At 32.6% G+C, this 72,089-nt stretch overlaps 1 long non-coding RNA gene across 3 annotated transcripts; it reads left to right on the forward strand.

Annotated features, from left to right (window-relative positions):
- Positions 1–21,157: 21,157 nt before the first annotated feature.
- On the forward strand, positions 21,158–30,647 carry LOC139845524 (uncharacterized). Of its 3 annotated transcripts, none has more exons than XR_011758383.1 (3): positions 21,158–22,641; positions 22,756–22,872; positions 30,168–30,647. It is a non-coding gene; the product is annotated as an uncharacterized lncRNA (long non-coding RNA). The 3 variants fall into 3 exon arrangements; XR_011758384.1 differs by having other exon boundaries at positions 30,204–30,647; XR_011758382.1 differs by lacking the exon at positions 30,168–30,647 and adding an exon at positions 26,943–27,738.
- Positions 30,648–72,089: the final 41,442 nt, after the last annotated feature.

Consider the following 72,089-nt stretch of genomic DNA (forward strand, 5'->3'; position numbering starts at 1 on the left):
ATCATAGTTATTTGGTTACAAACACGAGAACTATAGAGAAAAGGGAACCCTTGATCTTGTAATCGAGTTTGCGTGTTTACTAAAGAAAACTCTTGGTAAATCTATTAGGTAACTTACACACATATTCATTCAATCGGGTCTTAACAATATAACTTACATCCAATACCGAGGGTAAAATATCTAAATGAACATTTCGTATCTTTGATCTTAATCAAACTATCTTATTTGTTTTCTTTGAACTTGTTTTCATTATATAAACTTAAAAGACCAAAAATATTATTTTTTCTTTTAATCTTCTCTGATTTGGCTAAATCGTTAAATAGCCACAAAAACATAATATCCCGTACCTTTAAGTTTAATTTACTTAGTTAATCATAATATAGTTTCTAATTCTAGTTTGACGAATACAACTGTCCTTGGAACGATACACGGAACTAAACCATTATTTATACTACTACACGATCGGGTACACTGCCCGTTAGTGTGTAACAATCTTTAATCGGTATTTTTTCATACTATTTAATATACAATTCATATACCACGTTTTGCACATCAGAGGGTAAAGGGAAGGAGGTTTTTACCGTTCATGCCCCATATGAGATTAGTGCGGGTTTTCTTCTAGGCACGCAGTTGAGGGTGGGTATAATAACTGCAAGAGATGATCGCGCGGGTGGTTAAGTCCCCCTAGGTAATCCCCAACTAACTGTTGTCCAAAAAAAATAAGGCAAGTTTGATATAAAAAATTAAAGTTTGATATAAAAAATGCTTAATTGATAAGTTGTACCATTTTCGTAAATAACAAATTATTTGAGTTTCTATATGATATAATTGTGAATTTATAATAACCTGTCCCAGACTAAAGGGCTTCTGGCCTAGTTGTATCATTAGAACTCAACAATTTTTAGGTTGTGAGTTTGAATCCCGGCGCGGACAAAAAGGGTGCATGTGTATTTGATGTTCTATGTAGCTGCTAAACATTTATGTAAATAGGTTTGTATAAAACCTTTCAAACCACGTTAGAGACATTCACTTGATAATCCAACCCGCAGCGACGATTGAGTATATATCACTCGTTCAAACACAAAAGCGAAATAAACTAATTTGGCACCAAACTAAACAATTAACAAACACAGCACCATAAAATCACAACCAAAGACAAGCCGAGAAATCAAACACTATAAAGGGATGATTACAACGCATCTTTCACACAAAAACCTAAAAACAAAATTCATAAACAAACAATCTAACCTAGTTAAACCTAATAGTATATATTTGCCACTACATCTCATATATCACCAAATAATACATTTTGACATATTATTATATTCTTTCCGTCTCTTATATTAACAGTTCACAGACTAAAAATACACAGTATAATAAATCTCATCATTACATTATAGTTTTTCTTACTTTACAGTTTTACTTCTTACTTTTTACTTATCTTTTTATTTTATATGTAAAAGTTAAGTGCTTAAAGGAACTTTACCTTATTATTCTTATTTATTTATTTATAGAAATAGACTATTAATTTAGGACAGTCTAGAAAAATACTGCATTATCAATATGGGATGGAAGGAGTATATAATTTATTTGTTTATATTTAATAATTTAAAGGTTATGTACGTATATCAAATTTTAAAATTCATACTACTCCGTACTTACTGTAATATAATTTAATACTCCGTATATAATCTTGGAAGAAAAAGATAATTGTAGTGGGCTAGTGGTATATAGTTGGAGCCCACAATCATATAAACATCATATATATCGTCAAATCAATGAATCATACACACATACACGTATACTTATTCGTGGACCTTTTTGCTTCTCAATGTATCTATGTATGCATTGTTCCATCATCCTTATATTTCTTCTCTTCCTCTGTCATACTCTGTAAATCTGTAATAATCTAATTATGGCTGACAACTGCCCTTTTTGACCATTTTATTGCGTAAATGAAATCATAGCATTTATTTATATTTTGTCAGACCGAGGCATTTGCCTGAGTGGTATCGCGGTGGTGTTTAACACCCTCGCCAGGTAAGAGGTCCAGGGTTCGAACCTGGCTTCTGAATGACCAAATTAAACATGGACTGAAATAGGCTCCATTGAGGTCAGCTCAAAGGAAAGGTTTTACCGACCCGATCCGGGATTAAGGTCCGGCCCACCTGCCCCTCGGGATGGTTTAAGGGTTCGGATCCCTGTGATCGTGGTTCGGGTTTCCTGCCCGAACGTGTGTGTATGCAAATGATGACTAGGCTTCGGTCCGGACTGATGCAATCTTGCCGTTCAAAAAAAAAATTTATATTTTTTCAGAATACTCCGTAAATCTATCAAAAAGATGTAAGAAAATGAGATCGATCGTCATCCATACACCAATTAAAGTCTTTGATGCGTAAAAATAATTAAGGCTGTGTTTGGTATAAGAATATTACCGAGTACTAGATTATACGGAGTAGTTAGATTTGAAATACGGAGTAGTTAGATTTGAAAGCTAAAGCTATAAGCTTATAGATCGGAATGTTTAGACAAAACTGTTTAGAATAATCTCTTGTGTTTGTCACCTTTTACCATTTATACCCTAATGTTTGCCTTAATGACAACTTATACCTCAACTAACTTTTAACGGTTATTTAATGAAATTAACCGTCATAATCACTTTAACTATAAGTACAGTAAAACCTCTGTAATTTAATACTCGATAAATTAATAACCTCGATAAAATTAATAATTTATCCGGTCCCAACTTGGGACCAATACAAGTTTCAACCCCAATCGATAAAATAATAAGATAATAATTTTTTTGAGATCCCAATGTAAATATATTGGCCCGGCGAAACTATAATTAATAATTACTATTTTTTTTTTTTTTGAAATACCAATATACATTGAATTTGACAAGTTCATTAATGTATGAATGTACATGCATGACAATTTTGAAGGTCTTTGTTTATGTTTTATTCAAATAGGTTAAGTGAACGGACATGATAGTTTCGAATGCCGATGTATTAATTTGAGACTTGATCACAAAGATAAGCTAATTTTTTAAATTGATAATTTATTAATTTATCAATATAATAATATCTCGCTATATTAATAAAATATCTCGGTCCTAACATGTAGTGACCCGAACTTTTCCATGATTATATATTATATGAGATTAATATTTACATGAATAAATGTTTCCAATATGTTAAGCAATCAAACTTGTTAAGACTTGATTAATTGAAATGAGTTTATTTAGACAATTGACCACCCCGTTTGCCTGATGATTCACGAACGTCATAACTTGTCATAATTATATAATCGTTTTATTTTTTTATGATGTAAGTTTTTATTATATATATATATATATATATATATATATATATATATATATATATATATATATAAGAAATACAATTAAATCAAAGATGTACAACTAAAACACTATTTACTACAGTAAATTTTCGCTTTGCTACAGTAAAATACTATTTGCTACAGTAAAATACTATTTGCTACAGTAAAATACTATTTTCAAAGTGTGCATTTTGGTTGAAAGAAGTTCAATTCCTCGGTCACATAATGAGCAAAGAAGGTATTCAAGTTGATCCGTCAAAGATTGAAACCGTTGAGAAATATGAAACCCCGAAAACTCCGACGCAGATACGCCAATTTTTAGGAATGGCTGGTTACTACAGAAGGTTCATCCAAGATTTTTCCAAAATAGCAAAACTCTTGACTGCATTAACGCATAAAGGGAAGAAATTTGAATGGAAGGATGAGCATGAGAAAGCGTTTCAATTGTTGAAGAAAAAGTTAACTACGGCACCTATATTGTCATTGCCTGAAGGGAATGATGATTTTGTGATATATTGTGACGCCTCAAAACAAGGCCTTGGTTGTGTATTAATGCAACGAACGAAAGTAATTGCTTATGCGTCCAGACAATTGAAGATTCACGAGCAGAATTATACGACACATGATTTGAAATTAGGCGTGGTTGTTTTGGCATTAAAGACTTGGAGACATTACTTATATGAGGTCAAAAGTATCATATATACCGACCATAAAAGTCTCCAACATATATTTGATCAGAAACAGCTGAACATGAGGCAACGCAGGTGGATTGAACTATTGAACGATTATGACTTTGAGATTCGATACCACCCAGGGAAGGCGAATATGGTAGCCGACGCTTTGAGTAGGAAGGATAGAGAACCTATGCGGGTAAAAGCTATAAATATAATTATTCGTACTAACCTTACTACTCAAATAAAAGAGGCGCAGCAGAGAGTTTTAAAAGAAGGAAATTTGAGGAATGAAATACCCAAAGGATTGGAGAAACATCTTAATATTCGGGAAGACGGAACCCGATATAGGGCTGAAAGAATTTGGGTACCAAAGTTTGGAGATGTGAGAGAAATGGTACTTAAGGAAGCACATAAGACCAGATATTCAATACATCCCGGAGCGGGAAAGATGTACAAAGATCTCAAGAAACACTTTTGGTGGCCGGGTATGAAAGCTGATATTGCTAAATACGTAGGAGAATGTTTGGCGTGTTCTAAGGTCAAAGCTGAACATCAGAAACCATCAGGTCTACTTCAACAACCTGAAATTCCGGAATGAAAATGGGAAAACATTACCATGGATTTCATTACTAAATTGCCAAGGACTGCAAGTGGTTATGATACTATTTGGGTAATAGTCGATCGTCTTACCAAGTCAGCACACTTTCTGCCAATGAGAGAAGATGATAAAATGGAGAAGTTAGCACGGCTATACTTGAAGGAAGTTATCTCCAGACATTGAATATCAATCTCTATTATCTCTGATGGGGATGACAGATTTGCCTCAAGGTTTTGGCAAACGTTACAACAAGCATTGGGGACTCGTCTAGACATGAGTACTGCCTATCATCCACAAATTGATGGGCAAAGTGAAAGGACGATACAGACCCTTGAAGACATGCTACGAGCATGTGTTATTGATTTTGGAAACAGTTAGGATCGACATCTACCGTTAGCAGAATTTTCCTACAACAACAGTTACCACTCGAGTATTGAGATGGCACCGTTTGAGGCACATTATGGCAGAAAGTGCAGGTCTCCGACAACAGTTATCATTCAAATTCAACAACGGTTGAAAACTGCCCAAAGTCGACAAAAGAGCTACGCGGACAGTAAAAGAAAATATATAGAATTTGAAATTGGTGATATGGTCATGCTTAAGGTATCACCTTGGAAAGGTGTTGTTCGATTTGGTAAACGGGGGAAACTGAATCCAAGGTACATTGGACCATTCAAAATTATAGATCGTGTCGGACCAGTAGCTTACCGACTTGAATTACCTCAACAACTCGCCGGCGTACATGCTACTTTTCACGTATCGAATCTGAAGAAATGCTTAGCCAAAGAAGATCTCACTATTCCTTTAGACGAAATTCAAATCAATGAAAAACTTCAATTCATTGAAGAACCAGTCGAAATAATGGATCGTGAGGTTAAAGGACTTAAGAAAAATAAAATACCAATCGTTAAGGTTCGATGGAATGCTCGTAGAGGACCCAAGTTCACCTGGGAGCATGAAGATCAGATGAAGAAGAAATACCCGCACTTATTTTCAGAAGATGTGTCAACACCTCCAACTGCTTAAAATTTCGGGACGAAATTTATTTAACGGGTAGGTACTGTAGTGACCCGAACTTTTCCATGATTATATATTATATGAGATTAATATTTACATGAATAAATGTTTCCAACATGTTAAGCAATCAAACTTGTTAATGAAAGGACCCGTCCTAATCCATCCGGATGAAGTCCATATTGATTATAAACGATTCACATCAGTTGATTACATCGCGAGGTACTTGACCTCTATATGATACATTTTACAAACATTGCATTCGTTTTTGAAAAGACAATCTTTCATTACAGACATGCATACCATTTCATAATATATCCAACTATAATTGACTTAATAATGATCTTGATAAACTCAATGACTCGAATGCAACGTCTTTTGAAATATGTCATGAATGACTCCAAGTAATATCTTTAAAATGATTAAATGCACAGCGGAAGATTTCTTTCGTACCTGAGAATAAACATGCTTTCAAGTGTCAACCAAAAGGTTGGTGAGTTCATTAGTTTAGCATAAATAATCATTTCATAATTTTAATAGACCACAAGATTTCATATTTCCATTTCTCATAAACATACGTCCCATGCATAGAGACAAAAATATCATTCATATGGATTGAACACCTGGTAACCGACATTCACAATATGCATATAAGAATATCCCCATCATTCCGGGATCCTCCTTCGGACATGATATAAATTTCAAAGTACTAAAGCATCCGGTACATTGGATGGGGCTTGTTGGGCCCGATAGATCTATCTTTAGAGTTCGCGTCAATTAGGGTGTCTGTTCCCTAATTCTTAGATTACCAGACTTAATAAAAAGGGGCATATTCAGTTTCGATCATTCAACCATAGAACGTAATTTCAATTACTTGTGTCTATTTCGTAAAACAGTTATAAAAGTTGCGCATGTATTCTCAGCCCAAAAATATAAAGGGTAAAAAGGTAAATGAAACTCACGCATATAATTATTGTAAAACGGTTAATAAAGCATTTGCATGTATTCTCAGCCCAAAAATGTAATGAGTAAAAAGGGATTAAATGAACTCACCTAATGTATTTTGTAGTAAAAATACATAAGACGACATCTAACAATGCAGGGTTGGCCTCGGATTCACGAACCTATATCATTTGTATATATATTAAAATATATAATGGATATTACATAATTTTATTTATTAATATATATTATTTATTTACATTTGTAGTTATATAGAATTTATATTAAATTCTATTTTAAAAAAAAAATATACTTATATTATATCTTAAATTATACGTTATATCTATTTACTTTTATATATATATTTAGTATTATGTTCGAATGTAAATATTTATCTAGGTAATGTTAATGTATAATTATATGAAATATTAAAATAGTTATAGTATATGTACTAAATATATTTTATATATAAAGTTAGTTATTTGTAAATAAAATTGATAGTTTTTAATGTTAGTGAGTTACTAACCACAATAGTTTTAATAATAATGATCATACTAATAATAATAATAATATCAATAATACTTGATAGTATCAAAAATTGGTAACTTTTATGAATATACCCATATTAGTAATAATAATAATAATGATAATAGTAATTATAACTATAATACTTGTAATGATAACAATAATTAATATTATCAACAATAATAATCTTAATATCTAATAAATAATACTAGTAGTGATCCTAATCATTTTACAAAAATAATAATACATACATTAGTAATGGTACTAATAATAATAATCATAATACTTGTAATAAAAATAATCAATAATCATAATCCTAATAATAATAACAACAACAATCATAAAATAAAATGACAATAATAATAATAATGAGAAAAAGATAAATTTAAATGACTACCTCATAATGTAAGCCTTTTCTAAAAAGGAATGTCTCGAGCAGGGTTTGAACCCGAGACCTCTCGCTCCCCCATTAGTAACCTAACCGTCCCTCTGTTCCTCTCTTTTCTGCTAAACCTCTCAAATGTATTGTACATATTCCGTATTCTTTCTGTTTCCCTAGTCCTCTTCTTCGTTTAACACTAGCTCAACCATAGATATTCCAAAACCAAAATAACCATCATAATTTTATTTAATACTAATAAATAATCAAATTATATATATATATATAGAGTTGTGTTTCTGATTACATAAAAAAAAATATACATAAACACAGCTTCGACGCTGTGGGAATGAAAAAAAAAATATATGATTTCGTTTTTAAGAAATATTTAGACGAAAGTTATAACACAAAACATATTTCAAATCACTTCTAAAATCTTTATCAATCATCAATTTAAGCGGAAACATCAACACGAATGCGAATTTGATTGAACAACATACGGTTGACTTTTAATCTAAAAATTTTGACTTCGAAATTCAAACTTGTTAAAAGGAATTGAGATTTGATACTCTACAGATAGTTTTAATAGATGAATCCTAACACGACTGCACTTACAGATTTTAAAATGGCTTTCCAAATCGTAGGATTTGACAAAATGACCAAGAACAGAGAAGTAGCTGTGTTCTTTATGTTTTCTGTTTTAATTCGAGTATATGGAAGCTGTTAAGGGCATTTGAAACTTGATATCTGATAATGTGAATTAATTGGGTATCACTTACAACAAAAAATTTACATAGTGAAGTCGACAGATTCAATACACAGACAGAAGGAAAAAAAAATAAATAAATAAAAAGGGATATTGATTGATAACTGATTTTGTTTTCTTATGTAATTCTGATTCTTACTCGTGACTAGATCAGGGACAAGGAGATATTATTTGATAAGGACGTTAACTGATTTTAATTATATATCTGATTCTATATATAATATATATATTAATAATTATTAATAAATATACTAAATATAAAAAAAATAATAACACTATTAATATTATTAGTAATAATAAAGAAAGATGGAAGAAGGACAAGAAAATTAGTTGGTGAATTTTATATATTAGATAATACATACGTATTTATATATATATATATATATATATATATTTTATATATAATTTATATTAATAATCATCTTTAAGGAATTTGATAATAATAATAATATTTAATGATATTATTAATATTAATCTTATGGTTACAATTACACTTTATTACTAGTGATAATAATAATGATATTAACAAATCAGATATAACAAATTTCAGTATTATAACATTAATGATTTTGATATTAATATTAATAATGACAATGATTGTAATAATAATCATATAATAATTATAATTAAACTTGTAGTTACTTTTTTTTAAAAAAATTTTTATATTACAATTTATATCATATGCTATATGGCTACATATATTGAATATTTATTATTTATATATTTTATAAATACTTCAATATAGAAATCTTTTATATCTATAATTATGTAAATTTATAATAATATCATATATCTATTTATATATATATTTATTTTAATAACAACTTAATTATTTTGTTTGTTATCTTATATTTTTAATTCTAATTGATGAACGTATACTTTTTAATTTAAATTATTATATATATTTACATCATTAATTACACATTGGTTCGTGAATCGTCGAGAATAGTCAAAGGGTAAATAAATATATGAACGCACTTCAAAGTTTTTGAGGTTTCAATATTACAGACTTTACTTATCGTGTCGGAAGTAATATAAAGATTTAGTTTAAATTTGGTCAGAAATTCCCGGGTCATCACAGTACCTACCCGTTAAAGAAATTTCGTCCCGAAATTTGAGTGAGGCCGTCATGGCTAACCATAAATATGTTTTTTCGACGAATGTGAGCTGATAATTAGAGTTGTATCATTATTGAATAATACAGATAAAATAATTCGATTATTCAAAGAGCACAAGTGAAGCTATCACCAAAGAGTGAAATAGGAAAGTAAAGATTCTTCTTAACTTTTGACAGAGTCAGGGTTGAATTCCGGAATTCAAGGGATTTTAAGAAAATCTTCAAAATCTAAGAGATTTGATTCTTCGGCAAATAAAGAGATTAAGATCTCTTCAATTAAATGTGATGATTTGTCTCGATTGCTTGGTCCGGTATTTCCACTATAAATGAACTTCTTCCGTTCCATTGCTTCCTACCACTCCCATTTTCTATTCATACTTTCAAATCATCAGTCAATATGCTCCATCCAGTTCTAATCCTTGATATCTTCCTAATTATCATTTATGTCATCTTTCTTTTCAATCTTCCACCAGGAAAATCTGTTTACTTCTACTTCGCCCTTGGGGTTATGGTATTTTTTAGTTCTCCCGTGTCTTTATGTTACGATAAACATTGGTATACACGGTTTGTAATTTATGTGATGTTATTGGCTTTATATCTCCCCTTATATTTCAATGTCCCTATTTCTGTTCCCTATAATCATTGTCATCCACCGTTAATGTTCCCTCCTATTTGTTGCAGTTTATACCTCCATTTACACTTCGAAACTTCATTCTTTCATTTTCTCTTCTTGCCATTAAGCATCGCATGTAGTGATCCCGAATTCGTAGGTATGAAGTTTTGGATGAACATAGTTAATGTTTTAAGAAGGGAATCGTAATGGCACGATCTTGATTTAGTAAACTACCTGAATATCCGAAAAGTTAGAACTATCAATAAGATATGTTCTTAATATGTTTAGAGATTGGGTAGAAGGTGAGAGTCGTGTACATAGCACATGATAATGGTATGTTCTGTGAATCATCACTTCCATTAGAAACTCAGCATGAATTACTGTAATATAATCACGTTGATCAAGTGTCATTATATTAAACTAACTCAGGCATCAGTTCCCAACATTACTTCAATAACATTCATATTTTTAAGCTCGAAAGTTTACAGAATATAGAAACTAACAGTTTCTATATGATGTAACACTGATATCAGGAAGAGATTAATGATTCAGATAAGAGTAGTTATGAAAATATCTTTAGAAATATGGAGGATATTTATAATGAAAGGTACGATGATATCTTGGAATTTCTAATATCGATGGATGATGAAGAAGATTTATCCGTAAGGGTTTAGATTCGGAAGCGAGGTATTCGCTAAAGATTTCATCAGAAACAGAATCATTTGAATTTTTTGAAGTCAAACTTATTCTTTGTAATTTGTCCACGACTTTCTTCATAGTTTCGCATAATCTGCTTTTCGGTACTAAATTTTCTCTTGAATGTTTCCAATATAATGATACACAGGAAGCACGAAGAGGTATATAATTTCGGACATGAATATTTATGAAAATATCCTCAGAAATATCGGAGATATTAATGATGATATTTTGGAATTTCTAAGTTCGATGGTTGATGGAGAAAGATTTTTCCGCAAGATTTTAACATGACTTCGGAGCAAGATATTCTCTAAAGATTTCAACGGATCCAGAATTACCTGATTCCTTTGAATATAGGATTTGGTCCTTGTATTTATCCTTGGTCTCCTTCATGGTTAGCTCAATCTATTTTTCAATACCCAATTTTCTATCGAGCGTTCCTAACACTCCTTTCTTTATCATCAAACTTTTAGTCGTTTAGACCATCTACCATTTTTCTGTTTCCTCTGCATTTAATGCTATGATATCTGAATCATCGGTTATTAATCCAAGGTGGTTTCAGGAAAATTGTGTTTTTAGATGATTAAACGCTGATGGTAATATGGTGGAATATGAAAGGTTACCTGGTAACAATAAAAGAGCACGCGTATATATAAACGTTATAATAAGGTTGTTTCGTACGAAAAGTCGAAGTTGACTTGTTGGAGCTGTGACAAAATTGGCTAATTTTGAAAAGGGATCGCAAAGTTGTTTTTGTTAATAAATGCCAAAGGATCTGACGCGGCTACGTGTTGAACTTTTACTCAATTGCCGAGAGTTTCTCAGGTGCATAATTATATGCATAAATCTTTCCTTCCGTAGATGAAGTGCGGTTGATTCATCCTATCGATTGAGGTGTTTTCAAGAATCATGAAAGGTTTGAACGCAGAATGTAATCGTGAAAATACAAATGAGGTTTAAGACGAAATCAAGTGGCAAACTTGAAGAATTGTTTAGTTTCATATGTTATATTCAATATTTTAATTCATTTTAATTATCCAATGTTATTAGTTCACAGTCGATAGTCCACAGTTGACAGTGCAATCATTCATATATAGTTTAATATATAATATTTGAATTAATTAATACGTATCGTGACCCGTGTACATGTCTCAGACTCGATCACAACTCAAAGTATATATATTATTATAGAATCAACCTCAACCCTGTATAGAGAACTCGATCATTACTGCATATAGAGTGTCTATGGTGATTCCAAATAATATATATAGATGTGTCGATATGATATGTCAAAACCTTGTATACGTGTCCCGATATTTAAAGTGCGTAAAATAAATAACAGAAATTAAATGACAATAAATAAAATTGCGAGAATATAAATTGCGATAAAATAAATTGCGATAAATAAATTGCGATAAATAAAATGTAATACGGAATTAACAGTTAGCTAGGAATAGTTAGCTAGGATTTTGTTAGCGTGGTTTCTTAATAAAATTTAATATTGTTAATTAGTCTGTTTCTAATCAATTTTTATTGTGTCCATTATTTCTTCATTATGCCACTTGTTGGATTCTGATAGGTCAAAATCCAAATATGAAATTGAATTTGAATGAAAATAGTTATTCTTTGGTGAACGGATAAGTATATCGGTGGATGTAAGTAGGATAGTATATGACTGTTGAAACAGATTCGAAGAACGTACAATGTAACTTATTAATGTGAAATCTAAGTATTCCTCGGGTATTACCTACCCGTTAAAATATTTTCACCATTAACAGTTTGTACGAAAGAATTTTTAATTACAATCTTTATGAAGATATACTTACATATATATTTTCTTCAGATGTAATCATGGATTTAATGAGTTAATATAATATTAAACTCATTTGCTTTTCGGTTGGAACTAGAATAAACAATCTTTAAAACTTTAGAGATTACATATTCGACATGTCGAACGAAGATCATACTCAAAGTACAGATGATAATTTTGGAGCATGGATTGTTGATGGTACTGGTGCTGTTATTGATTGTACTGTTGGTGCCGGTGATGTTGCCGAAGCTGGTACATTTTGCACCATATTCTTCGAATTGATTATTCGAGCACGAAGTTCATTGACTTATTACTCCAGGATGATTGTCGGTCGGAACGAGCGGATGAATAAGGTTCAAAATTGTGGATAGAATATAATCTTGTTGAGTTACCCTGGAAATGAGACTGAAAATGGTGGTTCGAACAGGTTCACCGGTAACCGCTTCAGGTTCATTGTCAAGAGGTGAATTCGGTTGGTGGAAGGGATTCCCTTCTGCGCGTTTCCATTAATTAAGTCGACTACGAACCCATCAGAGGAATTGATAATGGCTGATTGGTTGATTCATGCTGACAACGCTGTTTTCGGAGCTTAGGTGAACATCTATGTCGGAATAACTACCAGAATAGCTATTGTAATCTGAGGGACTCGAACTGGTTGCAGTATTCATCTCGTACGATCAAATGAAGGATTTTTGATAAGAAATAGATTATAGGACGTAGATTAGTACCCTGCAATACATAATTTACATATGCATATATAATACTAAAATCCCATAAGTTACGGAGGAATCTACGGAAGTTGTCAGGCAAAGTTACAGTAACAGATACGTTAAGATATGAAGTAGCAGATACGCTAAGATATGAATTTTGTCTATACACTATTTATGCAATCACTGCAGTAAGATGTGTCTAGACTAATAATGATAAGCAGGTAATTTCCTAAGGAGGATAAGCAGAAAATTTTTCGACACGAAATGATAAGCAAAACTTTTGACATGCAGACACGGTCGAAGTCCAGACTCACTAATGTATCTAAACAACTATCAGTTAGACACACTAATGCAAGACATGGTTCGCTAAGACCACCGCTCTGATACCAACTGAAAGGCCCCGTCCTAATCCATCCGGATGAAGTCCATATTGATTATAAACGATTCACATCAGTTGATTACATCGCGAGGTACTTGACCTCTATATGATACATTTTACAAACATTGCATTCGTTTTTGAAAAGACAATCTTTCATTACAGACATGCATACCATTTCATAATATATCCAACTATAATTGACTTAATAATGATCTTGATAAACTCAATGACTCGAATGCAACGTCTTTTGAAATATGTCATGAATGACTCCAAGTAATATCTTTAAAATGATCAAATGCACAGCGGAAGATTTTTTTCGTACCTGAGAATAAACATGCTTTCAAGTGTCAACCAAAAGGTTGGTGAGTTCATTAGTTTAGCATAAATAATCATTTCATAATTTTAATAGACCACAAGATTTCATATTTCCATTTCTCATAAACATACGTCCCATGCATAGAGACAAAAATATCATTCATATGGATTGAACACCTGGTAACCGACATTCACAATATGCATATAAGAATATCCCCCATCATTCCGGGATCCTCCTTCGGACATGATATAAATTTCAAAGTACTAAAGCATCCGGTACATTGGATGGGGCTTGTTGGGCCCGATAGATCTATCTTTAGAGTTCGCGTCAATTAGGGTGTCTGTTCCCTAATTCTTAGATTACCAGACTTAATAAAAAGGGGCATATTCAGTTTCGATCATTCAACCATAGAACGTAATTTCGATTACTTGTGTCTATTTCGTAAAACAGTTATAAAAGTTGCGCATGTATTCTCAGCCCAAAAATATAAAGGGTAAAAAGGTAAATGAAACTCACGCATATAATTATTGTAAACCGGTTAATAAAGCATTTGCATGTATTCTCAGCCCAAAAATGTAATGAGTAAAAAGGGATTAAATGAACTCACCTAATGTATTTTGTAGTAAAAATACATAAGACGACATCTAACAATGCAGGGTTGGCCTCGGATTCACTAACCTATATCATTTGTATATATATTAAAATATATAATGGATATTACATAATTTTATTTATTAATATATATTATTTATTTACATTTGTAGTTATATAGAATTTATATTAAATTCTATTTTAAAAAAAATATACTTATATTATATCTTAAATTATACGTTATATCTATTTACTTTTATATATATATTTAGTATTATGTTCGAATGTAAATATTTATCTAGGTAATGTTAATGTATAATTATATGAAATATTAAAATAGTTATAGTATATGTACTAAATATATTTTATATATAAAGTTAGTTATTTGTAAATAAAATTGATAGTTTTTAATGTTAGTGAGTTACTAACCACAATAGTTTTAATAATAATGATCATACTAATAATAATAATAATATCAATAATACTTGATAGTATCAAAAATTGGTAACTTTTATGAATATACCCATATTTCTAATAATAATAATAATGATAATAGTAATTATAACTATAATACTTGTAATGATAACAATAATTAATATTATCAACAATAATAATCTTAATATCTAATAAATAATACTAATAGTGATCCTAATCATTTTACAAAAATAATAATACATACATTAGTAATGGTACTAATAATAATAATCATAATACTTGTAATAAAAATAATCAATAATCATAATCCTAATAATAATAACAACAACAATCATAAAATAAAATGACAATAATAATAATAATGAGAAAAAGATAAATTTAAATGACTACCTCATAATGTAAGCCTTTTCTAAAAAGGAATGTCTCGAGCAGGGTTTGAACCCGAGACCTCTCGCTCCCCCATTAGTAACCTAACCGTCCCTCTGTTCCTCTCCTTTCTGCTAAACCTCTCAAATGTATTGTACATATTCCGTATTCTTTCTGTTTCCCTAGTCCTCTTCTTCGTTTAACACTAGCTCAACCATAGATATTCCAAAACCAAAATAACCATCATAATTTTATTTAATACTAATAAATAATCAAATTATATATATATAGAGTTGTGTTTCTGATTACATAAAAAAAAATATACATAAACACAGCTTCGACGCTGTGGGAATGAAAAAAAAAAAATATGATTTCGTTTTTAAGAAATATTTAGACGAAAGTTATAACACAAAACATATTTCAAATCACTTCTAAAATCTTTATCAATCATCAATTTAAGCGGAAACATCAACACGAATGCGAATTTGATTGAACAACATACGGTTGACTTTTAATCCAAAAATTTTGACTTTGAAATTCAAACTTGTTAAAAGGAATTGAGATTTGATACTCTACAGATAGTTTTAATAGATGAATCCTAACACGACTGCACTTACAGATTTTAAAATGGCTTTCGAAATCGTAGGATTTGACAAAATGACCAAGAACAGAGAAGTAGCTGTGTTCTTTGTGTTTTCTGTTTTAATTCGAGTATATGGAAGCTGTTAAGGGCATTTGAAACTTGATATCTGATAATGTGAATTAATTGGGTATCACTTACAACAAAAAATTTACATAGTGAAGTCGACAGATTCAATACACAGACAGAAGGAAAAAAAAATAAATAAATAAAAAGGGATATTGATTGATAACTGATTTTGTTTTCTTATGTAATTCTGATTCTTACTCGTGACTAGATCAGGGACAAGGAGATATTATTTGATAAGGACGTTAACTGATTTTAATTATATATCTGATTCTATATATAATATATATATTAATAATTATTAATAAATATACTAAATATAAAAAAAATAATAACACTATTAATATTATTAGTAATAATAAAGAAAGATGGAAGAAGGACAAGAAAATTAGTTGGTGAATTTTATATATTAGATAATACATACGTATTTATATATATATATATATTTTATATATAATTTATATTAATAATCATCTTTAAGGAATTTGATAATAATAATAATATTTAATGATATTATTAATATTAATCTTATGGTTACAATTACACTTTATTACTAGTGATAATAATAATGATATTAACAAATCAGATATAACAAATTTCAGTATTATAACATTAATGATTTTGATATTAATATTAATAATGACAATGATTGTAATAATAATCATATAATAATTATAATTAAACTTGTAGTTACTTTTTTTAAAAAAAAATTTTATATTACAATTTATATCATATGCTATATGGCTACATATATTGAATATTGAATATTTATATATTTTATAAATACTTCAATATAGAAATCTTTTATATCTATAATTATGTAAATTTATAATAATATCATATATCTATTTATATATATATATATTTATTTTAATAACAACTTAATTATTTTGTTTGTTATCTTACATTTTTAATTCTAATTGATGAACGTATACTTTTTAATTTAAATTATTATATATATTTACATCATTAATTACACATTGGTTCGTGAATCGTCGAGAATAGTCAAAGGGTAAATAAATACATGAACGCACTTCAAAGTTTTTGAGGTTTCAATATTACAGACTTTACTTATCGTGTCGGAAGTAATATAAAGATTTAGTTTAAATTTGGTCAGAAATTCCCGGGTCATCACAGTTAAGACTTGATTAATTGAAATGAGTTTATTTAGACAATTGACCACCCCGTTTGCCTGATGATTCACGAACGTCATAACTTATGATAATTATATAATCGTTTTATTTTTTTATGATGTAAGTTTTTATTATATATATATATATATATATATATATATATATATATATATAAGAAGAAATACAATTAAATCAAAGATGTACAACTAAAACACTATTTGCTACAGTAAAATACTATTTACTACATTAAAATACTATTTGCTACAGTAAAATACTATTTACTGCAGTAAACACTATTTGCTATAGTACACTATTTACTCGTATTCAATCCGTATTCGTACTCGTACAATACACAACTTCTAAATGTATATACTATTGGTATATACACTTCAATGATTAGCTCTTAGCAGCCTTAATGAGTCACCTAAACATGTGGGAACCATCATTTGGCAACTAGCATGAAATATCTAACAAAAATACAAACTAATGGAACCTTATATTTAAGGGTAGGATCACGTTTTTTCTTCACCAACCATAAACACATTTTCATTCCAACTTTTATGCATCAAATTACTCTCTCTCAATTCCTCTCTTATTGTTCTAAGTGTTCTTCATCATTTTCTTCATAATCTAGCTCAATCTAGTTAACCTAGATCAACATACAAAACAACTACTCAAGAACACTTCATAAACACTTTAAAGTTTACAAGTTTACTTCCAAGCTTTCTAATCCATTCCAAGTAATCATCTAAGATCAAGAAATCTCTGTTATTTACTGTAGGTTATCATTCTAATTCAAGGTATAAGTCATATTCAAACTTTGATTCAATTTCTATAACTATAACAATCTTAATTCGAGTAGAAATCTTACTTGAACTTGTTTTCGTGTCATGATTCTACTTCAAGAACTTTCAAGCCATCCAAGATCCTTTGAAGCTAGATCATTTCTTGTCACTTCCAGTAGGTTTACCTACGAAACTTGAGGTAGTAATGAAGTTCATAACATCATTCGATTCATATATATAAAACTATCTTATTCGAAGATTATAACTTGTAATTACTAGAACATAGTTTAGTTAATTCTAAACTTGTTCGCAAATAAAGTTAATCCTTCTAACTTGAATTTTAAAATCAACTAAACACATGTTCTATATCTATATGATATGCTAACTTAATGATTTAAAACCTGAAAACATGAATAACACCGTAAAATCGGACATACGCCGTCGTAGTGAACCCGGGGGCTGTTTTGGGTTAGATAATTAAAAACTATGATAAACTTTGATTTAAAAGTTGTTCTTATGGAAAAATGATTTTTCTTATGAACATGAAACTATATCCAATAATCATGGTTAAACTCAAAGTGGAAGTATGTTTTTCAAAATGGTCATCAAGACGTCGTTCTTTCGACTGAAATGACTACCTCTTACAAAAATGACTTGTAACTTATATTTCTGACTATAAACTTATACTTTTTTTGTTTAGATTCATAAATTTCAGTTCAATATTAAACCATAGCAACTTGAATCACTCAAAACGGATTTAAAACGAAGAAGTTATGGGTAAAACAAAATTGGATATTTTTACTTGTTTTAGCTACGTGAAATTTGCAACAAATCTATACAAATCATAACTTAACTAATTTATATTGTATTATACATGTATTCTAACATATATTATGTAATCTTGGGATACCATAGACACGTATACAATGTTTTGCCATATCATATCGACCCATCTATATATATTAATTGGGAACAACCATAGACACTCTATATGCAGTAATGTTCGAGTTAGCTATACAGGGTTGAGGTTGATTCCAAAATAATATATATACTTTGAGTTGTGATCTAGCCTGAGACTTGTATACACTGGGTCGTGGATTGATTCGAGATAATATATATTGATTTAATTCTGTACATCTAACTGTGGACAACTAGTTGTAGATTACTAACGTTGGACTGCTAACTTAACAAACTTAAATCGTTAAAACGTAATAAAACATATTGTGAATATATTTCGATCATACTTTGATATATATGTATATATTTGTTATAGGTTCGTGAATCGATCAGTGGCCAAGTCTAATTCTCAACGAATTAAGAATCTGTGAAAGTGAGTTATAGTCCCACTTTTTAAAATCTAATATTTTGGGATGAGAATACATGCAGTTTTATAAATGTTTTACAAAATAGACACAAGTATGCGAAACTACATTCTATGGTTGAATTATTTTTACCGAATATCACCCTTTTTAGTCTGGTAATCTAAGAATTAGGGAACAGAAACCCTAATTGACGCGAATCCTAAAGATAGATCTATTGGGCCTAACAAACCCCATCCGGGTTACGGATGCTTTAGTACTTCGATTTTATCATGCCCGATGAGAGTCCCGGAATGATGGGGATATTCTAGACGCGTTCTGTTAATGTCGGTTACCAGGTGTTCACCATATGAATGATTTTTATCTCTATGCAGTTTATGCGAAATGCCTGATATGAGATGGATGTTTATGAAAAATGAAATCTTGTGGTCTATTATTACAATTTGATATATATAGGTTAAACCTATAACTCACCAACATTTTTGTTGACGTTTTTAAGCATGTTTATTCTCAGGTGATTATTAAGAGCTTCCGCTGTTGCATGCTAATTAAGAACAAGAATTGGAGTCAGCATGCTTGTAATATATTGTTTAAAAACTGCATTCGGAGATTTAAATCAATGTGTAATATTATTGTAAACCATTATGTAATGGTCGTGTGAAAAATGTTAACTTTTAGATTATCATTACTGGATAATCTACGTTATGATTTTAAAACCTTTAACGATAAAATAAAGGTTATGGTTTGTTTTAAAAACGAATGCAGTCTTTGAAAAACGTCTCATATAGAGGTCAATACCTCGCTAGAAAATCAATTAATATGAAACGTTTATAATCGATATGAACGGGACATTTCATAACATTATTAATTTATAGAGGTTTCTCTCGTATAAAGAATTATCCACATACTAAATACAAGTGGGATTTCTTCTCTCCCATTGGTCCACGTCTCTCCCCTCTCTTCACAACAATTACTGCTCACCATTTCCTTTCTTCCCAAACATTTTTTTTGTCTTTTATCTTTACCACTCATTTACTAAGGGAGATGATATTTCCAGCATGTTTTTTACTTCTTCCACCATAATATTATGTTTTCTTTCCAAAATAACCCTCAATAAATTATTATAAAATGTTTTAAAAAGATTATGTAAACTTTTCATTAAGGGTATTACAGTCAATTGAGGTGGAACAAGTAAACTTAAAAGTGGAAATATCAATTCCCACTAAAACTCATCTCCTCGCCTCCACGCCTTCTCCTGTCTCCTCTGCAGATATCTTCCTCAACCTTTCTTTCTCCAATTTTTTTTTTGTAAATACCGGTCCCAAAATTGTTCAACCTATTCACACACAAACAAAAAAACCCTAGACCCTTCTTCATCTGATTTTTTCCTCCATCTGATTTTTTTGTAAATATCTTCCTCTCCATGAAAATCCAACAGTTCATCGATTCATTAACGAAAGTCGTCGTGCTGAAATGCGTCATTTTAGTTTACTCTGTCAGTCGTTTTGGTTATCTTTATATATGCACCCTCTGCCTTTCAACGCTAATTAAAAACAATTAGGGTTTCTCTCTGGCGATTATTTGCGACCTTTGAACTTTCTCACCAAAGCCATCCACTCATTCTCATTTGACGCTGACATTTTTTGTTGCTATTCACCCGGTGTTTCAAACCCTAATCATTTACACCTTCAGGTATGATTTTTGTTTTTTGGATACAATAAAATGGCGATTTGGATCAAAAGTTGGGGTTTTTTTTTATTATTATAGATAATTAGTTAATTAATTAGTTCTTAAATTTTCCCTAATCGATGTTCTTCTATGAAAGGTTTGAAGTATTTGTTTTTTTAGTATTGGTTTTTGTGGTTTGATGTTTATAAGGTATGAAAAACGCAAGGAACTACCACCAGCAAGGCTATCAATTTTGACCCATGGTGTAGCTGCTGATAACAATGATGTGCCCATAGGTCCTGTTGATTCAGGATATGAAACCGTGAGTCCCTCTATAATTTACTATATTCCGTTTGGTGCTTAAAATCTTTCGTTCTAAAATTCGAGTGTAAGGAGTACAAAGCTCGTGTCAATGATTTAAAATTGGTTTCTAATTTTTGAATGAAAGTTTAACATGTTTGATGTTTGCATTAATGGGTCAAAAGTAAATTTATATTCCATTGTTTTAAGTCACAAACAAGTCTACATTCTATACTATTTTATGTCATTTTTTTTCTTAAGCATCATCGGTTGATGTGTTAATGGGACAATAATTCTGTTTTGAAATGATTCATGTGTTGTCTTTGTAACTTTGATGATTTTGTCATAAGGAAGTAGCCAAGAAAAGACATTTGGAAGAAGCATTGAGGGCGGGAAAGGTACATCAACAAGGACTAACTTAACATATGCTTTAATTATGTCTTATTGAGTTATTGGTGATGTTTCTAAGTTCAAGTTCAGGTACCATATTTCTTTATTTTTTTAAGAATAATATTAGCTAGCAATGAATTTGAAATGGAAACTTTTACTTTTTCATTATTGTTTTAATGTTTATGTTTAGTTTATTTATTAGATTATTAGATTTACAACATTATATTTGCATTTGTATTTATGTAAAGTTTATTCGGCACAGTTGAGCTTAAACAAAAGTTGGTATAGTTTCATCATAACATATGTTTGATTTATGTTCGGAATGGAATTCTTAGAATATTTTTGTAGATTGCGTGTTTGCGGAAGATGTTGCTATTGACCCATTGCTAAAACCATGTCACGTTTCTGAAAGCGATGATAGATCTGCATCTTTTAATCAGTCTGCATTATCTTAGCAAAATAGTTTGTGTTATTTCCTTTGTATTTATAGGCAAGTATGTATTTAAAACAGATGTAGTCGATGATGTTGTCTCTCTAAAAAAAGGGCAAAGAGGGCTTCTCTGCGTTGGTCTAATTTTTGATTCATTCTCTTCAACAAGTTATGATCATAGCTTGGGTAGGTTAGCAAATGTTATGATTTTTTTTCTTTGTTTTTCTTTCACTGTTAGTTGTTTTTAGACGTTATTATAGAGTTTCTTTTTCTTTAGGTATTGTTAATTCCGGTCCTGCTATGCAATTACTTGCTCCGTTAGTTTAGCATGGAGTTACACCCATATATACTTAGTCCGCAGCTTTTGATTCTTCAGGTGGTGTATTTTCATGATTGTACTTATTGCCAGCTGTGTGTGTTTATTTGAAATTTGTATAGGAAGTACTTTTATGTATACCATATGAATGTTGTCATATATTTTTGATATGTTTTCCCTGTTTTTGCTCAGTTATATTTTTTTATCTTCGTCTCCGACCCTTGAATATGTTGCCTGATTCGAATGTTTCCCTCTTGCATCTAAAATCGCAGAAAATCAGGTGTGCCCAAAAAAACAAGTACTAAAATGTGTCGTGTAAATCAGGTGCCTAATCAATAGCTTTCGTTAAAATCGCAGCAAATTTTAAGCAGCAACGCGCGACCCCCTAACTCTTGTTGTCATTTTCTAATATGTTGTCACATTATGAATTCTCTCAAGAACACCAAAGGACATGTGAGGAGCTTTCCATTGGATTATTGACAACACTATTGGAATCGACTAATTCTGATGATGTCTTCATCGTTCAATTATAACATTATGTTGTTCCACAATCAAGTAAGTCTTCTTTCACGTTCTTATCAAGTTGTAATTATGAGATTGATCATTTATGTTATCATGTGTTAATTTACAACATGTGGACATGTGGTATCAAGAGCAATGTTGTAGTAACATCTTATGATCATAAATAAATTGATAAATATCTTATGGAACAGAAAGATTGATGAAAGAATGGATTGAATGTTAATGTTAATGAACGAATAAATATATTTATAAAACATAAAGAACATATATCATTAAATGAGTAAGTACCAGAATATTTTGGCCGTTGAATGCCTGAATGGAATTGGGGTGATTAAATTAATGCAACTCAAAGCATAAGCATAATTAATTTGGAGTAGTCGTTAATTTTATTAATTTGTACAAGTTACTCTTGAAATTTTGTGTGTAAATTAACCGACATTAAAATTATCTAATAGACAAAAATGGTGAATAGTATTTGGGAGCATTTTCGTCCTTTCACCTTTTTTTTTAATTCTAATTAAATTTCACTACATCAACAAAGACACCCACACTTTTTTCAAATATCCAAATCGACACCCCAAACAGGAGGTAAAATGTCAAATAACCATTTTCATAAAAAATCTTAAATAAACTCCACCCAAATATTTAACGGGTCATATCTTTTTTTTGAACAGCCAAATATAATAAAAAACTAGCAGAAGCTAGAAAATATACAAGGGAAACCAAAGAGCAAAAGAAGATAAAAGAACAAAACTACATGAAATACTGAAGCGGGAAAATAAATTACAACGAATTGAGAGGATCTAGCAACCACTCCGCCCATTTTATCTTGGATTTGTGGTATCTCGAATACAACCAATAGAAGCCCGAAAAAACAATTTTGTCGAACACGTGAGATTTTTTCTGATTACGATCTTTGAAGATGATACCATTGTGTAAATTCCAAATGTTCCAAAAAGTCGAGAAGACAACAATCAAAATTACAGTTTTCTTTTTTTCCTCATTAGAAAAAGAGACCATCCAATCCCAAACTTCTTCTACTGAGTTCCAAATCGGGATATTAACTCCAAGCCAACGACCGATCTTACACCATAATTGGAACGTAGTGTCACATCTAACAAAAAGGTGATTATGCGATTCTTCCGAAACATCACATAAGGAACAACATGAATTATCATATGACAAACTCTTAGACTCCAAGTTACGAAGAGTTGTAAGTCTATGAAGTCTGAGACGCCAAATGAAGATGTTTATCTTGATCAGAACCAATTTACAACAAAACGTTGGAAAGGATGAAGGTTCATAATCAATAGCTGCAATAAGTTTTCTAGCTTTTGCAACATAATAAACACCATCTAACGAAAGATCCCACCACCAACAATCTGGTCGGTCAGAAAAAGAAACAGAATCGAGAAGGGAGCATAATTGGGCCAGCTGAGATTGTTCATGACCTGTTCTCGGGTCTCGACGCCATTGCCATGACCAACCTACAACCAAAAATGAGCAGCTACCAGGCCGAATTTAACAGAATCAAGGGAGAAAATACGAGGGAAACGAATAGATAGAGGCTCGTTACCTATCCATGGATCATGCCAGAAATCAGTTGATAAACCATTACCTATTTTAACTCGTAAGCTGTCAGAAGGCAAAGTGTTATCTCGATGTAAGCTATTAATAACCGAAGTAATAGCATGCCATAATCCTGTAGCATTTGACGAACAAGGAAGAGAATTACCCATGCTATTACCATGGATAGCAGTGATAACCTTCGACCAAAGAGCATCTTTATTAACGAAAAATCTCCATCGCCACTTATAAAGTAGAGCAAGATTCAAAGACTTCAGACATTTAACTGAAAGGCCCCCCTTTTCATAAGGATTTTGTACTAGACGCCAATTAACCCAATGGATTTTCTTGTCGTGTTCTTTAGCACCCCAAAAGAATTTGGAACGGAGAGATTCAATAGCTTGCAACACCTTTTTGGGAGCTTGGAAGAGAGACATGGTGTAAGTACCAATAGCACCTAAAACTGATTTAATCAATGTCAGTCGACCACCAAAAGAGAGAAGGTTAGCTTTCCATGAAGCTAATCGATTTTTGACTTTTTCAATAATACCTTTCCAACCTTCCACTCTCTTCATGTTTTGACCAACGGGGATACCAAGAAATGTGAAAGGTAAGGAGGCCGATGCACAACCAAGGACGATTGCAAGTCGGTTAACCTCGGAGGTACTAACACCCACGCCATATACCGAAGACTTGTGAAGATTAATCTTTAAACCTGAAACGGCAAAGAAACATCCAAGAATAGTTACAAGATTACAAGCATTATAATCATCCCAATCGCCAAGAAATAAAACATCATCTGCATACGAACATAGATTGATATGAATAGAAGAAAGACGATTAGTAATACGCAACCCTGAATAAAGTGAAGCATCGGCCGCATCATTAATAGCCGCATGGAGGCCTTCCATCCCTATAAGAAAAAGAAATGGAGAAAGGGGATCTCCTTGTCGAAGTCCCCTCTCAATATCAAATTCAGCCGAGGGACTACCATTTAAAAGCAAAGATGCTTTTGAAGATATTAAACAAGCCTTTATCCGTAAAACCCATTTCATATCGAAACCCATGAACCGCATCATAGAGAAGATATAAGACCAATGAATCGAGTCGAAAGCCTTATCAAAATCAACCTTAAATAACATAGCTATTTTCTTTTTCTTTTTACACCATTCTATTACTTCATTGACCATTAGAGGACCGTCCAAAATTTGTCTTCCTTTGACAAAAGCATATTGTTCCGGGCTAATAACGCAATCAATGACCGAAGCAAGACGAGATGCAAGAAGCTTGGCAATGATTTTGTATTGAACACCAATAAGGCTAATTGGTCTATAATCATGAAACGACACCGGGCTACCTTTCTTTGGAATAAGTGAAAAAAAAGAAGAGTTACAACCCGGTGGGATAACACATGTCTCTGAAAAATTACGCATCATGTCACTGATATCATCACGTATTAAGTTCCAAAAGTGCTTAATGAATTTGAACGAGAAACCATCAGGCCCGGGAGATTTATCTCCACTACAAGACCAAACAGTAGATTTGATTTCATCAATAGAGAATTCCTCTATTAAAGAAGTCGCTTGCAAAATAGACAGTTTTTGAATATGCCTGCTAGGTGAAGTGATGGCAATACAATCTGTGGCTTTAAACTTGTTAACAAAAAAGTTAAGAAAAATATCTTTTACCACATCAGGTTGAGTGACCCATATGCCATTCGAAAGGATACCGGGGATCTGTAACTTTCTGCGTTTTCGATTGATGGTAGTATGGAAGAAAGCACTGTTTTCGTCCCCCAATTCAATGTACAGCTTGCGATTTTTTTGAGCCAAGTTTGCAGCTTCAACAGATTCGAGCTTGGCGATATCTTTAAGAATTGTGATTCTATCCCGAGCTAAGGAATCATAAGGAACCCCATTATCAATTTGAGCATCGATGTCGGCAAGACATGTTTGTAACATCTTCTTGTTATGAACCGCCGCTAGACGAATATCTCTATGCCATGATTTCAAAGCTTCTTTAACATGTTTCAATTTGTTCTTGAAACGGGATTGAGGATTACAACTTGAAGGAGATGTGAAACTGTGCCGGGCGTTAATAACGATGTCATCAAAGCCTTCAATATTAAACCAAGAATTGAAAATTTTAAAAGGAATAGGACCGTAATCAAGGATATCATTTTTCATCAAGATTGGACAATGATCTGACCAAATGTTAGAAAGAATTAGGCCAGATAACATAGGGAAAACAAGCAATAAACCATCCGAAACCAAAAACCCGTCAAGTTTAGCACGTTGAGAAAACGATTTATTGAATCTTGTAAATTCCCGACCCCCAAGAGGAATGTCAATAAGATTACAAGATTCAATAAACTTATTAAAATTATCCGCATCCGAGAAGCTGAATTTGGACCCAAATCTTTCCTGTGGAGATCTAACCGAATTAATATCTCCAAATATTATAAAATTCCCGGCATTAGCAGACATGAAGGAAGCAATATAGTTCCATAAGCTAATTTTTCTTAACTTTGATTGCAGAGCATATACGTTGACAAGAAAACAAGGTTCAGAACAGTTTTCCAATGTACCTTCAACAATAAGAACATGGTTCAGTGAAATCACCTTATTGCAAGAGAAAATGGATGGATCCCACATAGTTAAGATACCACCCGAACGCCCCGAAGCACTTGAAGAAGCAAACTTAAAGTTAAAATTACCCCAAAAAGCTTTGAAAGCAGCGTGATTGGGAGACTTAAGCTTAGTTTCTTGCATACCTAGAATGGTAATAGCATGCTCGTTACATAAGTTACGTATCCATCTTTGTTTAGAATCAAATTTCGCCCCTCCTCCAATATTAATGGACATGATATTCATCAAATTGTATTGAAACCACGCATACTTAAGACAACTTTTTTCAAATTCTCTGGACAATTCGTGACATCATAACCAAGAACAGTACCAAATTTTTTTAATTTGGCCGAGGCAGCCGTTGACTTTGATGATAAGGTTTCGGAACTAAGAACAGGAGTATGAAAGCGAACACCATTGAACCCTGGAGCTTTGGAATAAGAAGAACCATATGAGATAGTATCTATCTGTAAAGAAGGGTTTTGATTCGTTTCATGGAGTACTTTTGATTCAAGTGCAGGTTGTACAGTAGCAATAACAGGATCTGTATTATCAACAGAGATATCAACATCATCCACATGTGAATGATTAACACCCACATCTTCAACAATTAACGGTTCAATTTCAGTTGCAGCCTTTTCCGAATTTACTTGTCTATCTTCAACCTTTGAAGAGTTAACTTGATTCTCTTCGACCTTTTCGACAATGGGGGTATTGTAAACAGATTCAGGGATCTCTTCATAATAATCCGACTTTACAGAGGCGTCGATTTGTTATTGTCCGATTCATGATCTAGTGCTTCGTCCGATGATTCAATATCTTCAATGTCCAAAATTGAGGCATACCAATTTGTGTACTCCTTAACTAGAGTTTTATAATGCCTTTTCTTAACAACAACATGAATAGCATCGTGTATGTAATCCAGCCTTTTGGTAACCACATAAATCTTACCACAATCATTTTGTTCTGAAGGTAAAGCAAACACATAGTAGCCAAATTGTAGAGCAATTTTTTTATAGATATCTTCAGTCCAAGCACAAGCGGGTAGACCTGCAATATCCAGGCATACTATGCGTTCTTATACAACAAATGATTCCTCATATCGTTTGCATTCATCCAAATAAGACTGAATCGCTTGATTCTTAGAAAACAAGTTTAAAGTTACCTCGTTAGTAAATTCGATATCGTTCCAGGATCCACCTAAATGGTGAATCTCTAAATCTAAAAAACCTTCAACGAACCAAATTCGCTTGATGTGAGGAATCAATTCAGGATTTTTCAGTTTAGCGAATAACAGGATGGGAGAAGTACCTTGATTAGCCAATTCAGAATCCGAAATCACCAGAGGGTTAATAACAATACGCTTAAATTTTGCAAGATCTAGTACAGTTGAGGAATTCGATTTGGTTGGTAGAGGAGGAAAGTTTTGCAGATTATGGGCCTTAGACGGATGTGAATTGGGTTTATTATCAGCAGACGAGTTTCGTTTGGGAATCTCACCTCTCCCAAATCTAGAAATTGAAGCAAAAAGATGAAAATTTTCGATCCAGAGAGACGATAACCGTAGAGTTAATGTTCGGATCGATTCAACATTGATAAAACGAACAAATCCAAATCTGCAACCTTGCTTGGATAATTTCCGAGCAATATATACATCAAGAACAGTACCGTATGGTTTGCAAACATTGCGCAGGTCATTGATACCGAATTTGTGTGGAAAATTGCAGACATAGATCGAAGTGGAAATCTTGGAGGCATTGATATGATCTATACGAGAAGGCATGGAGGCGTTTGGACCCGCCGGTGGAATAGCCGGAGAAACTGCCGTATGGTGTTCAAAATTGCCTGGATTTGAAGAAGAGATTAACGGGTCATATCTTCTCGCTCGCAACGAGTTAAATTTTTTCGACATCATCCTTAAACTCGAAATAATTTTAGGAACACAATGTCACTAACTATACGCAAAACGGACGCTTTTTAAAAAACGCTAAATATTTGGGGTACTATTCATACACGTTGATTTTGCGTTAAATTTTTAAAAGTCGATAATTAAATAGCTAAACGCGGAGATGGACATGTATTGTTAATTTAAAATAACATTTAAATCTTTCACGGGTTATACCTTTTAGTTCGACTCGAGTTACGTTTCAACGACATCATTCTTTAGCCACGAAATAATTTTACAAACTAAACACAATAAAATAAATTGAAAATCGAACCCCCGAGGCGAAGTGAGGGTTTAACAATTAGTTAAACATTAATTGATTACAGGCTTCTTTCATTTAATACTGTATGATTAATGAATAATGATCATTATTCATACTAGTTACCTCAAGACATGTACCGAATTTGATTCAATGAAAGTTGTTTACTGTTTCTGGTATTCTTTATGATGCCATTATAAAATCAAAGTGTCTAATCTGTATTAGTTTTCCATCAAGCACCGCAAATCTATGAAACTATCTTGAGTTAATTTATAATAAATAAAAGATCATCAATTACAATTAGTGCACATACATGAGGGTTAAGTTTCACCCTTTGTGTTTATTGTTGGTTACTCGCCAATTTTGACAAAATGATTATTCTGTTTGATGTTGATTAAAAAAATTAATTATGTCCGTCAAACTTAATGTTTTCAACCAGATGTTACAATCAAGTATTTATATACAATTGACAAAATGATTGCTAATAGACAATTTCTTTCGTATACAAATAATTGCAGTGAAAACATTGAATTTAATTGATATAATTCGCCTCATACATAGTTACAGTTAATCCGAATTTATTGATTAACTATTATATTAATAATGAAAAGGTACCTTTAGATTTACGTGAACTAACGACTAAAGTCAAGTTTTTATGAAGGGTACTTTTATAAATTGTAATGATTCATTTCATGGTAACTTTTATGTTAACATAAATAATCAATTCAACGAATAGTTATCTAAATAAATTAATGTAAAAGTTTAAGTAGTATCATACTATACATTTGTCTAAGTTGTCACTCAAAGAATCCAACGGTTATGTGTGTGATAACTTGAAAACTGAAATATATATTAAGCATAATTCGTATGTATATTATGTTTCTGCCTAACGTTGATATGTGATATGTATGCATGCTTAATCTATTTAAAGATGTCTAAGATCATATATAATACGCAAATGGCATAGTGGAAAATGAAAGAACTGACTGGCATATGTGTGCAAGGGAAAGAATGCCTCAAAGTTGAAATAACATGATGTCTCTCAAATTGTTTTCACAAACCCAATAGGAGAAATGGCTCATAGAAGAGCAAAGGTTTAAGTGGAGATTATTTTACTCCAAATAAAGTTATGAAATTGGGTGCAAGTACTAGCTCATTCCAAGGCGGTCCAAAATATAAATTTTATCATAAGAAAGCGTATTCAAAGGAATGTTCATAATTCAAGGAATGACTAACAACAAAAGATATATTCGAATCTTTCAACTAATGTCCCTATTTATTCATGGTGTGTTAACTATTAGTCAATGATACACAATGCTAATTCTTTATTAGGATTCCATACAATGCGTACACAAAAAAGAAACCAACGAACGGTTAACGTCGAGAATGGAGTTGATTTGAACGTAGAAGTTGTTGGAACCTTTTTCATTAACGTTTGAAGGTGGCTTATATCTACATCATTATGGAACTCTTTATGTACTCATCATGACTATAAACTTAATATATATATATATATATATATATATATATATATATATATATATATATATATATATATATATAGGGGCAGGATCAATGGGGAAGTAACCAATCGGGGGGAAGCGGGGGGAAGCAAAAAAAAAAAATTCGTTTTTTTTTTTTAAATTTTTTTTTTCCGGCATCAAGATCACACGAAAATATGAACATTTAGAAGAGACACCTCGTGATGAATGTTATTATTTAGGCGGGAAAACGATCGACAAAAATAACATTCAATATAATATTGTTCGTGAAGAATATGAACGTTTTTTTTTTTTTATGTTTTGTGAAGTAAAATTTAGCCCGATTTAGGGTTTAGGGTTTGATGTTTTGGGTTTATTCCATAAACTCAAAACACCAAACCCTAAACCCTAAACCCTAAACCATAAACCCTAAACTCTAAACCGTTCGTGTTAAAAACTCAATCTAAATCCTAAATCTAAACCCTAAATCTAAACCATAAACCCTACATTTCTAAACCCTAATATCTAAACCCTAATATCTAAACCCCAATAGCTAAAACCTCAAAATACGCTCGAAAAACACGATAATTGTTATATATTACTTCTTCGAGCGTTTTCCCGCCAAAATAAAAACATTTATCAAAAAGTGTCTCTACTAAATGTTCATATTTTCATCTCATCTATAATGTTCGTGAACAAAGTTTTTTCAAAAAATGAAAAAAAAATTTTTTTTGCTTCCCTCCGCTTCCCCCCGAATGGTTACTTCCCTCTTGATCCTACCACTATATATATATATATATATATATATATATATATATATATATATATATATATATATATATATATATATATATATATATATATAACTGAATATTAATGACTTTATATTTACGTTTAGATACAATAATGTATATATTAGTTTAAAGTTTCTTGTGTTTTTGGAAATGGTTGTCTTGGGGGAAAGCTCTTCAAGTTATGTTTAGATGATCATTTTTCAAAATATCTATTATCAAGTAATGGTAGTGAGAATGTAAATCAAGATAAGTGAAAGTGAGATCTAGAAACCTCATCAATGTTGTGGCACCAACGTTTAGGCCATATTTCACGAGACATAATGATTAGACTTGTGAAAGATGAAGTTCTATCCCATCTTATTTTCTCATATTCTAAACAATGTGTAGAATGAAAATAGGCCCAAATGACCAAAGGAAATAAGAAAGGTGTCACGCGAAGTGATGAATTATTAGAATTATATGGATCTTTTCCTTTGTGCATTGGTGGTCATAAATCATTCATTATTTCTGTTGACGATTTTTCTACACCATATGTGTAACACCGTCCTTTTTTTATAATACACAGCGAAAACTTTATACATATAACGATTACATACCCATAATTAAGTTTTACAATACCACACGGTTATTATAAATCATCTGGTGTTACGTTAAAAAACTATTCATATGTTATACAAAAGACATCAGTGTTTATTCTTCAAACATATCCAGCACAACAAGCTCCTCCCAAAACCTAGCGTATAAGCCTGCATGCAGGGGGATGAAGTGAGGGAGTTAGCACAAGGCTAAGTTAATGACAAAATCCTAACAGATATAAGCATTAAGCATCAAGCTATCCATTGCACAAACAAGGTCACGACAACAAGAGGATCGGCAGCCTGGCCAGGCCTTTAACTCAAAACTGATCAGGCTGGAGTGTACTGATCAGAGTTTATTCTTCAAACATATCCATCACAACAAGCTCCTCCCAAAACCTAGCGTATAAGCCTACCTGCAGGGGGATGAAGTGAGGGAGTTAGCACAAGGCTAAGTTAATGACAAAATCCTAACAGATATAAGCATTAAGCATCAAGCTATCCATTGCACAAACAAGGTCACGACAACAAGAGGATCGGCAGCCTGGCCTGGCCTTTAACTCAAAACTGATCAGGCTGGAGTGTACTGATAGTTCCCTGTTACTATCTCCCTCGCATAGTATCCGGATGCAGGGGATCCATCATTCAACTATATTACACGAATAGTAACTCCTGAACCAGAAAGACTCGTTCATGCCTCTTGCCCAGCTTACAGTTGAACAGAGTTTATACCACTATTAACAACCCCACATGTAAGCCAGTTACCGCTACAAAACTCGCAGTCGGCAAATTAACTACCAGACTACTAAACCCGTGGCCGTCATCTAGCGTGGCTACAACAAGTAACACAATTTAGTGTAGTATATCATATACTAAATAATCGTGTGAGTAAGTCACGGTAACAATAGCATAACCCGCTACTAAATACTTATAAATATTATGATAGTCCCACTCACCTAGAAATACAAGAACTTAATAGTCTTATTTCATTGAGCCTTCACCTTTTTCTTTATCACCTGAGAATATCATTTCTTGAGTCAGTACACTTTTCTCAATCATATTCTATCATTAGAATACTTTAAAGCATTTAAACACATCACACCGATCAAGATGTCACTTAAACCGTTCACAGAACTGAGTCTCGCACACAAGACATCTGGTACGCGCGGATAACCCTACACACATATCAAAATCATTATTTTATTATAATCATATGTTATATTTGTTTTCACATGTAAAAAGACTCATTAATCGCATGTACGAGTCTGATATGCCCGAATCGGATGGTTTATTTATGCGGTGTCGTTAGGTCGCAAAACGTCAATTCAGGATATCAACAGAAGAAGTTGATTGTTTAATTTATATATGCTGGGCCTAAATCTATTATTCCTTCCTATGGGTTAGCAAGGGCAAATATGACCTAGGGACGTTCCTTGAGCGGTCGAATTTGAAATGGAGCTTATTCAGATAATTTAGTGACTGATAATGCTAAAAACGAACATATATTTCATAGCATTATCAATCAAGAAAGACAAGCTTTTGGTTGCAATTGTTCTATTTACAAGTAATATTCGTTTAAATAATAAAAGGTGAAGACAAAAGACAAATTCGACGAATTGAAGACGCAAACGACCAAAAAGCTCAAAAGTACAAAGTACAATCAAAGTGGTTCAAATTATTGATGAGAAACGTCTCAAAATTACAAGAGTACAAGACGCGAAACGCAAAATACAAGATATTAAATTGTACGCAAGGACGTTCGAAAATACGGAACCGGGACCAAAGTCAACTTTCAACGTGCGACGCAACGGAGCGAAAATTACAAGTCAAGTATGTACATAAATATAATATAATATATAAATAATTCTTAAAATTATTTATATATTATATATATTTATTTAAAACCGTCGGCAAGAAGCAAACAACAATATGTGAGCTGGAATCCCAGGCCATGCGATCGCATGGCCAGGAAGAAGAAAATCCATGTCATCGCATGACATACTTTTTCAGCTCAGGTCCTATAAATTGCAAAGTTTGGTCGACGAATTTTACATCTTTTTCTCTTCTCTATCTCTCAAACGTATATATATATATATATATATATATATATATATATATATATATATATATATATATATATATATATATATATATATATATACATATATATATATATACATATATACATATATATATATATATATATATTATAATTTTAATTTTAATTTTAATTTTAATAATAAGGGTATGTTAGCGAATGTTGTAAGGGTGTAAGTCGAAATTCTGTCCGTGTAACGCTACGCTATTATTAATCATTGTAAGTTATGTTCAACCTTTTTAAATTAATGTCTCGTAGCTAAGTTATTATTATGCTTATTTAAGCCGAAGTAATCATGATGTTGGGCTAAAATATTAAGACGGGGTAATTGGGCTTTGTACCATAATTGGGGTTTAGACAAAAGAATGACACTTGTGAAAATTAGACTATGGGCTATTAATGGGCTTTATATTTGTTTAATTAAATGATAGTTTGTTAATTTAATATAAGGATTTACAATTGGACATACCTATAAATAACCATATACACTCGATCGGACACGATGGGCGAGATATTTATAAGTACTAATAATCGTTCATTTAACCGGACACGGGAATGGATTAATAGTCTATGGACTTATTAAAACAGGGGTGAATTATATACATGGAAAATTGGTGTAATTATAGTTTAAGTCCCCAATTAATTGGAATATTTGACTTCGGATATAAGGATAATTTGACGAGGACACTCGCACTTTATATTTATGACTGATGGACTGTTATGGACAAAAACCAGATGGACATATTGAATAATCCAGGACAAAGGACAATTAACCCATGGTAATAAACTAAAATCAACACGTCAAACATCATGATTACGGAAGTTTAAATAAGCATAATTCCTTTATTTCATATTTAATTGCACTTTTAATTATCGTACTTTAATTTATTGTCATTTTAATTATCGCACTTTTTAATTATCGCAATTTTATTTATCGCACTTTAATTTATCGCAATTTCATTATTGTCATTTACTTTACGCTTTAAATTAAGTCTTTTTTATTTTTAATATTTTACATTAGGTTTTAACTGCGACTAAAGTTTTAAAATTGACAAACTGGTCATTAAACGGTAAAAACCTCCTTTTATAATAATAATACTACTTATATATATATTTATATATTTACAAATATAGTTTTAAAAATATAGCGTTAAACTTGTCTAGCTCCCTTTGGAACGAACCAGACTTACTAAAAACTACACTACTGTACGATTAGGTACACTGCCAATAAGTGTTGTAGCAAGGTTTAGGTATATCCACTCTATAAATAAATAAATAAATAACTTGTGTAAAATTGTATCGTATTTAATAGTATTTTGTAGTAAAAATATAACTATTTTGTACCCCTTCGCTTTAACATCAAGTATTTTTGGCAACGCTGCCGGGGACCCTAAAACGCCGAAAGCGCAACGCTATAAAAAAACATTTTTATTAAGTTGTAATCTATTTTTTTAAATATAAAAATATAAAAAAAAGAAAAAAGAAAAATATATCTATATTTTTAAGTTTAGTTAAATTAAAAAGTTTATATTTTTTTTATTTATTGTGAAAAGTTATAAAAACTAATAAGTATTTTTTTAAAAAATAAGTTTTTATTATAAATTATATTTCATATATATTAAAAACAGAAAAAAATAAAATAAAATAAAAGAAATCGGGCCAAGGCAGTGTAGCAGCCCAACTCTGGCCTGGAAACCTAGTTCATGCGACCGCATAAAATTATAACGTAAAATCCATGCGACCGCATGGCCTGATCTGACACGCCAGGTTTGACTGATTTCAGCAATAATTACAGCGTATTAATTATTATTATTATTATAAACCTTAATTAGGGTTATTGATTTAATTAATTAAATTTAGTTTTATTTAATTTGTATTTTTAAGTTTTATTTAGTTTTATTAAATATATAAACTTATTACTTTTATAAAATAAATAATATAAACATAATATTTTTATAAAAATTGTACTTTTTACAACTTCAAGTTTATTTTTATATTTTGTATCTTTTTATTTGTTTTAGCGTAATATTTTTATTTTTCGTTCGTATTTAGTTTTAAGTCATAGTTTTTGCCATAGTTATTTTTATTTCTAGATTTTTAGGCTTTGTCATAAAATCCCTTAAGTGCTTTTTCTTTAGACTAAGATTTATGTGCTTTAAAATTTTGCGACGCCGTTTTTAGATTTTAGTACTTTTTAAGTTATTGCCGTTTTGGATATAGTATTTTTTTAAGCTTTAATATTTTTATACGCAACTTTTAATTCTTAATTTTTAGACTTTTAAGTTTCGACGCGCTACATTCTTTTTATTTTTTTTCGACCATTTATTTTTCGACGTTTTTTCGACGCACTCTTTTTCTTTCTTATTTTTCGCCGCTCTAGTTTTTAGGACATAGAATTTTCTATTTCTTCTCTAAAATTTCTTTAAATTTCAACGAAAAATTATTTTAAGTGGTTAAATTGATAGACATCCAAAATTTTCTAGTTCGTAGTAATAGTTGGATTTGTTAGTGGCGAGTTGTGGGCTTCCGATTTAAAGGGTCATGGCTACCTGCTGCATCTATTGGCTATTCGAAACGTGGAAAAAAAATCAGAAAAGTCTATTAATTTGATAACTTATATAATTTTTTTCTTTTATAACTAATAGGATATTCAGTGAATGCACCGAGCAAAACGTTCACCACCTTTTATACGTTCACCACCTGTAACTCGATCAAGACATCTAGCCAATATTGTCGCCGTTGATTTTTCTTTAGAATTTTCATCTAGTCGACCAAGTACTCCAATTCAAATTTCTGATAATCCATTTTTTGAACCCGACCTCACAATTGAGAATCCGGAGGATATTCAGGGACAATTCAGAGATTTTACCGACGTTTCATAAAAGATTTTTCTAAAATTGCCACTCCTATGAATAAACTCCTATAAAAGGATGCTCCATTCATCTTTTCAGATGAATGCATCAAATCTTTTAATATTCTTAAAGAAAAACTCATTAATGTGCCGATCATGATAACTTCAAATTGGAATCTACCGTTTGAACTTATGTGCGATGCAAGTGACTTTGCAATGGGAGCCGTTTTAGGACAAAGGATTGAAAAGTGATTTCAACATATTTATTATGCTAGTAAGACGTTACAAGGAGCACAAATAAATTACACAACTACTGAAAAAGAACTCCTTGCCATTGTCTTTGCTTTTGACAAATTTCGTTCATATCTCGTTCTAGCTAAAACGGTGGTCTATACCGACCATTCTGCTCTTAGATACCTATTTTCAAAACAAGATGCTAAACCAAGATTAATCCGTTGGATCTTACTCTTACAAGAGTTTGATATTGAGATCCGAGACAAAAAGGGAGCAAAAAATCTCGCAGCTGATCATCTTTCTCGTCTTGAAAATCCTGAATTAGAAGTTCTAAATGAATCAGCCATACAAGATAACTTTCCTGATGAATATCTATTGAAGATAGATTATAGTGAAATTCCATGGTTTGCAGACTATGCAAACTACTTAGTATGTGAATTCCTTGAAAAAGGATTGTCATACCAAAAACGAAAGAAATTTTTTAGTGATATAAAAAACTATTTCTGGGAAGATCCACATTTGTTTAAAAGTTGTCCCGATGGAATAATACGCCGATGTGTATTCGGGGATGAAGCCAGTCAAATCTTAAACCATTGTCACACAGGACCAACAGGAGGGCATTATGGGCCTCAACTCACAGCAAGAAAAGTTTACGATGCTGGATTCTATTGGCCTACAATTTTCAAAGACGCACACCTTCTTTGCAAATCCTGTGATGCTTGTCAAAGGGCCGGAAAAATAAGTCAACGTGATGAAATGCCACAAAATGTCATTCATGTATGTGAAGTATTTGACGTTTGGGGTATTGACTTTATGGGTCCATTTCCAAAATCTCATAATAATCTCTACATTCTCATTGCCATTGTGTATGTATCTAAATGGGCGGAATCACAAGCTCTCCCAACTAACGATGCACGAGTTGTAGTCAACTTTTTAAAACGTCTTTTTGCAAGGTTCGGAACACCGAAAGCTTTAATAAGTGATCGGGGTACTCATTTTTGTAATAATCAACTTGAGAAAGTTCTCAAAAGATATGGAGTAACTCATAAAATCTCAACCGCTTATCATCCACAAACAAGTGGACAAGTTGAAAATACCAACCGAGCATTAAAACGTATTCTAGAGAAAACCGTAGGATCAAATCCGAAGAAACGGTCCATGAAATTGGAGGATGCACTCTGGGCTTTTAGAACAGTCTACAAAACTCCAATTGGAACCACACATTTTAGACTCGTTTACGGAAAAGCATGTCACCTTCCAGTAGAAATTGAGCACAAAGCATTTTGGGCTTTGAAGACATGTAATCTTGATTTACATGAAGCTGGACGTCTACGGTTAAGTCAACTAAACGAATTAGAAGAATTAATACATGAAACATATGAAAATTCGTTAATCTATAAAGAAAGAACGAAGAAATGGCATGATAAAAGAATCAGAAGTTCAAAAGAATTTAAAGGAGACAGAGTTCTTCTTTTCAATTCACGATTCAAGCTATTTCCTGGAAAATTGAAATCAAGATGGTCTGGACCATTCATAGTAAAAAGAGTTTTCCCATACGGAACAGTAGAGTTAATAAATTCAAATGGGATTGAATTTAAAGTTAATGGTCACAGAGTTAAACATTACATAGATAATTCAATGGAAGTAGAAGATGAAGTTAATCACAATTTCGACACCACAGCTAACTAAGTGTGGGAAGGTTCGAATCTTTTTAGGGTAATATATATTTCTGTTAGAGTTAGTTATTCTGTTTTCGTGTAGTTTTCGAGAATGGAATCCGAATGGTCTTTCCCTAGCAGACCCTAAAGAACTAGTCTTCTCCCCCCATTCTGAATTTTTATTTTTTTAGGTTTTACGAGATGAAGAATTCCTTTGATCTGAACCATGGTCTAATGCTACATGCTATGATTACTAAACGTAATAGTGACACACTTCCGAGTGAACTAGTATCATTCATAAGAGAAAAAATGGACGGAGTAAGAAAAGAACTTAGAAAAGTTCATCATAAGATACATTTTGGTAAAGGAAAATCAAAATCCGCAACAAAAAGAAGAGCACGACACCTTGAAAGATGTTATAAATGCGGAAAATGGTCACACGAAGGTAAATGTTCAAATAATCAAACATATTCAAATACCGAATTTGTTACTCTATGCAGAGAAGGACCGTTCATATGTTTAGAAGAAAAGATATTGAAGAATCGAGGTTATGCTTATGTAGCTATGGAGAACCAAATCACACGACTCTCCTATGAGTCGGCTAAAGCAGGTCTCTGAGAATTCTTTCTCACAGGTAAGTATGTACAGTTTTTATTTTTATTTTTATTGCTTTTAACCTTTTGATAATAAACGCTGAATCGTTCGCTATAAAGTATTAAATTGGTATTCAATAAAATTAGGTATGCGTAACCGAAATTCTTGATATCATACAAAAATTTATTACATCACTGCGAAATTTACCGTTTATTCTTAAGGTATAAATATCTTTAATCAATCAACCCAAGATATTTCAAAAATTCGTCAGGAGTAAAACTAGGTTATGGAACCGAAATTACTTTACCGAAAAGAGGGGCGTATATTTTTGATAATATTTGATTGATTAAAGTGGGATAAAAGACCAAAAAGATTTTTAATTTTATTTTTACCTTGTTTTTAAAATTAATATATTAATATTAAATTATTATTGTAAACTTTTTAAAATCAATATATTTAAGTTTGTAAATATTTGAGAAATTAATATTTTTAATATAAGTTTGTATGTATAAAAACAAAAATATAATATAAGTTTGGTGTGAAGTTTTAATTTTAATAATATGAATTTTTAATTTTATGCATTTTAAATTTAAGTTTGGTATGAATTTAAAAACAAAAATGTACTTTATTTTATTAAGTTAAAAATGTGATTTCTAATTCGTCGTGAGTTGAAAACTAGGTCGTTGAACCGAAATTGCTTTACCCGAGGGCGGGACGAGAACTTTTATTATCATTATTTTTAATCTTATTGAATTAAAGTAAGCCAAAAACATTTAAAAAACCAAAAAATCTTTGCTTTTAAAACGACGCTTAAAAAGTAACAAATTTTAAAATTTTGTCGAGGGACGGACTAGGACATCGATCCGAAACAACCTCGTCCTAAATAACAAGGAAAACAAAATTTTCAAAATTTAATTAATTTATGTTTTATTAGTTAAAAGATTTAAAAAAACAAAAAACAAAAAAGAAACAGACCCCATGCGATCGCATGGGGTTCCTTTGCAAAATCCATGCGGTCGCATGGAGGAAAAAAACTGGTCAGGTTACAAAGTCCACGAGCTGTTCTGTTCTCTTCTACAAAAACACACACATACACGAACATACACTCAAACACCCTCAAATTTTCGTCAATTTTTCACCAAAATCAACCAAATTTCTTGCTATAATCCGCTCTAATCATGAATTTGATAAGAAGTTTATCAAGAAGGGTAACAATTACACCCCTAAACCTCTTTAAATTTGATTTTTAATGTTCTTGAGCTATAATTTACCTAATTTGATTTTGTTAATTTCTAGTGTAATTAGAGTTAAATTGTTAGTATATTATGCATGTATAACCTAGATTGATGCTATTTAACATGATTTGAAGCCAAAAACTTCAAAATTTTTAGAAATCTAGGGTTTGTGTTCTTGAGCAATTTGGGGCTTTTTGATATAAACAGGTTATGGTCGATTTTTGTCATGAATTATTGCTAAATTAAGTAGTGTAACATGTTTAGGTAGCTAAATGATCCAAACTTTGATCCTAAACATGATTTTTGAGAATTAAAGTTGACTTTTTAGGTCTAAAATTCATGAACTTGATTAAATTGATGTAAATGCCATTTGAAACTTGTTTAATTGCTAGTAATGGTTGTTTTAACATGTTATTTGAGTTGAATGCTTATGAACTTTATAAACATTTTCATATATGCTTATTTGAAAAAGTGTAGAATTGTTAAAATTGTGAAAATGTGTATAAGTTTAATTTTGATTAAACATATTATTGTAATTGTTTTAAGTTGTTATTTTGCTAACACTAATACATATTTGGATGCACAAAATTTGTGTTTAATGTGTTTTGCAGAGATTTACTAATACTGATGGTGCATCATCATCATCTAGACAACCTGCTCCAGAACCTGAACCAGAAATGCAATATGAACCTGAACAGGAACAACAACAACAACCTGATCAACACGTACCTTATTATGATCCGCAACAAGAATATGTTGATGCCTACGTAGTATTTCCGATGCATCCGATAGTACAACACCCAATGATTCATGAAGAACAGTTGCATCCCAATTTGAGATTTGATCGGAGTTGGAGAGATTACCCGACATATCAAAGTAACAAATTCAAACTGGTAACGAAAAATGTAGAAGTGCCAAGGGTAATCGATTGGGAGCCTTTGGAAAGGGTCCAACTAGTTAACTCAGTTAGACAGCATTTGATCCAAAGGTATGGCAGCTCTTCTTTTCCCGATTGGGAACGTTTATTCACCATTCGTAGGCCTGTATATAAGGAATGGTGCGTTGAGCTTATGAGTAATATTTCATTAAATGCGGATGTAGTTAGATTAGATGATAGAAGTTTTATTAGATCTATACTTGGCCGTAGGATGTATAGATGTCCATGCTGGACATGGCCAGGGCTTTACAGATATATACGCCCGCTGAATTACTATTACCTGATTGTACAAATTTGATTTATCATGGTGAAAGGGTAGATAGGAATTTTGATGCTAACGCCGTCTGGAGGCGTATGTCAGATTATAATATTTTTGGGTGGGCAGGAACACACTCCTACTTACATATTAACAGAGTCGAGCTTCGTATAATTCATAGATTTCTGGCTAACTCGATTACACAGAGAGGTCACAACAAGGAGAAAATGACCTTACATGATTTATTTTACCTTAAGTGTATTCGAGACCCAAGAGGCTTTGTTAATATCCCATACTGTGTTGGTTTTTATTTGTCTAAGATAGTGGAAGGAATACAGGAAGGGGGAATAATAGGAGGAGGTATTTTTGTTACTCTCATTGGAGAGTATTTGGGTGTAGATAGGGATCAAGGGGGTCCACTCTTGGTTTGTAGGGAACAGGATGATACTTTAGGATTGAAGGTCTATCAGGGTGCTAAGGTATTAAAAAGCAGACGCAATCAGGCAGTACCATATGTTGGTCGTCATTCTCAGGTAGAGAGAGGTTCAGATGAGGAAATGGAGGAAGCAGATGACATTAGGGATGTCATTAGGGAGGCTATGACTGACGTCTACCAGCGTATAGATGAGGTAGAAATGACAAACCAGGATAGACATAATCGATACGAGCAGTGGCAAGCCCGGAATGAGTACGAGCATTCCAGGCAACGACAGCATGATAGATGGCACTATCATCAGCATCAGATCATGAGCCGGCTATCACCTCAGGATCACTACGTATCGACCCGACCTGCTTACTATCCTCCACACCAGCCCGATATGAGACCACCATTTACTCTCTACGACCCTAACCAGGCCTATCAGTACACCTATAACCAACCATGGAACCCGCCCGACGACATGAACTGGAACCCCTATCCAGATTGATATAGTTCCGTTGGTTATTTCTATGATTTTTATCTTTTTATTATTTTTATTTATTTATGTTTAAACATATTATATTGTGATACTTTTATGTAAGTTTTAACATTTTTATTATTTTGTACTAATATTTCATATTTGATTTGAAAGTGGGATGTTAAGTCCCATTTCAAATTACCATGCATTTTATTATTTGTATGTATGTTGTCAATTGTACACAACAGGGTAAAACAGCGCATTTTCAAAGACTGCATTAAGTTCAGCAAAAGCTACTAATTTTGACGACAAAACGAAAATCAAATGTGATGTAACAACAAGACGGAATGAATAAATGATGTGCACCATTTATCATTCAGCAAACAAACGCCAATATGTTTGAAAACCTTGGTAAAATTTAATCATTTTTCTACGCTAATCACCCTCAATAATTTAAATTGTTACTGATTTCTTGCAAATGAGGGCATTGCAAGATCTTAAGTGTGGGAAGGGGTTAAATTCTGTCGGATTTTTAAAATTTTAACTTATACACTTGGTTACCATTAAAAATACTAGTAACGCAGTAGTTGTATTAGAATCTAGTGCTCTCTGATAATAAAGAACAGCCCTAGTCTTATATACTGACTACCCAATTCTAGTAAAATTTTTCAAAATTTTCAAATAAATGAATTCAAAATCATATTTATACATATTTATGAACGATAAAACTAGGTGTTAACACCGAAATTATTGTTACATCGGAAAGGACATAAATTGAGAAACAACCCAAAATGTTAGAATTCATTTAAAATGGAATAGAGGACAATAAAAAGGCAAAGAAAGGAAAATAAAAGCCAAGTGTAGAAAAATTTACCAAGTTATTTAAAACATATATCACATATTTTTGTACAAATAATTGAAGATACTTTTGTTTTGGACAAAATTAACCGTTTTACCCGGTAAATTGTAATATATTGGAAAGAAAGATGAATCTACACGATGAATCAATTTCATCATTAAAAGGAAGTAAAGTCTTCCGAAAAAGAAACGCGCTTCTTGATTTAGGTCAAGAAGTTTTCGTCCAGACCAGTTGTAGAGTCTACGAAAAACCTTGAAAAGTTTTCTCGAAAATCAGCTAGAAATCCACGGACCTCAGCATCAAACAAGGTCCCCATGTGGTCAGACTTATCCTAACTATGAGAGGATTTGTCTCGTAAAATGGGGAGGGCGCCGTGCAAATTAGCTTGATAAGACTAATGAATCAGATCCCCAGAAAGGATAATCTCCTTAAAGATTAAAAATCAGCTTTTAAGCCTGATATTACTCAATCCTTGAGATTGACTTTAAAGATTGAGAATTACAAACTCATGAAATTCGGTGATATCTAAACTCGAGCTTGAACGAGAAAATATTTTGATCAAATTACAAACCGATTTGTTTTCTGAAAACCCATTTTCAATGCGTTCATTATCATTGAACGTAAAATCCTAGGAATTCACCTGGAATTCATTAGGTCACCTGAACCAAATCGGGTGTCAATTGTAAGAACGGTGGTTGCATAGCATGGTCGAAGACAGGACCTTGTGCCAGACCGAAAAACCATAAGGGTGAGCTTTACTATTGCTCCTACAAAGGATTGTAATTGCATCCGACACGATTTTGACTATAATTAAAAGCATGTCATGGGACATTGCCTTAACAGTTGCTTGTTCAACGCTTTCCTTTACAACCGGACGGTAGTTTACCGAAAGGTAAAATACGGAGCAAGTAAACTGGACGTGTTGCTTTCCCAATACAAGGTTAGCAAGTGGGTGACACAAAACCATAAGTTTTGAGCTAAAATTTTCAAATCTGAAACCCACCAAACCCACAAAAACATTTTGCAAACACCGGTGAAGGGTTATTCCGGAAAACTTATCTAGGGTAAAAGCTAGATTGAATTTTCAAAAGATCAAATGTTTTCATAAAGTTCCATTTCCTAAAGGATCTAAATTTTCATAGTCATGTGGGACTGTAAACCACATCGTTACTACCATTGTTCATACCGCCGTATAGAAATCACTGATGTACAAAGTGTGAAGAATAAAGAAGTGATTCTAGTATTTTTATTTCAAGACTATATTGCTTGAGGACAAGCAACGCTCAAGTGTGGGATATTTGATAATGCTAAAAACGAACATATATTTCATAGCATTATCAATCAAGAAAGACAAGCTTTTGGTTGCAATTGTTCTATTTACAAGTAATATTCGTTTAAATAATAAAAGGCGAAGACAAAAGACAGATTCGGCGAATTGAAGACGCAAATGACCAAAAAGCTCAAAAGTACAAAGTACCATCAAAGTGGTTCAAATTATTGATGAGAAACGTTTCAAAATTACAAGAGTACAAGACGCGAAATGCAAAATACAAGATATTAAATTGTACGCAAGGACGTTCGAAAATCCGGAAACGGGACCAAAGTCAACTTTCAACGCGCGACGTAAAGGAGTGAAAATTACAAGTCAACTATGTACATAAATATAATATAATATATAAATAATTCTTAAAATTATTTATATATTATATATATTTATTTAAAACCGTCGGCAAGAAGCAAACAACAATATGTGAGCTGGAATCCCAGGCCATGCGATCGCATGGCATACTTTTTCAGCTCAGGTCCTATAAATTGCAAAGTTTGGTCGACGAATTTTACATCTTTTTCTCTTCTCTATCTCTCAAACGTATATATATATATATATATATATATATATATATATATATATATATATATATATATATATATATATATATATATATATATATATATATATATATATATTATAATTATAATTTTAATTTTAATTTTAATAGTAAGGGTATGTTAGCGAATGTTGTAAGGGTGTAAGTCGAAATTCTGTCCGTGTAACGCTACGCTATTATTAATCATTGTAAGTTATGTTCAACCTTTTTAAATTAATGTCTCGTAGCTAAGTTATTATTATGCTTATTTAAGCCGAAGTAATCATGATGTTGGGCTAAAATATTAAGACGGGGTAATTGGGCTTTGTACCATAATTGGGGTTTAGACAAAAGAATGACACTTGTGGAAATTAGACTATGGGCTATTAATGGGCTTTATATCTGTTTAATTAAATGATAGTTTGTTAATTTAATATAAAGATTTACAATTGGACGTACCTATAAATAACCATATACACTCGATCTGACACGATGGGCGGGATATTTATAAGTACTAATAATCGTTCATTTAACCGGACACGGGAATGGATTAATAGTCTATGGACTTATTAAAATAGGGGTGAATTATATACAAGGAAAATTGGTGTAATTATAGTTTAAGTCCCCAATTAGTTGGAATATTTGACTTCGGATATAAGGATAATTTGACGAGGACACTCGCACTTTATATTTATGACTGATGGACTGTTATGGACAAAAACCAGATGGACATATTGAATAATCCAGGACAAAGGACAATTAACCCATGGTAATAAACTAAAATCAACACGTCAAACATCATGATTACGGAAGTTTAAATAAGCATAATTCCTTTATTTCATATTTAATTGCACTTTTAATTATCGCACTTTAATTTATTGTCATTTTAATTATCGCACTTTTTAATTATCGCAATTTTATTTATCGCACTTTAATTTATCGCAATTTCATTATTGTCATTTACTTTACGCTTTAAATTAAGTCTTTTTTATTTTTAATATTTTACATTAGGTTTTAACTGCGACTAAAGTTTTAAAATTGACAAACTGGTCATTAAACGGTAAAAACCTCCTTTTATAATAATAATACTACTTATATATATATTTGTATATTTACAAATATAGTTTTAAAAATATAGCGTTAAACTTGTCTAGCTCCCTTTGGAACGAACCAGACTTACTAAAAACTACACTACTGTACGATTAGGTACACTGCCTATAAGTGTTGTAGCAAGGTTTAGGTATATCCACTCTATAAATAAATAAATAACTTGTGTAAAATTGTATCGTATTTAATAGTATTTTGTAGTAAAAATATAACTATTTTGTACCCCTTCGCTTTAACATCAGTGACTAAGATTGGGTTTGTACACAATTTAGTATCCAAGACTAGTGGCCAGATACACCTTGTGTGGAGAGGCAGAATCCTTTTGGTCCCATTAAATTGGCGACTATTCGAATAATCCAACAACTAAGTCCAACCGGTTTATTCTAGACACCACTTTATCCGGAATATCAAATTGTGTAAAGGCAATAATTGGGTTGATTTGATTTATAATTGTATTTAAAATATTAAAGCAATATAATTAAAATAAGTTAGCTAGCATGCAACAGCTAAGGACAGAGAAGACGTGGTTCACCATGATTTAAGATAACGTAGTGTCAGGATGATTTTGAGACACTCCTTGGATAGATATACCTTGGTGTGAACACTAGATTCCCTACTAAGCGGTTTCCCGATTAGCATGTCATGCGGAACTAGGCTTTGAAGATTCTGATCGGATGGACTATACTCAACTCCTGAAGCTTTATCTGGTTTAAAGGATATAAGCGGCCCATCTTGGATGCAGTGCATACCTTGGGCGCACGAATAAAGTAGCATAGCTATATATATAGAATATCCAACCTTTCTTAACACCTTAGTGTAACACCCAATGATAGGTCAGATCATGTTGAGATTAGAAGAAAAGACAAGTTAGAATGAGATTCTGTAAGTGTGAAGGAGATTCGGTATTAGAGAGAATTAACAAGATTTACATTCCACAGCTTCTAGAACTCAGTTACAATGCAATGGCTATCTAATTAGGACTACTTAGGTTCCTTATATAGCCCTCTTCTAAGGAACCATCAATTAAGCTTATTTCACATTAACACTATACAACTTCGGGGTCCTAACAATCTCCCCCTTAGTGTTAAATGTGAACTTTACAATATAATCCTATTGAGTAATCTTGAGAGGTCCAAATGTTAGTTTTCATCGTGTGCCGTCTGGTTTTGATCTTGCAGAGATATTGCTATCTCCGACTCCTGAAATCTTTAATATACCATGAGGTGGTACATCTCTTTCAGTTAACGACTCTTCCTCTAGACTCTGAGATTCAGAATCTAGAAGAGAAGTGGTTTGAACCAATGGATCACTTTCATGAACCAAGGGATCAGTCTGCTGGAAGGCTGATAAATATCCAGAAGGATTGTCATGTTGACTCGTTTCCATGGGACGCGGCAGATCTCCCTCATCAAGATAAGCCGGACCTCGAGACCCTGTTGTACGTTGAGGCACAGGAGGATTTCCGGCCGATACGCAGGGTGCCTTTTCAAGACTTTTTGGCTCCCCTTCGGCCGTTCTGGACTTCAATGATTGAGTTTCCTTAATCGATTGAGTCAACGCAGACTTTACTACAGAGGAAGACTTTACTTCCTTAGATGCCGAAGCATCTTGCTGTGTAATATTTATTATTAAATCATGTATAGATTGGATGGGCTTAGTGGTCTTTTTACCATCCTTGCGTTTAGCTCTCTTGCCTACCGAAGTTTGCGCTTCATTTAGCGTAGGGCTTACTGTTATTATTGAATGTGATACGGAGATGGGTGAGGGTGACCTAATTGGCTCTTGGTCTTGATCCGTATCACCAATGGTTAGAGTAACTGTTTGGCGGACGATGGGTGTCGAAGTCCTAGATCTAGTTACTCGTTGGGTTGGCAGAGTCTGAATCATCTCATCAGGTATAAATCGAGTTCTCTTAGGAGAATGTTCAGGAGATGACTCAGTTACTGAAGAATCAGTGTCACTGCTCACTTCAGGTGTTGTTGAAAGGGTTGGTTCAATCCTATGTGAACTAGGCTCCCTGATCCTCACGGGTTGAACTTGGTATGCTGCCCTAGAACGTTTGAGGTTCACCCTTAGTGGAGGATTAGCTGGCCCGGGTGGTTGTACTACAGGTTCCTCTACAACCTCTGGGGCTGGAACCGCGGCGGGTTCAACTTGTTCTTGTTGTGCCGGGTTCGTAAGAGGTATTCCTATAGCCTCAAAATAAGAACGCATTCGAACGTCTTGGGGTGCAGCTAGCCCCACAAGCCAATTTGGAATCGGCGCAGTGAATTGATTGTCAGATACCATTGGGGTATTCATCTTCAGCTCCCAAAATCTTTTCATCTGTAATCCATGTGTACTTGGAACAAATATATTTGCATTTCTGCAAGCAGTGATAGCATCATGAATAAAGATACAGAAAAACCTTTCACAAGGGATGTATGAACCCCTTGGCTTATCAACTTGTGCATGAACCAAATCCCATAATAGTTCTGCATAATCAGGAGTCTCTACTCTTGTGAAAGAGTAGAACAATCTCAGCATTGGCACAGTCAGGCTGTCGGATCCACTCCTGGTCATCAGCAAGCATCTGTTGATGATTGAGAAGATCACATACCACCTTGAGTGCAGGTATTTCTTCTGAAACTTAGCTGGTGAAACATTGTTTGCTCCAACATAACCAAGATCAAAGATTGATGACATCATCTGCTGAGTAGCAGGGAAAGCGGGAGCATTATGTACAAGAGGAAGCCTAAAGATCCTCCTAAAATCAGCCTTAGTGATACTCCTCATCCCTTGAACTCCTCTTAGCTCAAACTCAAATCGAGCTTGTGTACCCTCTGGATTTGCAGCAGTAGGTTGTGTAGCTTCCATAAACCTAATGGTTCTATTGAGTAGTTCCAGATCTATCACAGGTACACTGATAGTTGAGCTTAGAGCATGCCATAGTGTATGCCTCTCTAGGATTACAGTCCAGTAATTGCAAGGAATGTTGGTTTCAGAGTTGATGAAGTGATTGTTCGCCATTTAGCTGTATAAATAAGAAATAGAAGACCACAAGATATTTAACATAAAGCACATATCTCTATTCTTATTTACCTTTGAAATCCTTTGTATTTTTCAAATTTTATAATTTTTATGATTTTTCTAAGTTAAAAACATCATTTATTCCAAATATGAACAAGTAATTGACAAACATGACATTCATATGATATTCATTACAGTATAAAGTCATCATGTAAAGTCAATTATATAACACAAAGAATCAGAATAACACTTAGACAATTTTAAGCACAAATCAAGCAGATTCGGTAGTCATGAAAACTTGAGATTCTGTAACCAAATAAGCTTGAGTTTTCATATCAAAGACTTAAATAAAGCATGCAATATTTATCAAGTTGAAAATCTAAAATTTTAAAAGTACCAAATAGCAGACTCGGTATAATGCCAAGAACAGATTCGGTAACTTCAAAAATCACATATTATCACCCAAACATGCATATTCAGTCTTATATCATGCAAAAACATAGTCACAATCAATTAACAACTCAAACAAATCAAAAAAACATGTTAATGACTTGAACAGACTCGGTACAGTAGCAAGAACACATTCGGTATGTACAGAATCTATCAAATACTCAATTAAACATGTAATCAGACTCAGTCAATTGATAGATTAACTAATTTAACATGGATTTGACAAGATTTCATGTTAATCAACCAAATTAGATGAATTTAATCAAAGAATTAAGAAATACGACTCAGATTCGGTATAAGCAACATTTTTCAAAATTAAGTGTCACAATCATGTTATTTGCTTGATTTTCTGGTTTATAAATGTTCAATTATCTCAGATCTACAACATGTGATACTTAAATTCAATTAAACATGAATATACCAAAGATTTGAAGATACAGAGAGATGGATTCGGTAGATTAGGCAGACTCAGTAGTTTAGATCAGATTCGGTATGCAATTAGGTAAAAGTAAAAAAAAGTTTGACTTTGACCCTGCTATTTATAGATACCGAATGTTTTGAAGACATGGGCTTTACCGAATGGGCCTTAAGTACCGAATGCAGTCCATTTTCATTTTTAGACACATTGCACTTCAAACTTTGACAAATCTTTATCAAAAATCATTCAAAATTATCACATTTTTGATGAAAAACTTTTCTGAGACAATTGTTGAAAATTTTGAACTTACCGAATCTGCACTGTTGGTTGTCAGATTCGGTATAATGATAAAAATTAGCATTTATTCATTTAAATTCAAATCTTTTTGAATTTTATCTTTTCCAATTTTTATGAATTTTATCAAAACAAGATTTGTACTTAGAAAATTTTGAATTATGTATAAAGTACAAATCTTCAGTGATACCAATTGTTAAAACAGGTTGTATACTGAGATGTATACAAGCCTTAGTGAATTATTTCAGATAAAAACAAGGAATTTATAAAATTCACTTTTGAAAAATAAATTTCTTTTCATTTTCTCCCTATTTCTCCCCCTTAATATGTGATATACAAGAAAGTAAATCACCATTTTGATATATTCTCAAGAAAATGAGTTAACTCCCCCTTGAAATATGATATCAATGAGTTACCCCCCTCTTTTGTAACCATTGAAACTTAATCCCAGGAAGTTAACAGAATTCTAAAAGTAAGGCTCCCCCTTGAAAGATGTTATCTAAAGCATAAGAAGTAGTTGCTCCCCCTATAATGTATCTACTCCCCCTAAACACAAGATCCTAAGTATAAGTCCCAACAGATCTAAGGAATGTCAAGCACTATACTCTACCATGCCAATCTCTTTGATCAAGAACTTTAGCCTAAGTTCATCTAAGGGCTTAGTGAGCATGTCAGCTAATTGCACTTTGGTAGGCACAAAGTATAACTCTACATCCCCTTTTTCTACATGGTCCTTAATGAAATGATAACGAATATCAATGTGTTTAGTCTTAAAATGTTGGACCGGGTTGCTCGTAATTGCAATAGCACTCTGTGAATCACAGTAAATTGGGGTCTTAGAAATCTTAAAGCCATAGTCCAAAAGTTGAGTTTGCATCCACAAAACTTGTGAACAACAGTGAGCTGCAGCAATGTACTCAGACTCAGCTGTTGATAAAGACGCACAGTTCTGGTTTTTGAAAGACCAACCAACTAGCCTATTCCCCAACATCTGAATTGATCCAGATGTGCTTTTTCTATCAACATGGAAACCGCCATGATCCGCATCAGTATAAGCAGTGAGATTGAAATCAGATCCATGAGAATACCAGATCCCAAGGTTAGGTGTACCTTTAAGGTACTGAAAAATCCTAACAACCGCTTTGGAGTGTGATTTCTTAGGGTTGGACTGAAAGCGGGCGCAGACAGTTACAGTAAGTGTAATGTCTGGTCGACTTGCAGTCAGATACATTAAATAACCAACCATGCTTCGATAAAGCATAACGTCAAAGGGTTCCCCATTAGCATCAGTATCCAGTAAAGTCCTCATTGGGGTTGTCATTGGTTTTAAATCAGTCATTTTAAAACATTTTAGCATATCATTGATATACTTTGTTTGACTAATAAAAATCCCATTTGGTAATTGTTTTACTTGTAACCCCAAGAAGAAATTTAACTGGTCAAGCATGCTCATTTCGAATTTGTTGGCCATAAGGTCACCAAATTCTTTGCATAAGGCCGGGATGTTGAACCAAAAATAATATCATCAACATAAATTTGAACCAAGAGAATGTGACCGTGGGTTTTACAGATGAATAGCGTTGTATCAATCGTTCCACGAGAGAAGCCATTGTCCAGCAAATACTTTGTTAAGGTCTCGTACCATGCACGCGGTGCTTGCTTCAGACCATATAAAGCTTTCTACAAGTAATAGACGTGGTTTGGATGAATGGGATCGAAAAAGCGTTCTGGTTGATCAACATAAACTTCCTCTTGAAGATGACCGTTCATAAAAGCAGTTTTGACATCCATTTGAAACACCGTGAACTTCATATGAGAAGCAAATGCAAGGAAAAGACGAATAGCCTCAATCCTAGCAACCAGAGCAAATGTTTCATCATAATCAATACCCTCTTGTTGTCGATATCCCTTGGCCACAAGACGTGCCTTGTTTCGAACCACAATTCCATCAGAATCCTTCTTGTTCTTAAAAATCCACTTAACCCCTATTGGTCGTTGACCCGTTGGTCTTGGAACTAATCGCCATACTTTCAAAAGATCAAATTGACTGATCTCTTCTTGCATTGCTACTACCCAGTTTGGATCTAGTAAAGCTTGAGCAACCGTTGTTGGTTCAATCTTACTAAGAAAGGCAGTGTATAAACACATATTCCGAGTTGCCCTTCGAGTTGAGACTGGAGCAGATGCATCACCAATGATAAGATCAATTGGATGACTTTTAGTCCATCGATTGTTATGTGGAAGAGGTTGTACATCAGTGGTATCCATTAAAACATCAACCGTTGTTGACGTTGAGCCTTGATCCGTTTGATCTGATGTAACACCATCTAATGGATTCAATTGAGTAGCTGGAGAAATAACTGGAGTTGTATCAGCGGATGAATCTTGAATTGGTTCAAGATTATATGTATCTGGAGGAGGAAGGGAGGATGAAGAAGCAACGGGTGAATCAGTTGGTGTTGTATCTTCATCGAAAAGACTTGATTGAGTCTCCACAGTAGTTGACTGTGATGGTGTAACCGATACAGTTTGAACATTTGTATTCCGTTGAGGAGCATAAAGACTATCAAACAAGACATCCAGTTCCTCTGTTGTTATCGTAGGAACACCCTTCTTCAAGAAAATTGAGTTTTGCGCGGAAGAAGTAATAGACAGGTTAGGATCGGGTTTTGAACTGAGTTGTTCAAAAGCCATTCCCGATAATTCATCGAACCTTACATTAATGCTTTCCTTGTTCGTCTTTGTCCGTTTGTGATAAACACGATAGGCAACTTTGTTCGAAGAATAACCAAGAAATATGGCCTGATCGCCATGAGGATCAAACTTTCTGAGGCTGTCAAAATCGTTAAGCACATAGCATATACACCTAAAGACACAGAAATATAAGACATTTGGGTGTCTACCATGTAGTAACTCATAAGGAGTTTTATCAAAATGTTTATTAATGATGCAGCGATTTTGGGTATAACATGCAGTAGAAATGGCCTCCCCCCACATTTTCGGGGGTAGTTTGGAGTAAGAAAGCATCGTTAGAGCTGCTTCGCACAACGTACGATTACGTCGTTCGACTACTCCATTCTATTAAGGGGTTCGTGCAGCAGATAACTGATGTTCAATGCCTTGGTCTTGCAAATAACTATCAAGTAGGTCATTCTTAAATTCCATCCCATTATCAGTTCGAATACTCTTAACATGTTTGTTAATAGAGCGTTGAGTCTTTTTAATGAACTCAATGATAATGGCGGGGGTTTCTGACTTTGTTCGTAGAAGGAAAATCCATGTAAATCGGGTAAAATCATCAACAATGACAAGAACATGTTTCCGGCCACCAAGACTAGAAATCTCCATGGGTTCACATAAGTCCATATGCAATAATTGCAAGGACGATGAAGTACTGGGGTGTTGCTTAAGCAGATGAGAAGTTCGTTTCAGCTTACCCATCGCACAGGATGGACACACATGATGCTTATCATATTGAAAGCTTGGAATACCATCAACTAAGTCGTTAGAGACTAGTCGATTAATACCCTTGTAATTCAGGTGTGACATCTGGTGATGCCATAACCATGAATTTTCCTTTGTTGAACGAGTGACCAAACACATGGTTCCATGTGATGGTGCATCATTGAGGTCAATAGTATAAAGTGAAGCACAATGTTTACCAACAAGGAGATCGTTTCCATCGGTGGATTGCACCGAACATTGACGACGTTCAAACAAAACCTTGAGATCTCCGTTACAAAATTGGCTGACACTAAATAAACTGCACCCCAAACCCTTAACATATGAGACCCGTTTGATTGTTATGCCATTTTTCACAAAATCTCCATAACCCGTTATTGCTGCAATCTCATCATTTCTAAAAGTAACCGTTCCTTGGAATTTGTCAACGAAATTGACAAGCAAGGATTTATCGCCCGTCATGTGTCGAGAGCAACCGGAATCGATATACCAAATACAGACGTCGAAACCCTGTAAACGTTAATTTCCTAGAGTTTAGATACCCAAAGTTTCTTGGGTCCTTTACGGTTAGTACCATCAATAAACTTTGGATCAACAATGAGAAAAGCACGTAAAGTATCATGCAATTTAGACAATAAAGCATCATTTAAAACCACATTAAATGAAGCATCATACGCAATATCAAGTTTTACATCGTTATCCGAAGTCTTAACACACAACTTATTCCAAGTAGATGTTTTGTTCACAGACGAAAATAGAAAAACATGAGATGATTTCCTAGGTCGACTAGCAGATTTCTTTGGTTTAGTTGATACTTTCTTTGTCGTGGACTTAGGAACCCATACAGACTTGTAAGTCAAATTTGGATTATAACATGTGACACGAAAAACACCTCTGTTAGTTAGACGTCCAAACTTTTCAGTTGACACATGAGATGATTGATTTCGCAAAATTTCCAATTTGATTTTACGTTCCTTTGCATCATACTCACTCAAATCAGGTTTTAGACTCGTGTGTCGTGTTGACTTGACTGATTTCGGTAAAAGACTTTCCTTTGATTGATTTGACATTGGAATCATAGGAATCTTTTCAGTTAACACAGAACCATTTTGAGACTGAACTTTCTTGACAACAAATTGTGTTGAAGGTGCAAATTTTGAAACACGTTTACCAAATTGAGAACGTAATGGGTTTTTAAGAATAGTAATGGGTTTTGCATCCGTAAATGTTGTTCCCTTCCCCTTCTTATAAATCCCACCAACACATTCAGACACATTGGTTTCAACAGTAGATGATTGCTTAAGTGTGTTAGCCTATTTCAGTTGAATTATTTTTTGTTTTAAGCTCTTAATTTCAAGACATAATTCCTCTGCAGAAACAAGCACTTCACCTCCCGTAAAATCATAAGTACATTTTTTCTTAGGAAGTGAAGGCAATTTATCACACAAAATAAGCATTTATTCTAATGATTGACACTTAAGTTGCAAATCAACATTTTCCTTTTCAACTATACCTAATATACGTTTCAAGTTTCGTACAACAGGTATGTTTTCATAAAATTCATTAATTGTTGTGTTAAAGTCTATCATGTTTTCAACATTTGGTTCATCTCGAGGTTCTACCTTTACATCTAAATCAGGTTGACCTAGGGATTCTGTCTCAAAAAAGACAGTTAGTTCATGTGCTAGGTCTTCACGGAAAACATTATCAGAACATGCAGGTAAAGCTGGTAGAATTGGTTTCACATCAAAAGTTGGTTCATCAAACACCTCATCTATGGCAATAATGCTAGAACTAGGTTTGTTAAACACTTCATTCTCAAGCATTAAAATATATTTCTCTAGCATGAGTGTTGGGATATAAACCAGTCTACGCTTAGGCACATAATTTTAACGTAGCATATTCTTTTCAGTTTCAACATGTTCCTTCAAGAAATCAGGATTTGATTTACCCATTTTAGCATTGATTTTCTCATACATTAAGCTAATTTGATGGTATTTCCTAGATTTGTGATTAACAATAATATCATCAAAATCAGCATAAGAAGCATGCACAAAACGATATGGTAAACCAACTTGAAAGTAATCAGAATGATATAATCATGGAATCTTTTTGGAAGCATTTTCTAAGATCTTAGGATCTTCATAACCCAACCCCCACTTGTCACTATGAATTGTTTTTGGTCTATTCATAAAAATCGTTTATTTTAAAAGTTCCATATTCATGATAGCTTTAGATTGATCTGTTCGATAGAGTTTTTCCTCATATCGAGCAAGTTGTGCATTCATTTGAAAAGACTCTTTTGACAACGAAGAGATTTCAGAGTTCTTTTCAATGATGGTGTTTTCCAATTGAATAATTTTCTTGTTTAGCTTTGAAAGTGTGGGTTCATGTTAAGTTTTCAAATCAGAAAGATCTTTTTCTAGAAATTGAACTTTTTCTGCAAGTCGTTCCGATTTTAGACGATAATCTGTCCTTTCGACCTTAATCGGATGAACTGGTTTTTTAAGATCTTCCAACTCAATTTCCGTGGAGCTGAGTTGGACAGTTAATCTTTGCAATTCCGATTGTAATTTAGATGAAGATGGTTTGGTCTCAAAAAGTTTGATTTTATCTTTTAAAACCTTGTTTTCATATTTTAAACCTTTGACTTCTTTTGACATTGAGACCAAATTCTTCATCATGTGATTTTGCACTTTGATAAAATCAGGTGGAATTTCAGATGATTGTACCTCATCATCATTAGATGCTGAGTCAGAATTCTCCATTGCTTCCGTAGCTTTGATGAGCTTAGTCACATTGCAAACATTTGCATGTTCAACCTCTGAATCTGAATCGTCAGTCCATTTAAACCAAGTATCATCAACCGGTTTCAGCTCTCCCCCAGTTTCTACAATCTTAGCCATCAACATTTTCTTCTTGTAGTAAGCTGCATCCTTCTTCTTAGGCATCTTGCACTTACGAGAGTAATTACCAGCTTTGCCACAATTGAAACAGATTGAATCATCCTTCTTGGAATCATCAGCACGTTGTTGTTGTTTTGATTGATCAGCTTTCTTGTAGTACGAGGAAGACGATGAATTCTTGCGTTGATTGCTTGATTTGAATTTGAACTTGTATTTGTTCAAGGCTTTTGTGAACATGGCTACCATCTTGACTAATTCAAGGTGAGAATCATCAACATTAGATAGATTCAACTCTTCAGAATCAGTTGATTCTTCAACAAGCACTTTCTTGGACAAACTTTTGGAAGTCGTAAATGATTTGCTCTTCTTTTTGGCAATGAGAGCAAGAGGATCACTTGGAGATGACTCTTTTCTTCTTTCTTGAAGTTTAGACACTTCAGGTTGGTAATGCATAAGAACTCCAACAAGCTCATGAATAGTCAACTTGTTAATCTCTTTGGTTGATCGAACAATGGTTCCATAAGGAAGCCAATCAACATTGAGCTTTTTGAGAAATTTCATGTTGACTTCAGCATTTACTTTTATGATCTTGCACCTTTTCAACTCATTGAGAACACCATTGAAACGATGGTAGGTATCCTTGAGTGGTTCATCAGGTTCCTGCTTGAAATCTTCATAAAATCCCATAGCCTTATTCAGTTTAGTAACATCTGACATGTCATAACCTTCTTGCTATCGTTTGATCTCATCCCATATATCTTTTGCTGTTGTGTTGCTATCAACATTTTCAAATAACTCATACGGGATAGCTTGCATAACAATGTTCTTTGCCTCTATGTCACCCTGAGCTCTCTCACGTTTATCACCAGAAAGTTCATAGACTGGAATTGGCATACCAGTATCCGGATGATAATCTACAACTGGACCATCTCTCAGAGAAGCCCATATGTACTTTGCTTTCTCACCCTTGTAGTCTATGTACTGAGTGATACGGTGAAGCCACTGAGTGTACTTGCCATCAAACAACACTGGAGGACGGGAATATGATCCAATGATCAAAGTATCTTGATTAGATATCTTGAAAATGAGGTAGATTCGGTATTGCTCAAATCTAAGATGAAAAATCACAACAATCTAACACAAATGTCAGATTCGGTAACTGATTTGATACTGTAGCAGATTCGGTACAGATTCGGTACTGTAGCAGATTCGGTAAACCAGATTCTGTATCAGAAACTGATCAGAAATACAAGTAACACACCCAGATTCGGTATAGATTCGGTAACCACAAGATTTGTAACCCGAGAACACTTAAAACCAGTGAATTAAGTGATACCGAGATCCTGATTTGGTATATGACTCGGTAGTCAGATTCTGTATGTATTTGAATTCAAACACAATTCAATTCCTTTGAATTAGATTCTGTAACCTTGCTACACAAGGAAACAAGTTAGTATCACACAAAATATCAAAGATACCGAATGTATAGGATACCGAATGTCAACTGTAGCAGTTGACAATACCGAGTCTAAGTATGAAAACTTAGAATTCAAACGAATCCTTTCTCAAATCACACCAATTAGCTACGTATGACCAAACCGAATGTGATAGAATTACAAACACACCACAATCTGCAACACTGATTGAGAATTAATAGCTTTGAAGCAGATTCGGAATGGCAGTTACGATACCGAATGTGTATCAAATCTTCAAAACTTGAAGAATTGAAGAAATTAAACCGTCAGAAATGTGATTAAACACCTCACGATCACAACTGAAACCTCAAATCTTTACTTAACTACAGAATCAAGCTGTAATTGATGAATACCGAGAGCTTTAGCTACAAACTCTAAAAATCAACTTGATTCTCCATAATTGATGTTAAAAAGCTGTAATGATGATTAAAACTCTTTCTAATCAACCTAATACACCTTCGCTGAACTTATCACAGGAATCTGAACTTCAGATTATCAGATTCGATTATACCGAATCTGATTCAATATACCGAGAGTGCTCAGATTCTGTAATCTTCAATCTCTAGATCGATCTAGTGATGTAATATCACTCCCTGGAAGCTCTGATACCAAATGATAGGTCAGATCATGTTGAGATTAGAAGAAAAGACAAGTTAGAATGAGATTTGATAAGTGTGAAGGAGATTCGGTATTAGAGAGAATTAACAAGATTTACATTCCACAGCTTCTAGAACTCAGTTACAATGCAATGGCTATCTAATTAGGACTACTTAGGTTCCTTATATAGCCCTCTTCTAAGGAACCATCAATTAAGTTTATTTCACATTAACACTATACAACTTCGGAGTTCTAACACCCAAGTGAGTGGTTATGATTGTGTTTCGAATACTTTTCTTTCAATAGTTTGGTAAAATCTAAGGTTTTGTAGACAAATTATAACCTCTGATGGTTCTCAGTCACCTTTAAAGATTTATAAGCTTAATTTCTATTGTAGTGCGTTAAATTCCCATTTATGACTTAAACCAGCCCTTACTCAAATCTACCCAATAAATCCCTTAGTTATCCACCATGTACTAGACTTATAGTAGTTCCATAGCTTCTAACCTTGACCATGCTCAAGTGGTCCTATAGTACATCTACATTGTACTCTACTGTTACAACAGTATTTCCTAGAGTCTTATACTCTTGACCAATGTCTTGATCTGGTCCTACGGTAATTCTCCATGTACTTTATAGTATTTCCGATGGGTTCATACTTTGACCAATGTATAAACACAGATAATTAATTACCTTATAATTGTCGAATTTATAAAAGGTTTTAATCACGTTTATTGGTGGAAGGACAATAATAACGAGGTTTAACATCATAGATAGAAAGTAACTACGAAACGATAATCATCCCTAACTAACATTATTAAATCATGGCAAACAATCAAGTAATTACTCACACATTATGGCAACAAGCATTTCTAACATTAATAAATCACAAACATCGAACAAGAATATTATAATAAATTAATAAAAGAAAGGATAGATGTTACCGAATAATGTCGGTAGAATAACACTTGTATTTCTTCATAATATCCATAACGTTACAATGCTTGATAGCTTCTACTACTAACTACATAATAATCTCCTATTGATCACTAGAGAGCGACAATAGAGAGATAATTACATTTTCTAATCTATGTACTTTTCTCTCTCTAGAAAGTAGAGAGAGAACTAATCTCCTATAGATCAATAGAGAGCGACTATAGAGAGATATTTAATAGAGAAGTGAAGAATTGGTATGTGTCGAAATGAATGCAAAAAGCTCTTTAAATAGGCAAAATTTTCCTGGCAAACGGCTGGCAGGCCATTTGGCAAGCTGTTTTCCAAGGCCGTTTTTCAGGGTAAGCCGTTTTTGGTGCCCGTTTGCTGGCAGGCCATTTTCCCTTATGGCAGGCCGTTTGGCAAGCCGTTTGCTGGATCGTAACTTGTGTTTCACCGTTTTTGCTCTAGAATCTTCGTTTTAGCTCCGTTTCTGACGATTCTTGCGCCCACGCGTTTGTAATTAAATATCCTACAACATGAGATTAAGTAAATAAACTTTTCCAAAATTTATAAGATAAGTTATTTAAACGCGAGTTAATCATCTTAGCCGGTTTTGCTCGTTTTTCCTCGTTTTTCATCCGTTTTTAGTGATTCTTGAGACATAGCCTTCGTAATGACATAATATACCAAATGAAGCAAATAAATGCTTATTTAGATGATAAAGTCAAGTACTTTATCATAAATGGGCCTAACATCGGGGGTAAAAACGTGACTATTTAGCCGATATCAAATATCCCACACTTTGACTTTGCTTGTCCTCCGGCAAACCTTTCTTTTATATTAAGTTCAAGGATGCTTCTGAGGTTTCCGTTCTATTATTCAAGTGGCTTGTTATTTATTATAAGATAAAGATCAGACAAACCATCTTCTAAAAGGGTAGAAACTATCTCTGCAAGCATGAGGGGAGGTTACGTGACTTTGGCTTCCTTACACGGGTTACTCAAATCACTCAAGTGTTTGGGGTTCCCTATCAATCTATGAAATGAATTCACTCATAGCCAGTCATGTTGCAAGTATTGTCATAGGCTTGACCAAGAATCAAATCTCCACCGGTTAGATAAGGATGACACTGATCTTCTCCCTAATCATACTTTCAAGAGGAAGAGCGGGTTTAAAGGTTGATTTGTGGAGAAAAGCGAAGGTTTTAATATGGCGAAAATGGTGATTTTCGAATCATTGAAATTTAGAGAGATTCGATAGATTTCGGTTTCATGATGATATACTTTTTTTAGGAAAGATGGTACTCTATTTTTGTTGAAGAGTTCCTTTAGAGGGTGCTGATTTTCAGCGAAGACTTTGCTTCTTTTCTGCAATCCTCCTGGGTCACAATCTTCATTTTCTTCGGGGATCTATGCTTTTATTCGAAGAATTTGCTCTTCTTTATTTTTGAGACTTTGCTCAACTGTTTTTTTTTTTGGTTACCCATCTTCATAACTTTGTCTATTTTTCTTCTTGTGCCCAGAGAGAAAGGTTTTTCACCAGAAATAGGTCTTTTATGATCTATCAAAAACAGTCTGGAATTTCAAAATTTTTTGACAAGTGTTTGAAGTAAACTTGGTCGATCTATCTCTTTGAATTTCTAGATTTTAGAAATGAGAAAGGAAAGGAGGTGGAAAGGGTAACGTATTTGATAGTGAATTTGTGGATGAGTATTTTCTGATTCATCAACTCTTTAGCGTGAGTTGGTCAGTTTAAATGCGTGTAGTGGAAACAGAAACGGATGGTTTTTTGTCTTCTCTATTCAGAATGATTTCGGAAGGAGTATCGCACCTACACCACGTATGGTGCTTACTAACCATTGGCCTCGAAATGTATGTCAAGGTCAAGTTCTAACTCTAAATGCTAACATCAGCACTCTCAACGGAAAAGATAGTGAAGCATTAAAAATGAATGCTTATTCGGCCTTTTTTAGGGTGCCTCACAGCAATTATATTAGGTCGATAATGCCTAGTCATGCAATGCTCTTTTAGAGAATCGGTTCATCCTTAAGAAGATTTCTGTACTCATTTGTCTTAATTTTAGAACAAACAAGCTTGATTTTCGAAAGTACTTTTTCAGAAAGTATCATTTCGTCAAAATTTTTGAAACATTTACGTTGAGGACAAAGAATCTAAATAGTAGGTATACTCAAAAAGCTTAGTAATATTTTAAGTTAAGAACATTTTTCGAGCATCCCATAGCTAATTACAGTGTACTACACCAGTATCCCACACTTAGAGGAACATTGTCCCTAATGTTCATTCTTAGATTTTAGGGACTAAAATCCCACACTTAGAGTTTGAACATGTCGAAAAATGTATCTAAGCTCAATATTGGGTTGAAATCCCACACTTAGTGATAAGCTTAGGATAGGGTATAGTTCAAGGATATAACGAAGCAAAATAAACCTACAAAGAGAAAGAAACGAATTACTCCCCTTGGGTGCGGTTGTGAGCTGAGGATCTGAAGGTAGACAGAGTCGAAACCATCTTCTGTTAGATTCAAATTGGTCTTCTTGAAGTGTACTCTAGCTCATTAGGGTGTTCTCATCCTCCATACAACATCCACCGTAACTTGCAATGAAATAATCAATGGGTTTGCTTGTCGTTTCATCATTATTCAAAGAGTCCCCACCACAGGCATCAATAACTGTTTGTTATTTGTAAAAATGGAAAAGATCAAACCTAGAGAGGTGATTAAGCTTTAGGCCAAAAACTCACTGATTTGCGTTTTAATAAAAAAGTTATTTGAAAACTTGAGGGTTTCAAAATTAGGTTTTTAAAAATTCAACAAATCATTGTATGACTAAAAAGCATAATCCCACACTTAAAGTGTTGACCGCCTTTAATTTTAAGACTTTGAAAATGATGTAAATATTGCAATTAAGTTCATGACAAGTAAGAAACTTTGAAAATCTCATTTTAAGTTTCACTTTCCACTTCTTCAATTACCCTAATTATCCTAATCTAACTACTACTAAAGCTATAGAAAAATAAACACACTGGTTGCCTCCCGAGAAGCACTTGTTTTTGTTCGAGTCACGAGCTTGACTCTAGCTTTATTTCTCAGAAAATCTAGGAGGCTCCCTTGCATCCATCAGGAGATACAAGAGGTAATATTGGAACATACCGATGAGATTGAAGCGGACATAGAATAAGGTATGTCCAATGAGAAGAGAAGGTGGTTTGAAGTGAATACTTTGTTTAACTTTAGGTATAACAAAGCTATCAACTTCTTTTACCTCCTTGATTGGTGCGGGTTGGTCAAAAGGGTCCTTATCACTCCATGGTGTGTATGTCATTATGTATTTGAGTGATGGTTTATGAAGCGACCCGTCCTAATCCATAAGGACGAATACAATAACATATGATTACATCGTGAGGTACTTGACCTCTATATGATACATTTTACAAACATTGCATTCATTTTTAAAAGACAAACTTTCATTACATCGAAAGTTGACGGCATGCATACCATTTCATAATATATCCAACTATAATTGACTTAATAATAATCTTGATGAACTCAACGACTCGAATGCAACGTCTTTTGAAATATGTCATGAATGACTCCAAGTAATATCTCTAGAATGAGCAAATGCACAGCGGAAGGTTTCTTTAATACCTGAGAATAAACATGCTTTCAAGTGTCAACCGAATGGTTGGTGAGTTTATTAGTTTATCGTAAACATTCATTTCCATCATTTTAATAGACCACAAGATTTCATATTTCAGTTTTTCATAAACATAATCTCATATCAGGCATTTCGCAAACTGCATAGAGATAAAAATCATTCATATGGTGAACACCTGGTAACCGACATTAACAAGATGCATATAGAATATCCCCATCATTCCGGGACACCCATCGGACATGATAAATTTCGAAGTACCAAAGCATTCCAAATTCCAGAATGGGGCTTATTGGGCCCAATAGATCTATCTTTAGGATTCGCGTCAATTAGGGGTGCACTAATTCTCAAAATTAGTGATGTTCCCTAATTCTTAGATTATCAGGTTAAAAGTGTGATATTCGATTCGATAATCCAACCATAGAATGTAGTTTCGATTACTTGTGTCTATTTCGTAAAATATTTATAAAAGCAGCGCATGTATTCTCAGTCCCAAAAATATATATTGCAAAAGCATTTAAAAAGGGAGCAAATGAAACTCATAATACTGTATTTTGTAGTAAAAATACATATGACAAAACTGAACAATGCAGTGTTGGCCTTGATTCACGAACCTATATCATTCATATATATATATATATATATATATATATATATATATATATATATATATATATATATATATATATTAAAACATATACTTGCAATCAAACAAATATATATATATTATGAGTGATATAATTTATATATTTAGTAATTTATAAGTTTCATTATCTATTTATATATTTTCATTTTATGTAAACAAATAATAATTTAGTTAAGTTATATGTACTAAATATATTATATATATATATATATATATATAATATATATATATATATATATATATATATATATATATATATATATATATATATATATATATATATATATTATTTCTTTGTTTGTCAAAACAATATTTTAATAATACTAAGATAATATTAATAGTGATAAAAATAATAATAATGATGATATTACTAATATTAATTAATAATGATAATAACAGTAGTTTTAATAAAATGAATAATTTAATAATAATGGTCATGAAAATATTAATTTTTGTTAATAATACTTAATTCTTAGTAATAATAATAATCATAAAAATATCTATTTTGTTAATAAAGATAATAAGTTTAATTATAACCATACTAATAATCATATTATCAATAATAATGATTTTATTACTAATACATTTGTTGATAATAAAAATAATAATAATAATAACAATTTATAAAATGATACTAATAATAATATTTATAATGATAAATTGTATTATGTTCATAATAATGATAATAATAATAATGATCATAATCATAATAGTAATAGTACATATGTTAATATTAGTAATAATAATAATAATAATATTAGGTAATGATTATAATATTAGTAATAATAACAATTTTAACAATAATGATTAACAGTAGCAATAACAATCATAATAATAATAATGATAATAATAATGATGATGATGATAATAATAATAATAATAATTATAATAATAATAATAATAATAATAATAATAATAATAATAATAATAATAATAATAATAATAATAATAATAATAAAAGTGTATACCCCTATTAAGAATCTTTTCTAAAAACAATTGCCCCAGACCGGGCTCGAACCCGAGACCTCTTGCTAAGCCAACACCCCTTCTAACTGTTCCTCTATCCTTACATTTTTGTTTTATTTCCCAATTTAGTTTTATATAACCCGTTTTTCTTATGTTTCCATTTTTCTTTCTTCAACTTCATAACTCGTATGTCCACCAGCAACACATCTCGGCCCAACTTACATTCGGCCCAAGAACAGTTTTACGAGCCCAATCACTTAATCCAATTTATAATAGTTATGATCCATTAACATAATGCCCATCACAGTTCCAGATCTCCCAAAAAAATTTATCGTTGTCAGACTTCAAAAGCAGATTCAAATAAAACAAAAATAAATTGCATAAAGGGTGGGTTTAGGTGATGGTTTTAAGGTTTCGTTTGGAACTTGGACAATAACAGTCGACCAAAAAAAATATATACAGGTGGTTTCGAATCGCTACATCAGGTCACAGTTTTCATCGTCATCATTACATCATCTTCCATTATCGGACCTCGTCATCATTCTTGTTGTATTATCGTTTAGAGAAACAGAAAAACAACAACTAGCAGCTGCAAAAATTTTTAAATGATGAGGTATGTGGGTTGTGGTTTGCGTTCATTTGTAACAGAAAACAGAAGCATAGACTACAGCAGGTTAACGTAGCAATCACATAGTTGCAGGTGGTTGTTTAAAGTGATCTTGGGGTTGATTTACAGTCGTAAACAGTGGTAGTATGACAATATAGCAGCAACATGAATGCCACGTTTAACAGAAGATGGTTTTCGATTGGTGAGGTTCAAGAGAGAAAACTAGTTTGTTGATGGTTTGGTTTCGAAACTGTAACAATAGCGAAAGAAAAAGAGGTGTGTTGGTTCCTAGCTTGGCTCGAACAGAAACATAAATATGAGCAACTGTAGTTGGTTTATTGTAGAAGAACACATGGTAGCAGCTTTTCGATGGTTGGTGTTCGAAAAAAAATATGGTGGGTTTAATGGAGGTCGATGGTGGTTTTGGAGTTTGGTCTCGGTTTATCAAATGATAAATAAGCAATGATGATGTGGGTTAGACTGATCAAAAAAATAGAAACACATTAACTGCAGAAGAGGTGATGATTTGTTTTCGATGATGATATCATGGTGGTGGTACGGTGGATAGTAGCAAACAGAAAAGGCAACAACAACAAGTCAATGGTTCGGTTTAGTTAGAAATTGAACAGAAACAGTTAAAGTTTATTGATTTTCAATGGTGGTTGAGTTGGGTTTTTGGGTTCACCAAGATGGTGTAGATCGAAAAGAAATAGGAAGGCAGAAATATTTAGATGGTGAATTGGTGGACCAATGGTGGGTTTGGTGTAGAATGATTAATGTGTATGCAGTGCATATATCTCAAGCATATATATATGGATATATATAAATGAGATGGTGGAAATAACAAACAAAAACTGTGTATCATAATTAATATCTCGTGATTTATAGTTGGTTGTATACTATCGACACTCTTAAAGGGTATTATATTTTACTCCGTTGTTAATCAGTGGCGAATAAAAGTTCTTAGAAAAATTCTACATTTTTAAATTAACTATATTTATTTATTTTGGTCATTATGGTATAAAATTCTATCACTAACTATTAAATAAAATTTACATTAATTATTCACTCCCAACCCTAAGTAAAATCTAAAAAGTTTTAAAATTTATCAAATAACTTCTAAATATATTATTAATAAGTCTATAAGTTATAAAACTCATTTTCGGATAACCGTTTATTTTAAAATCACATAAGTTCCTTTTTAACTCGTTTACTATCAATCAATACGACAATTGAGCGTTACCGTTGTTTACTAAATAACTTTGAAATCACAAAATATATTTTCAATATACTTTTTATGTATATATATATAGATTTATTTTATTAATAAATTTTATTATCTCTTATATATAATTTTATAATTTAAATCATATATTATATTATATCAAACTATATTTCAAAGTATTATATATATATATATATATATATATATATATATATATATATATATATATATATATATATATATATATATATATATTTAAATATATGTGTGTTTATTTATTTATAAGTAATAGTTCGTGAATCGTCGAAAATGGTCAAAGGTTAACCGAATCATCTAAACAGTTCAAAAATTTTAAGACTCAACGTTACAGACTTTGCTTATCGTGTCGAGATCATATAAAGATTTAGTTTAAATTTGATCAGAAATTTCCGGGTCGTTACAGTACCTACCCGTTAAAGAAATTTTGTCCCGAAATTTGAGTGAGGTGGTCATGACTAACAATAAAAATGTTTTCATGACAAACACGAGCTAGAAATTAGAGTTTTTATCATCAGTGAGTAATAATGATAAAATAAATCGTTTATGTGAAGAGTACGAGTGAAGCTATCACAAAAGAGTGAAATGAAGAAATACAGATTCGTCTTAGCTTTTGACGTAGTCACCTTTGATTTTCGGGATTCAAGGAATTTAAAGAAAATATTCGAAATCTATAAGATCTGATTCTTCGGGATTTAAGGGATTTAGGATCTCTATAATTAAATACTGTGATCTGCCTCGATTACTCTGTCTGATATTTCCATTATAAATTAAACTCTTCCGTTCCATTATCCTCACCATTTCTATACTTTCTTTCTTAGTTCATACATCCAAAAGATTGTGAAAATGCTTAATTCCGTTCTAATCCTTGATATTTTTCTAATTATCATTTCTGTCATCCTTCTTTTCAATCTTCTACCGAAAAAATCTGTTTACTTCTACTATTACCTTGGGGTGATACTATTCTTAATTATACCGTGTCTTTATATTGCTATTCGTATTAATATCCACAGTTTGTAACCTCCGTGTTGTTATTGAGCTTTATATTTTCTCTTATATTTTGGAGCTCTTTACCTTTTTATTATGTTCTCGATCTCTAGTAAAGCTAGTAACGGTCCAGAATTCGTAAGTATGGAACTTCGAATGAACTTAATGTTCTAAAAAAGAAAGAACGTAATAACACTATTTGATTTGTCAAATTACCAGAATCACTGAGAACAGAACTATCAAGAATATATTTTCTTGATATGTTCAGAAGTTAAGCAGAATGAAAGAGTTATGTAACATGGTACATGATGACGTTATGATATGTGAATCATCACGTTCCATTAGAAACCCAGCATGACTTACTGTAATATAATTACGTTGATCAAGTGTCATTATATTATACTAACTCATGCATCAGTTCCCAACGCTACTTCAAAAACATTCATATTTTAAACTCGAAGGTTTCAGAATTTAGAAACTAAAATAGTTTCTTTTATGATGTAACACAGATAGCACGAAGAGATAAATAATTTCATATAAGATTAGTTATGAAAATATCTTCAGAAATATCGAGGATATTTATAATGAAAGATCCAATGATATCTTAGAATTTCTAATGTCAAAGGATGATGAAAAATATTATCCGCAAGAGTTGAGAGTAAGGAGCAAGATATTCGATAAAGATTTCATCAGAAACAGAATCATCATGATTCTTTATGTACAAGTTTAGTCCTTGTGATTTGTTCAGAGTCTCCTTCATAGTTTGCTCAATTCGTTTTTCAGTATCAAATTTTCTATCGAGCGTTCCCAACATTCCATCTTTTTTATCAAACTTTTGGCCGTTTAGACCATCTACAATTTTGCCGTTTCCTCTGCATTTAATGCTACCATATCTGAATCATCAGTTATCAATCCGAGGTGGTTTCAAGAGAATTGTATTTTTAGATGATTAAATGATGATGGTAATATGGTGGAATATAAAAGGTTCCCCGGTAACAATAAAAGAGCATACATATAAATCAAGGTGATAATAAGGTTGTTACGAATGAAAAGTCGAAGTTGACTTGCTGGAGCTGTGAAAAAATTTGCTACTTTGAAAGGAATTACCAAGTTATTTTGGGTAATAATAATACTAAAGGAATTAGCACAGATACGTGTAAAACGTTTACTCAGGTTCCAAGAGTTTTCAAGTGCATAACTATATGCATCAATCTCTTCTTACGTAGATGAAGTGCGGTTGGTTCATCCTCTCGATTGAGATGTTTTCAAGAATTACGAAAGGTTTGAACACAGATTGTAATCGTCAAGATACAAATGAGGTTTAAGATGAAATCAAGTGGCAAACTTGAAGAATTGTTTAGTTTCATATGTTATAATCAATATTTTAATTCATTTTAATTGTCCAATCTTGGTAGTCCACAGTTAGCAGTCCACAGTCACTAACTCAATAATTCATATATAGTTAATAATATTCGAATTAATTAATACGTATCGTGACCCGTGTACATGTCTCAGACTCGATCACAACTCAAATTATATATATTATTGTAGAATCAACCTCAACCCTGTATAGCTAACTCGATCATTACTGCATATAGAGTGTCTATGGTTATTCCAAATAATATATATAGATGCGTCGATATGATATGTCAAAACCTTGTATACGTGTCCCGATATTTAAAGTGCGTAAAATAAATAACAGAAATTAAATGACGATAAATAAAATTGCGAGAATATAAATTGCGATAAATAAATTGCGATAAATAAAATGTAATCAGTTAGCTAGGAACAGTTAGCGTGGATTCTTAACAAAAATTTTCTCATAGTTAATTTGTTTGTTTCTAACAAATTTTATTTTGTCCAATGTTTTCTTCATTATGCCACTTATCGAATTCTGATAGGTCAAAATCCAAATATGAAATTGAATGAAAAGGGTTATTCTACGGTGAACGGATACGTATATCGGTGGTTGTAAATAGAATAGTAAATAAAGTGCGAAAAGTAAATAACAGAAATTAAATGACGATAAATAAAATTGCGATAATTAAATTGCGATAAATAAACTACGATAAATAAAATGTAATCAGCTAGCTAGGAACAGTTAGCTAGGATTTTGTTAGCGTGGATTCTTAACAAAATTTTCTCATGGTTAATTTGTTTGTTTCTAACAAATTTTATTTTTGTCCAATGTTTTCTTCATTATGCCACTTGTTGGATTCTGATAGATCAAAATTCAAATATGAAATTGAATGAAAAGGGTTATTCTGCGGTGAACGGATACGTATATCGGTGGTTGTAAATAGGATAGTAAATGACTGTTGAATTAGATTTGAAAGAATGTACAGTGTACTTATTAATGTGAAATCTAAATATTCCTCGGGTATTACCTACCCGTTAAAATATTACCACCATTAACAGTTTGTACGAAAGAATTTTTAATTACAATCTTTATGAAAAAATATATATACCTATATATTTTCTTCAGATGTAATCATGGACTTAATGAGTCAATATGATATTAAACTCATTTGATTTACCGGTAGAACAAGAATATATAATCTCTAAAACATTAGAGATTACATAATCGCTATATCGAACGAAGATAAATGATGTAGAACGTCATGTAGAACGATGATTATACTCGAGGTACAGAATGTGATGTCGAAGCTGGTGATGCGGATGTTGTTGTTGGTGGTACTAGTGCTGTTGGTGCTGAGGCTGATGATTTTACTGGTGTTGGTGATACTGCTGGAGCTTGCAAATTGTGTACCGTGCTCTCTAAAGTTAACACTCGAGCTCGGAGTTCTTTAACTTCTTCTACTAACCCTGGTTGGTTATCAGTGTGAGGTAGAGGTCGGATATCTTCTATAGTTCCGTTAATGGTAGCCTCAAGACGAAAAATTCTTGCAAAAAGGGTATAAACGGTGTTGCGAACAGGTTCACCAGTGAGCGGGTCGAGTACTCCAAGCTTAGGTGGTAGATTCGGTTCATGATATGGAGTACCTTTTTCCCTTCTCCATAGAGTGAGTATGTCGCGAATCCACAACCATTTTATCCAGTAATCACGGTAGTTGATTGGTTGGTGTGCTCCTGTCACGCTGTCTTCGGAGTCAGAGGAACGTGGTCGATTCGTAGAGGCCATCTTACGCGATCACAGAAAAGATTTTTGGTATGAAGAGTTTAGTGACAACAATTGATAGTTAGATGCATTCTCAATGCATAATATGCATAGATATATATAGTACCGAGACCCCTTAAATTACGGAGAAATTTACGAGAGATATCAGGCAAGGTCTACAGTAACAGATACGCTAAGATATGAATTGTCAGATACGCTAAGATATAAATTTTGGCAGTCAATGAAGTAAAACGTGTCTAGACTAAGAATAATGAGCAGGTAATTTCCTAAGGATGATAAGCAGATGATTTTCGACAAAAATGATAAGCAAAACTTTTGACATGCAGACACGGTCGAAGTCCAGACTCACTAATACATCCTAACGACTATCAGTTAGATATACTAATGCAAGATCTGGTTCGCTAAGACCACCGCTCTGATACCACATGAAGTCACCCGTCCTAATCTATAAGGATGAATACAATAACATATGATTATATCGCGAGATACTTGACCTCTATATGATACATTTTACAAACATTGCATTCGTTTTTAAAAGACAAACTTTCATTACATCGAAAGTTGATGGCATGCATACCATTTCATAATAT

This window comes from Rutidosis leptorrhynchoides, chromosome 4 (assembly GCF_046630445.1).
Source record: "Rutidosis leptorrhynchoides isolate AG116_Rl617_1_P2 chromosome 4, CSIRO_AGI_Rlap_v1, whole genome shotgun sequence".
NCBI lineage: Eukaryota > Viridiplantae > Streptophyta > Magnoliopsida > Asterales > Asteraceae > Rutidosis > Rutidosis leptorrhynchoides.